A 72089-nucleotide genomic window follows, 5' to 3' on the forward strand; every position below is an offset into this window, starting at 1 on the left:
CCGATGTCGTGGTTTCGCTCCTGTTGCTCTCGTGTCAACCGCGAAGCCACTGCCCCTTTCTATACGGCGGGGCCCACTGGATTCACGTGAGGACCTCACATGCGCCGACGCTCAAGGTGGACAAGTCATCTCGTGTCTCAGTGCGCGACCGACCAACCGATCGATCCAACCGCCAATGACCGTTGCCCGAGCAACTCGAGCAGACTGGCGGCCTAACGCGCAGACTCAGATGCAGGAACTCAGCTCCGACCGGGCGACCACTAGCTGAGTTCTCTTACTGGTGGAGTGGCAAGACTCTCATTTTCTGGCTTTAAAGTTTGATCCAAACGACAGCCGTACTAGCACTCCGACGACAGACGAACACTAACTGCCGCTCAAATGCGAATGAGAGACAGACCAGCAACTGGTGACGCGAGACTGACCTAGCCTCACTTCCACTGACCAACTGCCGAGCTGATAGCGCACCTTGAATGCACGTGAACGGGCAAAATGACGTAGCAAATAGCAGGATTACTGGTATAACTGGTAGCATTGGTATGGAAAGAAACATAAATGGATGTATGAGAGAGGAACTAGGAGCCAACAACTTCTCTTTGTTTCTTTGTTTGTTCTCCTCATAATTAGAACTGCACATCGTTCAGTGTTAGTCCAGTCTGTATTTTATGTCCTCACAAAACATAAATTGCATTTTACATGTAATAAAAGTTAGCTTATCGCGTAACATCTGGGTTTCTATATACGAAAGCTATTAATTTTGATGCAAGTACAGTTTATATGCACAAATAGAAAAAAACCTATCTAATTATTTTTGTTATTTTGTACTCAATAGAACGTTGTCCATCATCACCACAGGTAAGAGTTTTCAGTCAGTATTAATAAGTGCAAAAGTTATTTGGGAATGACAGTAACAGGTTTTATATAAGCTCAATGAAATATTGATGTGATATGTGATATGATTTTGTTTTGCGATTTTTACAGTATGACAAACAGCCAAAATTGCAATACAGCACTTTTTATTACTTGCTGACTAGATTCAAGTTTTTATTCATAACTCATTTTCAAACTATTCACCCAGTCAGAATAAATATTACTCTACATAGCTTAAAATAATGACAATTGTTATGCAAAGCAGTATAGTGCAAATGATCATGAATCCGTTTCCATGATTACTTGCATTTAACTCCTTTGCATAACGATTGCCATGATTTTTTGCTACGTAGAGTAGCATTTATTCTGATTGGATGGATGATCTGCGATGGGATTGTCAATAAAAACCCAGAACTAATCATCATCAAGTAATAAAATGAACTATTTTACGACTCTGGAAATTTGTCATATTGAAATAGAATCACAAGTTGCTGACTATTCAATATCTCAGCATTTTTTTATCGATGATTGCGTATTCTAGCACAACATGAAAAATCTTTTTCACTCTGTTTCGCAATGAATATCAACAATGTTTGAATAAAACCTGAAACGTGGACAATTTCAATTTTGCAATAAATACTGTTCATTTTTCAGTAACAAACAGGGGGATGACTAAGCAGAACAAAAATGCTCCGTAGGTTATGCGACAGTTTATATAGCCTCACTCAGTTTCTAGATGGTTCACAGCTCCAGATTTTCAGGGGAATCTAGTGAGACACTGATCGCGTACATAAACAAAGGATTCAGAATGAGGTAACACTCGACAGGTAGCAACACACATAAGGTACAGGTAACATAGTTACTATCTTAACTGAGCAAATATACTGGGTAAACTACCGTAGTCTACACTTACTTACGATAGTCTACAGTAGCCAACGGTAATTTTACAACTTTGCATATGACACTGAATTTAATTTTTTGATCGAAATATTCACATCGTACTTGGTCGTTAACGTGAGAGAATAGGAGCTCAGCTACGGACGGAACGTCAGAATGGCAGAGGCATAGGAAGGTTGGATACTTGTTCAACATAATAGTGCGCGTCATTTACAATGGCAGCCGAGTTTAGGTTCGTTCTGCGCATCTGACGTCACAAAACACAGTCAGCCAATGAACAGAGAACGAAGTTGCCACAGCTCGACTACAGTGCAGAGCACGGACGTATCTTCAGTTTTAGAAACGTTCAGTCATAGATAAAGTAATTGAACAAAAGCAATGTCTTGATAGCAGACTTTATTATACCGATTGCTTCATATTCTATTAATTAATTAAACCAAACAGGCAATAAGTCTCCTAATTCAGGCGATAGCAAGGAAAGGTGTTTGTATCATTCTCACGAACCGCTTTTTCGCAATAAAGAACAGCGGTAATTGTTTATTTCCTATTGTACATCGACGAAACGTTAGTAATTCATAGCCATAGCAACGGTGTTTGTCGGTATTTTGCGCGCTATTTTATAGTCCTCGAGGAGACCTATTCGAAAGCAAGCTGCTTTAGTGTTGGCACAGTAACTCAGCGTGTTCGGTCAGAGGGTTAGCTGCCATCTGTAACAAAAAAACTGAGTTAATGGATCAACCACGAACTGAATCGGGTGTCTACCGACGTCCACCCCGAGCAGATACAACGAACGAAAACGAACAAAATGAGATTAAAAAAACAAAAAAGCGTAATGGTTAAGCTGTTTGGCTGCTAAGCAAAAGGTTCTTAGTTCAAACCTTTTTCGGAGCTTAATATTTTCTTTATTTAAAAACAATATCGAAGTATCTCACTTCATTAATTTTATTCGTTTGAATGTAATTTTCAGAAATTTCTAGTGCCTTGTCTCTTCATTATTATAATAAGTTCTCGGTTTTTCTAATTTTCTCCTCCAATATTTCTTTTCACAGCAAATAAAAACAATGAAAAAGCACACGTACAGTAGTCATGTTATCTGTTTTGTTTGTATACCTTCTCTTCCGCAGTCGCTGTTTTACTATTCATATTGAGGTATATTCTTTCGCGACAGTATTAAAAGTATTATTTAGAGCAGAATTTCGGCTCGTACGTTTCCGAGGTACTTGATTGTCAGACGCAATTCTTTGCTTAGCTGCTTTGGCAACATCATATTCAATGTTTTCGTTTTAGTTTCTATGTTTTATTACGCCCACAATTCAGTTTTGTGTAGTTTGCCAACTTTGTTGTAATCAAAACGTTTTGGAAAAAAGCGAAATGACTTTATTATAAATAAAAGTTTTATTACAGTCGCTAAAGATGGAATATTTCCCAATTTATAAACACTGTTTATGTTATAAATGGTGTTCATTTTAACTGGGAATATGCTTTTGTAAGTCCACAGTTTTGTTTAATGTATTTTGTCTACTTCCTTTCCATTGATTGAAGTGCTTTAAAATAAAGCCAAACGCGCACGGTGTAAATAAAACTTTTATTATAGTCGCGAAAGACGGAATATTTCTCAATATTACATACGACACCTATCTGGTACTTAAATTAAATGAGATATTGTTATACAGTAAATTTTATATGAAATTTAGGTATCTTGTCCACATTTCATTCTCAATATTGTGGCAACTAAAATCCACCATACGGAAAGGTTACGCTATGGACTTCTACCTCTGCAAACTCTTCAAAATTTCGTGCAATGGTTTACTATATGCTGCACAATAACTGCATTGGACATCGAAACAAAGTCAAGTCATTTATCGGGGGAAGGTATCAGTCAAGAAGATGTGTAAAAATCAAAGATTTGGGCCAAATAGTTTTTTGTGAAATCGAATGATAAGTGTGTCAAAGCAGTCGGAACACCGTGTCTCTGCACAGGCGGGCAGTGCAGTGATAACAAAATCACGCACAGCGCCGAATGCGGGGAGCACGTCTCTGTAGCAGCGAAAGGCTTAATGCGGCCGTGGTGGCTTTACTTCATAAACTGCGCGCTCCCCCCTAAAGGTAAGTTTGCGAACTATACTATACTATGGCGCTGCTTCTCTTGGCGCGTGCGTCGTTTGCGACTGGCAACGTAGCAATCTCCGGCGTCTGGGCGGGCATGCGCGAGCCGCCAAGATAAAAGAATTGAACTATAGGGGCGGATCAGTGTGGGCTTTAAGGCGTCGCCCCTGCCCTAAAGAGCACGTGACGCACCGCAGGGACCAGCATTCCGGCGGCGGTGGCGGCGGGCGGACAAACTCGAGCGCAGCGCAGATATCTGCGGCTGTGGCGAACCGCGGGCCGCCGAGAGGACGCGCACAAAGCATTCCTGAGGAAATCCTGCCGCCGCAGCCACCACCGCCCCCCGCCCACCACCTCCGCCGCCTCCGCTTCGCGCCGCCCCTGCCTACGCCAGACTGCCTCCCGATCGCTCAGCGTATTTAACTTGTGTAGCAACTTAGCGCGCGCCACTGGAAACTTGGCCCAGATTAGATCAGGCGGGCGCCGCTACTGTGCCTCCTCGCGCCCGTCCTCAAGTCGAGGGGCGTGGCTCCCCATCCACCCCCTCAACCGTCAGCCCTTACGGGCCTTTGCCGAGGCGTCGCCTGTAGCACTGGGGGAGCAGCAGGTTGCTCGTCGCTTCATCAAACCTCTCACTGCGGAACTGCAACCAACTACAATATTCCCCTGCCTCTTGGCTTGTTGTCTCGTTCTCATTCGAGCGGTCATGCACTCCGTTCCTCGTTCCCACCTAGGTCTCGTTCTCTTTCGGATGGGCACTCGTTCTTCGATACAGCGTCCTTTTACAAGTACCGAGTCCTAGTTCCTTTCTTTCGGTGCGTTCACTTGTTGTTGTAACACTTCAAACCGATCTTGGAATCACTACTTTTACTACTTAGTATAATATGATCAGAGTACACGACTGGTTATGGTTACACATAGTGTAATGACTATACGTGCAATAGTCCTGTCGGTGATTGAGGACAGTGTACTGATGAGCGTTACGTCAATATCTACTTCATTTGCTGAATAATACACTACTGACCATTAAAATTGCTACACCACGAAGATGGCGTGCTACAGACGCGAAATTTAACTGACAGGAAGAAGATGCTGTGATACGCAAATAATTAGTTGTTCAGAGCATTCACACAAGGCTGGCGCCGGTGGCGACACTTACAGCGTGCTGACATGAGGAAAGTTTCTAACCGATTTCTCATACACAAACAGCAGTTGATTGGCGTTGTCTGGTGAAACGTTTTTGTGATGCCCCGTGTAAGGAGCATCACGTTTCCGACTTTGATAAAGGTCGGATTGTAGCTTATCGCGATTGCACTTTATCGTATCACGATATTGCTGCTCACGTTGGCCGAGATACAATCACTGTTAGCAGAATATGGAATCGGTGGGTTCAGGATGGTAATACGGAACGCCGTTCTGGGTCCCAACGGCCTCGTATCACCAGCAGCCGAGATGACAGGCATCTTATTCGCACGGCTGTAACGGATCATGCAGCCACGTATCGATCCATGAGTCAATAGTTGGGGACGTTTGCAAGACAACCATCTGCAGGAACAGTTCGACGACGTTTGCAGCAGCAGCTCCGAGACCATGGCTGCGGTTACTCTTGACGCTGCATCACAGACAGGGGTGCCTGCGATGGTGTACTCAAAGACGAACCTGGGTTCACGAATGGCAAAACGTCATTTTTTTCGGATGAATCCAGGTTCTGTTTACAGCATTATGATGGTCGCATCCGTGTTTGGCGACATCGCGATGGACCCACATTGGAAGCGTGTATTCGTCATCGCCATACTGGCGTATCACTCGGCGTGATGGTATAGGGTTACACGTCTCCGTCACCTCTTGTTCACATTGACGGCGCTTTGAACAGTGGACGTTACATTTCAGATGTGTTACGACCCGTGGCTCTACCCTTCATTCGATCCCTGCGAACCCCTACATTTCAGCAGGATAACGCACGACCGCATGTGCAGGTCCTGTACGGGCCTTTCTGGATACAGAAAATGTTCGACTGCTGCCCTGGCCAGCACGTTCTCCCGATCTCTCACCAACTGAAAACGTCTGGTCAATGGTGACCGAGCAACTGGCTCATCACAATACGCCAATCACTACTCTTGATGAAATGTAGTATCGTGTTGAAGCTGCATGGGCAGCTGTACCTGTACACGCCATCCAAGCTCTGTTTGACTCAATGCCCAAGCGTATCAAGGCCGTTATTACAGCCAGAGGTGGTCATTCTGGGTACTATTTCTCAGGATCTATGCGTCCAAATTGCGTGAAAATGTATTCACATGTCAGTTCTAGTATAATATATTTGTCCAATGAATACCCATTTATCATCTGCATTTCTTCTTGGTGTAGCAATTTTAATGGCCAGTACTGTAATTGTATCTTTTACGAGTACTTTGTTTTTAGGTTGAGTAGTACCTCCAAGAACGCGTGGCATAGCAAGTCATTAAAGTGTATTTTTCCAGGGCAGCAGGTCAGATATTTAAGTGTGAATGCATGAGGTGAAAGGGGTTGTCTATACTGTCAGGCGTAGCCCACTTCGCAGTGTAATCACGACTGTAGAGTGAAAGTCAGGTAATAAATTAAGTGATGAGTTTGCGGGAAGACTGTTTGACGCAGAGAAAAAGCATCCAAAACACTAGTATATGCTTATATTAATGCACCACGTATAAAAATATATGCAGTTATACCCGCTACATCTTGTATAATAAACTTACAGTTCGTTGGAATTTGCTGTTCGACAGGCTAGTCTGTGATCCGAAAAAAAAGAACGTGTCCATAATTTTCGCTCTAACTTTCACAAATTATATGTCTGAGATAGTAGGTATTTCTCCTACAGGTTGTTAAAAATAAAATTTTACAATGAAACAACATGAGTTTATGATCTGTTCCATTTGCACCTTTCAGCGTCTAAGACACTGTTTGTAATTACTTGACGGAAATAAAGAGCTGCTGGATTGCACTGAATCCATTCGAATCTCAGTTTCATTGATACATCGCCAGTACTTTTAGATCGAATTTTGAAAATTTCAGATCCAATTTGAGTTTGAAGTTGTTCAGGTAACTCAATTTTTAAAATGACATCTGTTTCACGCCTGTATGTACACTTTTTAATAGAATACATGCTTCGAGAGAAAAATATGTAATTATAAACATATTACGAATTACAAAAAAATTGATTTTCAGATATTCAACTCCTGCCACACACGTCTTGCCACACAAGTAGTACGTCTACAGCCATTCCAGAATATCCCTCAGCCCTGAGTTTGGATCTAGAGATAATTGTCTCAGGAACCTCTGGCTGTTTCATTTCATTTGCTGGTAAAATGTTTAATCTTCCCTTCAGTGCAATTTTGCATTCCCATATCTTGGACTGTGCCTTCAGTGCCATGCCCCTTCATCTAGGCAACCCTCAGAAATGGACAGAACTTTCCTAATGTGGTGCTGAGATCTGGAGCTCTAGATCCGAACCAAGGACTAACAGGTGGGCGGATTTCCCGTAGCCAAACCACTGACACAAACGTATTTACCATATCGATTACGTTTCATTCTGAAGTAATGGGGTTACTGTAATGGATGCTGACTAGTAACAAGTGTATTTCACAACCACAACACCTCAAAATTATTTCTCCATTCATTGGGAAAGTATGGAGTTCCATCTATACACCTACACCCGAGCTCAGATTGTGCTTACATTCCTGTTATTGTGTACAGTACCTCAGATTCCCATTTTTACTTGCTTACGCCCCACACAGTATTACACAACTCCAAACAAAAACGAACGATGTACTAGTCAAAATGTACAGGCTCCAAAAAGGAGCTGTCACCAATGAACGAGTTCTCAAAGATAAACGCATTCACATATCTCTAATGTGTTTACACGGCGCTTTTGTGCAGAGCTCATTTTGGTGCTTTGGGAGTGACACATTTCGAGCAGAGGACCGATAGTTCAGAATAGATAAATTAAACTTGTCACATATCGCAAAAATGAGATTACACATCGAACGAATGAATATAACCACACTTTGTTTACACTTCCATTTCTACATGTGTACCCTGCAAGTCACCTTACATTGTGGTGCAGAGGATACTTCTAGTGCCCCCTCTCTCAACCTTCCTCATTTCGCGAAACAAAAGCAGTAGGAATGGTTGACAGGAATCATCTGCATGAACTGTAATTGCTCTGATTTTCTTGTCGTGGTCGTTTCTCGAGGCATATGTGGGAAGAAATATAGCGTCGTTCGAAACTTTTTTGAACGTAGTCACTCACAATTTCAACAGTCATCTTTAGAGCTGTTTACGTTGAAACTTACGCAGTGATCTTACAATTTAATAGCCCTAACTAGACATTACTAAGTGTTGTGTACATAGTTCCGCGTAGTCAGCGCGTACACAACTTTCCCACTAGAGTGCGCCCCGCTAAGGACAACAGCGCAGGCGCAGCGCTCGTCCGTCTCCGCACTACGAGATGGCGCTGTCTTAGAGACGGACCAAATTCTGCTTCCGCCGATCCGCGTATTAATATGTAACGCATCCAATGAGATTGCTGCTAACGTAGAATCTTTTCTCCTCGCGGATCACACTCGCGCAGTGATACCTCAACGTGCGACGTATTATAACGAGTGTACAGACCTCCAATTAGTCAGCCTGCATTTATCTGCACCTGTCTGTACCAGTCTGCATTAGTCTGTACCAGTCTGTAGTCAAGTTTCAGTCTGCGCCTAATAAGATTATCATATTCCTGTACATAGCCATGAAGAGAAATGTATAGACACTTTGTCAAGTATCAGAGATATGTGAGAATAAGATTAACGTACCAAGACCAAAGGAACTTCAGATTGTCAATTGTAAACAGCATCCAGAATCAAGTTACGTAATATCTATAATTTTTATTGTTTTAATAAATGTGTGTGAAAATTAAACAAGTTCTGTTTATAGTTGGTCACCGTCAATCTGCTACTCTAAGCGTGCAAGGGGCATTTCTATCGTCTGACACGCCACGATAAGACCAGGAGACATATTGCTGACACTCGCCTACTTCGCTAGAGCGACAAGTCAGATAATCTGATGGTGTGTGTACCGAAGGTCTTACAGTACGCACACCACACTAAGTAAAGCAATAAATAAGGATATATCGACGATTGTCTGAACTGCTCTGAAGAACACTACCTCAACTTTTGATACAGCTTTTTAATACACTTTGCACACTGTGACAAGTTGCTACTCAGATATGCGACCTCATCCACAATGTGATTTTGATGGCAGCAAAAACAGACCTTCGAAGTAGTAGTCACTGATTCTTCAATATTCTTGTGTTTTAGCTGGAGACAAAAGCCATTCACACTTCCAATTATTTCGTTTGTTGTGCACAATACTAAAGAGATGAAAAAGAAACAGAGAAGAGAGTTCTTCAGAGTGCTTGTAGCTGCGTGTATGCAGACACGGCCGTCGCAGCCTCTAGCCTGCAAAAGCGCACACCCTGTGAGCACCCTCGCGCACGTTTGATGTGGCCGCGAGTTCACTCGAACGATTAGGCGGCCGCATTTGCGCGCGTGATCGGATTCAGATGCTCCGACCGAGCGCAGTGGTCTCCGGCCATTAACGAATAACGCTGCGTAACGGCGTAGTGGCCTGCAAACCCAGTGACAGCTACGACCCCGCCCCCTCCTGTACTCTGCTTTGAGAACCGCCAAAGGGCTGGGTTGACCTAGAGGCAGCAGTGCAGGTCAACACGTGTCACGATGTCATGTGCGTAACGCATCTGTCACATCTCTACCATCGTAATGGGGCCCCTTAGAGAAATGGCAGCAAGAGAGGGGAAGAAAACCAATGTGCACTCCGTGTACATACCGGGGGGAGTCATTCCAGATGTGGAAAGGGTCCTTCCGGATGCCATGAAGGGTACAGGGTGCACCCATCTGCAGGTGGTCGCTCATATCGGCACCAATGATGTGTGTCGCTATGGATCGGAGGAAATCCTCTCTGGCTTTCGACGGCTATCTGATTTGGTGAAGACTGCCAGTCTCGCTAGCGGGATGAAAGCAGAGCTCACCATCTGCAGCATCGTCGACAGGACTGACTGTGGACCTTTGGTACAGAGTGGAGGGTCTGAATCAGAGGCTGAGACGGTTCTGCGACCATGTGGGCTGCAGATTCCTCGACTTGCGCCATAGGGTGGTGGGGTTTCGGGTTCCGCTGGATAGGTCAGGAGTCCACTACACGCAGCAAGCGGCTACACGGGTAGCAGGGGTTGTGTGGCGTGGACTGGGCGGTTTTTTAGGTTAGATGGCCTCGGGCAAGTACAGAAAGGGCAACAGCCTCAAAGGGTGCGGAGCAAAGTCAGGACATGCGGGGACCAAGCAGCAATCGGTATTGTAATTGTAAACTGTCGAAGCTGCGTTGGTAAAGTACCGAACTTCAAGCGCTGATAGAAAGCACCGAAGCTGAAATCGTTATAGGTACAGAGAGCTGGCTTAAGCCAGAGATAAATTCTGCCGAAATTTTTACAGAGGTACAGACGGTGTTTAGGAAGGATAGATTGCATGCAACCGGTGGTGGAGTGTTTGTCGCTGTTAGTAGTAGTTTATCCTGTAGTGAAGTAGAAGTGGATAGTTCCTGTGAATAATTATGGGTGGAGGTTACACTCAACAACCGAGCTGGGTTAATAATTGGCTCCTTTTACCGACCTCCCGACTCAGCAGCGTTAGTGGCAGAACAACTGAGAGAAAATTTGGAATACATTTCGCATAAATTTCCTCAGCATGTTATAGTCTTAGGTGGAGATTTCAATTTACCAGATATAGACTGGGACACTCAGATGTTTAGGACGGGTGGTAGGGACAGAGCATCGAGTGACATTATACTGAGTGCACTATCCGAAAATTACCTCGAGCAATTAAACAGAGAACCGACTCGTGGAGATAACATCTTGGACCTACTGATAACAAACAGACCCGAACTTTTCGACTCTGTAAGTGCAGAACAGGGAATCAGTGATCATAAGGCCGTTGTAGCATCCCTGAATATGGAAGTTAATAGGAACATAAAAAAAGGGAGGAAGGTTTATCTGTTTAGCAAGAGTAATAGAAGGCAGATTTCAGACCACCTAACAGATCAAAACGAAAATTTCTGTTCCGACACTGACAATGTTGAGTGTTTATGGAAAAAGTTCAAGGCAATCGTAAAATGCGTTTTAGACAGGTACGTGCCGAGTAAAACTGTGAGGGACGGGAAAAACCCACCGTGGTACAACAACAAAGTTAGGAAACTACTGCGAAAGCAAAGAGAGCTTCAAGTTTAAACGCAGCCAAAACCTCTCAGACAAACAGAAGCTAAGCGATGTCAAAGTTAGCGTAAGGAGGGCTATGCGAGAAGCGCTCAGTGAATTCGAAAGTAAAATTCTATGTACAGATTTGACAGAAAATCCTAGGAAGTTCTGGTCTTACGTTAAATCAGTAAGTGGCTCGAAACAGCATATCCAGACACTCCGGGATGATGTTGGCATTGAAACAGAGGATGACACGCGTAAAGCTGAAATACTAAACACCTTTTTCCAAAGCTGTTTCACAGAGGAAGACCGCACTGCAGTTCCTTCTCTAAATCCTCGCACAAACGAAAAAATGGCTGACATCGAAATAAGTGTCCAAGGAATAGAAAAGCAACTGGAATCACTCAACAGAGGAAAGTCCACTGGACCTGACGGGATACCAATTCGATTCTACACAGAGTACGCGAAAGAACTTGCCCCCCTTCTAACAGCCGTGTACCGCAAGTCTCTAGAGGAACGGAGGGTTCCAAATGATTGGAAAAGAGCACAGGTAGTCCCAGTCTTCAAGAAGGGTCGTCGAGCAGATGCGCGAAACTATAGACCTATATCTCTGACGTCGATCTGTTGTAGAATTTTAGAACATGTTTTTTGCTCGAGTATCATGTCGTTTTTGGAAACCCAGAATCTACTATGTAGGAATCAACATGGATTCCGGAAACAGCGATCGTGTGAGACCCAACTCGCTTTATTTGTTCATGAGACCCAGAAAATATTAGATACAGGCTCCCAGGTAGATGCTATTTTTCTTGACTTCCGGAAGGCGTTCGATACAGTTCCGCACTGTCGCCTGATAAACAAAGTAAGAGCCTACGGAATATCAGACCAGCTGTGTGGCTGGATTGAAGATTTTTTAGCAAACAGAACACAGCATGTTGTTATCAATGGAGAGACGTCTACAGACGTTAAGGTAACCTCTGGCGTGCCACAGGGGAGTGTTATGGGACCATTGCTTTTCACAATATATATAAATGACCTAGTAGATAGTGTCGGAAGTTCCATGCGGCTTTTCGCGGATGATGCTGTAGTATACAGAGAAGTTGCAGCATTAGAAAATTGTAGCGAAATGCAGGAAGATCTGCAGCGGATAGGCACTTGGTGCAGGGAGTGGCAACTGTCCCTTAACATAGACAAATGTAATGTATTGCGAATACATAGAAAGAAGGATCCTTTATTGTATGATTATATGATAGCGGAACAAACACTGGTAGCAGTTACTTCTGTAAAATATCTGGGAGTATGCGTGCGGAACGATTTGAAGTGGAATGATCATATAAAATTAATTGTTGGTAAGGCGGGTACCAGGTTGAGATTCATTGGGAGAGTGCTTAGAAGATGTTGTCCAGCAACAAAGGAGGTGGCTTACAAAACGCTCGTTCGACCTATACTTGAGTATTGCTCATCAGTGTGGGATCCGTACCAGATCGGGTTGACGGAGGAGATAGAGAAGATCCAAAGAAGAGCGGCGCGTTTCGTCACAGGGTTATTTGGTAACCGTGATAGCGTTACGGAGATGTTTAATAAACTCAAGTGGCAGACTCTGCAAGAGAGGCGCTCTGCATCGCGGTGTAGCTTGCTCGCCAGGTTTCGAGAGGGTGCGTTTCTGGATGAGGTATCGAGTATATTGCTTCCCCCTACTTATACCTCCCGAGGAGATCACGAATGTAAAATTAGAGAGATTAGAGCGCGCACGGAGGCTTTCAGACAGTCGTTCTTCCCGCGAATCATACGCGACTGGAACAGGAAAGGGAGGTAATGACAGTGGCACGCAAAGTGCCCTCCGCCACACACCGTTGGGTGGCTTGCGGAGTATGAATGTAGATGTAGATGTAGATCCGAAGCAGTACAACGATGTTCCTGGGCCCCGGCAGAACTGCCAATCGAGCGTCTCCCCCCTCCCCCCCCCCCCCACACTAGAACTACGTTTCTGTTATTTCTTCTGAGTATATTTAGCAAATTTTATAATATTTGAAGAAAAAGACAGTGAAAACGATCGTCCTGTGAAATTCTGTATAACAAGCATCTGAAATAACATTCAGGATTGCCACAGCCTGTAGTGTTCGTGAGAGTTTCGTTTACGCTACAGAAACAACAAGACACCTAACACACAACACATAATTTCAGAGATCTTGAGACGACAGAAGAAATAAAAACTTTGAGGTTTGCCGATGACATTGTAATTCTGTCAGAGACAGCGAAGGACTTGGAAGAGCAGTTGAACGCAATGGACAGTGTCTTGAAAGGAGGGTATAGGATGAACATCAACAAAAGCAAAACGAGGATAATGGAGTGTAGTCGAATTAAATCGGGTGATGCTGAAGGAATTAGATAGGAAATGAGACACTTAAAGTAGTAAAGGAGTTTTGCTATTTGAAGAACCAAATAACTGATGATGGGTGAAGTAGAGAGGATATAAAATGTAGACTGACAATGGGAAACATGGACGATAAATAGTTTCGACAAGAAGAGAATACAAGCTTTCGAAATGTGGTGCTACAGAAGAATGCTGAAGATTAGTGGGGTAGATCACATAACTAATGAGGAGGTATTGAATAGAAGTGGGGAGAAGAGGCGTTTGTGGCACAACTTGACTAGAAGAAGGGATCGGTTGGTAGGACATGCTCTGAGGCATCAAGGGATCACCAATTTGGTACTGGAGGGCAGCGTGGAGGGTAAAAATCGTAGAGCGAGACCAAGAGATGAATATACTAAGCAGATTCAGAAGGAAGTAGGCTGCAGTAGGTACTGGGAGATGAAGAAGCTTTCACAGGATAGAGTACCATGGAGAGCTCCACCAAACGAGTCTCAGGAGTGAAGACCACAACAACAGCAACGACGACGACAGATACAAGTACAATGCAGCCGATGACCAATGGTTGGGCGTGTTTGTTTACGTAGAAATTCTATTTGCATTGCCTGAAACGAAGTGAAGCAGCTGGAGGGGGACGAGGAAACGAGAAAACTTGAGAGGTTGAGAGCGGGTATGTGGTATTATTGCAATCGCAAAATCTATTCGAATTTACGAAGAAATTGCCGGTAGGAGAACACTTATCAGTATGACGGTGCATCCATTCTGTCCTGGAGGCATCCACTGATTCGTGTAGGGAGGTGTACCCTCTCCAGAGGCAAGCTGGCCCACGGTAGTTGTTCCTGTCCCTGATATGCTGGATACTTGCACTGGGACAGAATTGATGGCCACAGGCCTGGGGATCTTGCTGGACATGGGAGTACCTCAAGATCACGTAGACAGTTCATAGAGTATTATGCAATGAAAAATGGCACTGTGATGCTGTCAGGTCAGTGGCATCAGGTGAAGTCGCCGGATGTCCGTGAAGTACCGTCGTGCCGTCAGGTTTCCTCCAGTCACTACCGACCGAAACCTGTAGTCAGACCCGATGGTTTCCCACTCCAAAACATTTGACGAGTGAAGAATGTGACCTCTCCCCAGAGTTGTGCCATACTCACCGATGATAGTCATCCGGATACTACAGAACCGCGATTCGACGCTGAACACAGTGTGACACCACTCATCAGCAGGCCATACTTCCAATTGACGGTACCACTCCGAACGCAGTCGTTCATGCTATCGTGTTAACAGCATGGGAAGTTAATTCTCTAGTATGCCATTCCGCTACACTTAAGATGTAGTACAATTCTGTAACAGAACTAAAACGCTTCGATTTTCTTGTCTTCCAGTTTCTCCACAGTCGATAAATCATTTTCATAAAACGGAGTGCTGCACACGAACATTGTCAGATATTTCTGCCTCAAATTAAGACCTATATTTGACGCTAGTAAATTTCTTTCAGAGACGAATGCCCTCCTTACCTCTTGTAGTCTTACCCTCCCACACGTCACTGTTAAAATTCTCTCTCTACACAAGTTTTGGAAGCTTCGTGATGCGTAAAATAAAAGAAGAACTTTTTACTTATCTTTCACAAACTGCGACATCGTCGCGAAAAAACACAGTGACTCGTATATGTAATAAGTTTCCTTTAATTTACGCCTATGGTCACAATCTTTTCTGTTTAACAGATTACCGGCTTTAATTTACGTCTATGGTCACAATCTTTTCTGTTTAACAGATTACCGGTATTACAGGTATGCTTCTTCACATTTAAAGCGCACAAATGTAAATTTTGTCAGTACTACTTTTCAATATGCCCTATGTATTGTTCTAGACAGGTATGCCTCTTCACATTTAAAGCGCACAAATGTAAATTTTGTCAGTACTACTTTTCAATATGCTCTATGTATTGTTCTAGACAGGTATGCCTCTTCACATTTAAAGCACACAAATGTAAATTTTGTCAGTACTACTTTTCAATATGCTCTATGTATTGTTCTTCAGCTGTATACAGTTTGCGAGTGTATTTATATTTTCCCATTTTTGCTGCACATCTGATGATGGTCATTAAAGACCGAAACCGGTAATCCATTAAACAGAAAAGATTGTGACCATAGACGTAAATTAAAGGAAACTTTTTACTTATCTTCATTTTCTCTTGTTGATATTGGCTGCAGTTGTTGTGTCTAGGGGTACATTCTTGCGGCTGAAATTTTGATTTAACATTGTGGGTTCCTGATGACTAAATAGCTGATGAAGATTTACTTGAATATTTCTTGTATTTTATTCTTTGTTACCTTTTTCAATATCACACCGTCTTTACAATTTCCAGTTCTATCACACCACAAATTATGTTGTTAGTGACACAATCAAAAAAAATGTCTGATTTCATCAGAGACATACCCACTACTCCTTACATTTTGCAGTGCTCATAATATTCCAAAGAGTATACAATGCAATCAGGTTTACAAACTCTCTTGACAAAAGAACAATCTTCGCTAAAGTTTATCATTTTGTAAATGAGTCCAGAAATAAATTTTATATTTATCCTCTGATTGTGCAATTAATAATAGGAATTTTAAGTATGCCGGATATTTCGTAATTTCAAATATTTCTAAAAGAAGAATAAGTTTAATTATACGTGCAGAGTACTAACAAATTGATTTATTTTTATGTATTTTAGCCCGAAACATAATACATCTTATACAAAATCATATGAATTTCATTCATTTAAGGAGCTGATAACAATGTTCACCTATACGAGAGTCGATAGTATACATGGTATCGGTTATTTCTATAAAAAAAGAAAATGTTAGAGGGGGGGGGGGGTGGGGGTGTCCCGGTATGCGGACATTTGCCACGTCAGACATTTGCCAAGATTTTACCTGCTCCGAAGGGTTGGGTCCCTTGTCTCCCCCTCCCCTCCCCTCCTCCTCCTCCTCCTCCTTCTCCTCCTCACCCGTCGACCGACACGCAATAAAGGTACTTACTGAGCCTTTCCGCTGGTTTACTTAACATAGGACCAGAATCTCTACGGATTTTTCGACACATTTCTAGAGAGAGCTCCGTTGTTGAAATTATTAAATGCATCTCGCATTGAAATCCGCACCAAATTTCGAGCCTCAGTACAACTTCGCCAATCTTGGAGATTTTGCATTCGTCTGAATTATACGTGCCTTTTTCGGTGCTCCTGCAGCAACTTTCTGTCCTTTTTTTTTTTTTTTTTTTTGTACCATGGGGGATCAGTTCCGTCTGTTATTAATTTATCTCTGTTCATGAACATACTTTCAGTCATGTTTTGCACATTGTCCCGCTACACTTTATTAACTAATGTTTCGCCGCAAGGGATATCGGATTTTAGTGAGTAAATTAATATGGAGTATGTCGTTCGCCTTTTCAAACATTCACATACCCATTTCTTCTTTCCTTATTGTCTTTTGGGCATGTAGTTGTAGTAATTAAAGTAGGCACAAATGCACTAAACAAAAAGAAATGATTAGTGTACATTCGCATTCTCTTTACATCGTTCCTTTCTTGTTGCTCTCATGGTGATGGACTGTTTCTATAGCAATCAGTAAGCATGAAAGGAAGCTACCGTACAGACACAGGGATCTATATTTATACTTGGCAGAACTAATTACATACTGACATATTCGTCAGAATTGGCTTCGTTTCCCAAAAGTTATAAATACTTGGATTTCGGAAAAGAAGCCCTGTATTTCGCCAAGATGTCGAAGATGGAGGTCCCTTACATACTGGTTGTATCGAGTAAGATGTGGAGACGGTGGTTTGAAAGCGGACAGAAGTAGTACGAGGAAGGGCGTCCCTTACCTGAGGGATCGGTACTCAAGCTACTTGGCGAAGGGGCAAGTGTGGCAAATGTCCGGCCTGGCAAATGTCCTGCGTGGCAAATGTCCGGCATTCGGGTGTCCCATTACAATCTGCAAGTCTATTTGTTACACCCTACTTGGACGTAGGGCTTACTTCGCTTATGATTTAGCACAATTCTTTCTCTTCTACTCCTGGGTTAATCTCATTTACGGTACTGCAGATTACTCTCGTCTTTGAGAGTAAAAATGAATTTGCCTCCGACTGTAGTTAAATCACTTCCTGAGGCAAATGCTTAGTCCCAACTTACATGACTATGTTCAAACATATCCGTAAAAACTGAAAAATTTTCAACTTTCGTGTTTCTTTGGTTTACTCCCAGTATTCTTTGCTGTAAGTGTACGCGCGGCTGATGCTGTAACAGTGGGGCTGGCGACAACGGTAAACAAAACTGACCGGAAACAGGACAGGTGAAATGCTTGTCAGCGTGTCACAGACACTCGTTGTTCATAAAGCAGAGGACAAAACGACCGCCACGAGCGTTGTATATTGGGAGCCGACCAGGCATCCGCGGCGCGTAGCTCACGGCCCCCGCACCACGAGGCCTGCACTGGCGGCGCGAAAGACAGAACCAATCAGCAGCATTCATGTGCAGATTACGCCACCTGCCGTTTGTCATGCAAATGGCGGCCGTGATCACGCTTAATTACGGACTGGTGGATCGGCGGGTCGCCTGTAGGGGCAGGCCGTGGGGGCATAACCGTGGCTGGAATCAGCCACCTGCAGCGCCGCTGCCATCACTGCCCGCGTCTCGTGACGCCATAGTTAGTCTCTCCGTCAAGGGGGAGCTCTGTATCTCACCTCATCCAGGATCGTTAACTGAGGATATCATCAATGATAAAATCCGATACAGTTGAGAAATTATTTATATTTATTTAATTACTCAGAAGAAAACCACAACTCGATTTCAGAACCTGCGTCCCATCATCAAATGGATATTGAAATGTGAATTCGTAAATGATGCAAAACTGAAGGTTAAAATAGGTAAAAATATGTAAAAACAGCGCATCCCTAGTACATGACATGAAACACGGTAGTCTCTTCGATTTTTGGCCTGCCACAACGCCTGCAGAGGCTTTCTGGCTGGTATAGGATCGTAGAGGGGTATCCTGTTTAATGCTATGTATCAGGAATGCACAATCTGAACGTATTTTAACCTGCCTTAACTTCAGTTTTGCATCATTTACGAATTTTCAATGCACCTGAAGATGAGACACAGGTCTGAAACCGGATTTCGCTTTTCTGTTTAGTAATTAAATAAATATAAATAATTTTACATATACAGCGGATTTGATAATTGGTTATGAGTAACAGTTGCGGATGCCCCGTGTAGAGAAACTAAGGATATCGCTTCCCGGAGAATGTTCATACTAAATTGCCCAAAAATGTTTGGCTCTGCTCTGACCTATAACAATAAACAGCTCTACATTACTAAAACACTGTCGGACCCGGAAACAGGCACTAGTTGCAGCGTAGGAGCAGCAAAAATTCATTTTTCAATATTTCGCGTAATTAGTGAGCGAATTTGAAAGTTTAAAACGCTGTCGTAATCTACACATTAAGAGGTTTAACACAGTAAGACATGTTTTAGAAACTGCGAGTTTGACTTGAGGCAGCTTAGCGGACGGTGCGCAAATACCCGGACTTTATTCATTATTTGAATATCAGAGCACTCAGAGGCTTCCAACGATCTTTACACCATAATTTCAAATTTTACGAAATATTTTCTCGCCGATAGTCCTCGAAAAATCGTGAAAGGAAAAAACATTATCGCTTACTACATTTTCGCTTTTCATGCAGTCAGATTTCAGCGTCAGGCATGACGTTTCAATTTATTACTTCTTTACCACCAGCTCTGGTTGCAGCACAGTTCGCAGAAATCATCGACATGCACTGAGGAGCCAATGAAACTGGTACACTGGCCTAACATCGTGTAGGGCAGCCGCAATCACGCAGAAGTGTCGCAACACGACGTGGCATGGACTCAACTAATGTCTGAAGTAATGCTGGAGGGAACTGACACCATGAATCCTGCAGGGCTATCCATAAATCCGTAAGAGTACGAGGGGGTGGTGATCTCTTTTGAACAGCACATTGCAAGGCATCACAGACACTCTCAATAATGTTCATGTCTGGAGAGTTTGGAGGCCAGCGGAAATCTTTAAACTCAGAACAGTGTTCCAGGGGCCACTCTGTAGTAATTCTGGACACGTGGGATGTAGCATTGTCCTGCTGAAATTGCCCAAGTCCGTCGGAATGCACAATGGACATGAATCGATGCAGGTGACTAGACAGGATCCTTACGTACGTTTCACCTGTCGTATCTAGACGTTTCGGGGGTCCCGTATCACTCCTATTGCGCACGCCCCACTCCATTATAGAGCCTCCACCAGCTTGAACGCTCCCCTGCTGACATGCAGGGTCCATGGATTCATGAGGTTGTCTCCATACCCGTACTCATCCGACCAGGCAACATGTTTCCAGTCATCAACAGACCAATGTCGGTGTTGTCGGGCCCAGGCGAGGCGTACAGCATTGTGTCATGCAATCATCAAGGGTATACGAGTACGTCTTCGGCTCCGAAAGCTCGTATCGATGACGCTTCCTTGAATGGTTCGCAAGCTGACCCTTGTTGTTGGCCCAGCGCTGAAATATGCAACAATTTGCGGAAGGGTTACACTCTGTGACGTTGAACGATTCTCTTCAGTCGTCGTTGGTCCCGTTCTAGCTGGATGTTTTCCCGGCCGCAGTGATGTGCATATTTGATGTTTTACCGGATTCCTGACATTCACGGTACACTCGTGAAGTGGTCGCATGGGAAAATCCCCACTTCATCGCTACGTCGGAGACGATGTGTCCCACTTGTCACTGTAGCAGCTGTAACCGATCTAACAACTGCGCCTGACACTAGTTTTCTTATACAGGCGTTGTCGACCGCAGTGCCATATTCTGCCTGTTTCCAGAACTCTGAATTTGAATACGCTTGCCTAAACCTATTTCTATGGTGCTTCAGTGTATAACACTGACTGTCCCTGCAAAATTATGCAATTGTACGACACATACTTCAGGAGATATGACGTCATAAACATATATATATATATATACATGAAAAACTAGTTTCTGTTTCAATGGAGCCCAGTAAAGCTTCAGCATCGGCCATGATGTTTTAATTTATTACATCTTTGTAGCTAACTCTATTCGCAACTCACCTTACATAGAATATCCACATACATCACAGGATGTACCTTCAAAGTAGTATCATTGTAGGACTCCTAGTTCAGGAAATATGACGTCGTAAACATCGAAATGGGTGGAAGACTACTTTTAGCCTAAAATGGAACGCAAATTATTCGATTTTTATGCATCTAGTGTGTCATAATGAAAGCACAGTCACTTCCAACAAACTTTATGCATAATTTCAAATTTTACCTAATTTTTTTTTATAGAATACATGCTTGAAGACCAATATTTAACACATTAAGTTATTTCTAATTAGACGTTTGAAGATGTTCTGTAAAGAATGGGGTTTTAGCGGTACTTGCTGTTTCAGTATTTACTGGCAATTAAACGGTAATTCAACGAGAACGAAAGATCTTTGTATCGCGAAAAAAATTAAAATCCAAAAGAAAATAAACTAAGTAGAAAGAAGTGGCTCTTTTAAGTTCCAGAAGATGAGGCTACATCACAGGAAGTATCGAGTGACACTTCATTATAACGTGAGCAATTTCAGAGTTTTCCATATAGTACCACAGGTATACTGGGGAAATGTTTCCGGATTGTTTCATCTTTCGCCGCACCCCTATAATCTAAACTCCTTCACGTTATTAGGTGGAATCATTTTTTCGTCACTTGAAGTACACCGAAATAAGTAAAATGCAAAGTCGGATAGGAATACACAATTACGTCTGCAGTAGTCCTCTGCAATATAGTAAACCGTACAGACTGCTTGGAATTGACTGCATATCCCTCTCTCATCTTCTCCATCTCCTTCACATGTGCACGATTTTATAAGCCCTACATTTTTCTTTTAAATTTTATTGTGCGGAATTGAATTTGCTTATATCCTCGTCGCCTGGCATGTTGTAATATTGTCGTTCAATCGATCTTGCCTGGATTAGCTGTAGTGTTCCTACAGACAAATATTAGTGCTTCAGTTAGCAGTTTGAATGTACGCCCAACTGTATGCGCTCTACATTCTGCGTAGTCCAGGCACTTTGGAGGAAGCAAGTTTAGCAATACCTTTCAACAACACAATGAGTCGAAGGTGTTCTTAGGTCATGTCCTGGAAGTACTCCTCATCAGATAAGTTAAACGTTGGAAATTATACAAACCTCTGAAACTGTTTGACAGATTGGGGGAAGCAACCTCATACGATAAATGTAATAAGAGTCCACACCATGCTCCAAGTCTCAAAAACGATACATCGTCAAGGAAACGAACACTCTCTCTGAAAGCAGGCATCTTATGACCATTTGTACTACTTGCAGCAACATTATTTTGTGAATGTCCCAACTCTTCACGCGCAATTGAATCTCAGACTGTCCAGCAAAGGAGACAGAAACAGCAGCGGTTCTTCTCCAGTGGTAAAGCAATATTGTAGTTAATAAATGAGCGCTGTGAAGGAAGCCACCATACAGATCTCTCTTTCCTACTGAAAGAACATGTACTTTCTCTGCAGTTTTTCTTTCTTTTTTGTCAGAAGCGCCGAGTCGCCCCCCTTTCCCGCCTGAGTGCACATCAGGATAGTTATTGTACGAATTATTACTTTCGTGCTGCCGTTTTTCATACGACTCCAGAAATTAGCGAGGACTCCTTCTGTTTCTACTTGTGTGCGCGCCTGTCCGTTTCTCTTTTACTACCACTGCTAGGTCCTGAGTTACTGCAAGCGCCTTTGAAGTGCTGCATGACTGAACCCAAGTTTTTTCTCCGGAAGGAAGGAGGGCAAAAAAACCTTTGAAGTCAGTTAATGAATATTATCACAGCGAGACGGGAGGCCAGCAGAAGAACGTCTGACGGGAATTCTAACCATTCCCAAGAGCCTGCGTAATATTTAAGGTCGGCGCGGTTTTGCCCTTCATACATCTTGCCAAAATGATCCTCTGTGAGAGTCAACATTGTAATGTTTGTTTAAAATTTCCCAATTATTTCTTTTGAACCTTAAACGGAAAGTGAAAGTGGAACTGTGCCTTTGCGGTAACAGTGCAATGAGCAGCGAGCATTCGGCCGGGGAATTTGATTGAAAACCGAATGCAATTACTGACGACTGGGGTCGCCGCACCATCTGCAAATAATGTAGATGTTGGAAACTGCAGAGACTGTATCAACAGCCACTTCTGTCTGATCTAATAAAGCCCAGGAAGTTCCATCTGGAGATGCCTTCATGCTTCTTCGTTTTGTTCTACTCACATCCTAGGAATTTCTTTTATCTCCAGCTACGTAGGTACTTGGGTATTACGCGTTACTACACAGTGTGATTGAGCTGTCCCTGTCTATAGGGCCGGCCGTGGTGGCCGAGCGGTTCTAGGCGCTACAGTCTGGAACCGCACGACCGCTACGGTCGCAGGTTCGAGTCCTGCCTCGGGCGTGGATGTGTGTTAGTTAGGTTTAAGTAGTTCTAAGTTCTAGGCGACTGATGACCTCAGAAGTTAAGTCCCATAGTGCTCAGAGCCATTTGAACAATTTTGAACCTGTCTATAGGTTTTAGGCAACCTGCAACGCCTTCAAAGGCCTTGCGCGAGATTTTCATACTCTCTCACTTGCTGTGTACAAACTATTAACCCTACAGAAAAAATGAACAGGAGCTTCTTATATAAAATTTAATATAGTTAAATTTTGTATTGGGCTACATTTCCACAGAAGGCTTTGGTTTTCGAGCTATTCAAGAAAAACGCGTTAAAGGTCGCTTTCGCCGGCCGCGGTGGCCGTGCGGTTCTGGCGCTGCAGTCCGGAACCGCGAGGCTGCTACGGTCGCAGGTTCGAATCCTGCCTCGGGCATGGGTGTGTGTGATGTCCTTAGGTTAGTTAGGTTTAAGTAGTTCTAAGTTCTAGGGGACTTGTGACCACAGATGTTGAGTCCCATAGTGCTCAGAGCCCTTTGAACCATTTTTGAAAGGTCGCTTTCGTACTTTTATCTTGAATAATTCATTATGTGTCACCACACAGCATTCATAGAATCCCATATGTAGGCTACACTACCACAAATGGCTGTGTTTAGAGTACTGTGACTGGGGAGACTCGACTAATAAATGGTGATGCATTGGTTTCAGTGACGAATCGCCGTTTTTACTAATCTGGGTGACCACTGTCGATCAGTATGGCAATGACTTAAGGAGAGGTCCCTTTCTTCCAACGTTTCTGAGTGGCACAGAAGTGTTACTGCAAAGTCACGGTGTGGCGAACCATAAGGTATGATTTAAGGTCTCGGCTGGTGATGATTGAGGGAACTCTGACAACATAACGGTACGTCACGGACACCATGTGTCCTCAATTGCTACATCTCATGTGACAGTGTTTTGGTGATATTTTTCAACAGAACAGTGCTTGTCCGTACATGGCCTATATCACTATGGACTGTCTAAGTGACGTTGAGGTACTCCTGTAGCCAGCAAGAGCTTCAGAACTAGCCCTGATAGATCAAGTATGGAAACAGCTCGGAAGTCAACTCCGTCTCAGTATCCATCTTATCAAGAACCAATTGCAAAAGTTGCGGGCCAGCTTGTCTCAGGAAAAGATACAATCATTGCTAACGCCAGAGAAGTGCAACGTCATACTGATATATGGGCTCACACTGCGTAGTTTTTATAGTATTATCTAATCAATGAGATAACATCACATACCCTTCCAACCTATGAAATTTCATTTCCTTTCCTCAGACTATTCTGGATGCTTCACCTTTTCTGTCAGCAGTATGTTTTATAACGACACCTGAATTGAACATGAGATTTCGTCACAGATTTAAGAACCTTGTTATTGTGGGTATTCTTTGTTGGCGTCAGCTGGAAATGGTTACCTGTGATGGGCAGAGTGGCATCTGCTGCTGTTCCTCGCCAGTAACTCTTCTCCCATCTTCCGAACTTCATGGGGAATTCTCTTGAATATCTCGAGGGTCTAGCACTGCTGGAACAAAAGATATTACCGAGAAAAGGTGTAGCCACTTACTAGGCGATGATTTCCAGAAGACAGGAGAAGAGGTACTTGTGGAAGTGAAGCAATGACAGCGGGACGCTAGATAGTTCAGTTGAGAGAGCACTAACCCGTGACAGAAAAAGATTCCAAGTTCGAGTCCTGTTGTGGCGTAACAAGCTAGTCACGCCACACTGAGAAGGAAGCCGAAAGGCACGCGTACACACACGCCGACTGGCGTCAAGTCTGGAACAGGATAAGTTATGACTGCTATAAAGAAAATACGTAGCTTTGGAATATACTTAACTTTAAATCAATCCTTGTGATACATCTCTCTTGACTATACAAATGAGACTCGTAAGATACATGCACTGTGACAATTGGCGCCTTGCTAAGTCGTAGCCATTAACTTAGCTGAAGGCTATTCTAACTGTCTCTCGGCAAATGAGAGCAAAGGCTTCGTCAGTATAGTCGCTAGCAACGTCGTCGTACAACTGGGGCGAGTTCTCGTACGTCTCTCGAGACCTGCCGTGTGGTGGCGCTCGGTCTGCGATCACACAGTGGCGACACGCGGGTCCGACATGTACTAATGGACCGCGGCCGATTTAAGCTACCACCTAGCAAGTGTGGTGTCTGGCAGTGACACCACATTCCTCCCCCGCAAATCGGCGAACGGTCGTGTTATAATGCTTCCGCCCGCCGTGGGGAGGACCCCATGTTGACGTATGCGATGAGGTGGGGAGCCTAACAACAGGCGAGGCTGTGCCACCCGCACCTGGCCATTCGGTCCGAGGGGAGCTAGGAAACGCCTGAAAACCTAGTCCAGGGTGCACGTCAACATGCGGTGTATGCGCCCGTAGAGAGACAGGAGGGGACGAAGGGTCGACCTCCATGTGGTCGGGGCACCCGACGGGCAAAGACGACATCTGGTCCGGAGCGGGCAAGAGTTCCATGGTGGAGGACAGCCGGTCACGGGAAGCGAGCGGCGGCGCGTGACCCAGGGAGGCGCCAGGCGGTTGCAGCGACGCGTCCACTGTGGGCGGCGCCGGCGGGAGAACAGGCGGCGGTGGCGGCGCGTCGCCATGAGGCAAAATGGAAGGCAGCGTCGGTAACACCTGGGGATGAGGCGAGCCAGTAGATGGGTCCCCAGGGCGCTGACCGGACGGCACCGTCGCTGAAAGCAGACGGGGAGCGGCAGAACCCAGGCGACGACAGAGGAGCAGCTGATTCAGATGCCGACGCACCTCACCAGAGGCCCCAAAAAGCAAATACATCGCGCGGCCGAGGCAGCGAAGAATGCGCCCTGCGAGCCAACGCCGTGAACCGCGATAGTTGCGATAGAATACAACGTCGCCAGGAGCAAAAGCAGGAGTCTGCCGCTGCACAGGAACCCGATGCGGCGGATGCAGCAAAGACATCAAGGTTCGATGTGGACGACCATGGAGCAACTCAGCCGGCGAGCGACCATCGCGGGGCTGAGAGCGATACGAAGACAAAAAGAGCAATAATGCGTCCTCCCTAGAATGCGACTCTTTCAACTTCAACATCTGTGACTTGAAAGTCCGGACCAATCGTTCAGCGGCACCGTTTGACTGAGGCGAAAACTGCGCGGATGGCAGATGTTGAATACCATTGGCCTTGCAGAATGACTGAAATTCTGCGGACATGAATTGTGGGCCATTGTCGGAAACAATAGTCTGGGGAAGACCTTCAATGCAAAAAAAAGCGGACAACGCTTGGATGGTGGCAGATGACGTCGTGGAAGACATCCGGACAACAAAAGGAAAATTACTGAAGGAATCCACCATAACCAACCATCGAGCATTCCAGAATGGACCAGCAAAATCGATGTGCAAGCGTTGCCAAGGGGAAGTGGCTGTCGGCCATGCAAAGAATTTCCGCGGTGGGGCGGATTGTTGTTCGGCACACGCCACGCAAGAAGAGCACATATTCGTAATCGCAGCATCGATTCCGAACCAAGTACAGTGCTGACGAGCATGTTGTTTCGTGCTCACTATACCCCAATGTCCGTGGTGAAGAAGCCGTAAGACAGAGGACTGTAACGAACGTGGGACCACGACTCTGGATTGATCATTATCCGAACGCAACAACAAAACACCACGTCGTACAAAAAGTCTCTCCTTGTGAGCAAAAAATCGGCGAACCAACGGATCCTCGATCCGTGACTTTGACAAGGGCCATTGCGTAGCAACAAAACGCAAAACAGTAGCAAGGACAGGGTCAGCAGCTGTGGCTGTAGCGACACGACGAAAATCAATCGGAAACGATTCGACCACGTCATCGGTTTCCGAATCAATGAACATGCAAGCAAGTTCGGAAGAATCGAATGCTTTATCCTCAGCAACAGGCAAATGGGACAACGCATCAGCGTTTCCGTGCTTAGCAGTGGACCGATGCAAGATATCGTAGTGGTACTGCGAGAGGAAAAGAGACCAGCGAATGAATTTCTGCGCTGTACGTGGAGGTACAGGCTTGTTCGGATGAAAAAGCGATGTCAAAGGTTTGTGGTCTGTGATGATGGTAAAGTGACGACCATACAAGAAATCATGGAACTTAGTAACACCAAACACGAGAGCTAAAGCTTCTTTATCTATCTGGGAATAATTGTGTTGCGCAGACGAGAGCAATTTTGAAGCAAAGGCAATAGGGCGATCATGCGATCCATCTTTGTGCGCAAGCACAGCACCGATCCCGAATTTCGATGCATCGACCATCAACAAAAGGGGTTTCTGGGGATCGAATGGCGTAAGGCAAGTATTTGAAAGCAACGCCGATTTCAACTGGCGAAATGCGCGTTCGCATTCCGTCGTCCAGACAAACGGAACACCTTGACGGCGTAAGCGACGAAGCGGAGCTAAAATGGAAGAAGCGCGCGGCACAAACCTGGCACAGTAGTTAATTTTTCCCAACACACTCTGTAGCTGTTTCAAGTTCTGTGGCGAAGGCAACTGCTGTATGGCACGGAGGTGCTCTGGACTCGGATGTATGCCTTGGGCATTGATGACATGGCCCAGATATGGTAAGTCACGAGCAAAAAACACACATTTGTCCTTCCTCAAGCGAAGACCATTTTGTCGCAAGACCTGAAATAACGTTCGTAGGTTGGCTAAATGTTCGGCTTCTGTCTTTCCGGAGATCACAATATCGTCCAGATAGTTCGCAGCAGTAGGGACCGACGCACAAACAGTTTGTAAATATTGCTGAAACAATGCAGGGGCGGATGCACACCCGAATGGCAGTCTTTTGAATCGGTACAATCCAAGATACGTGTTAACCACCAAGACGCGCTGGGATACTTCGTCCACTGGTAGTTGCAAGTACGCATCTGCTAGGTCCAATTTCGAAAAGTATTTACCCGGGCACAGTTTGTCAAAAAGATCTTCCGGGCAGGCCAAAGGAAAAGTAGCAGTCACAAGTTGTGGATTCACAGTTGCCTTGAAGTCCACGCAAAGTCTCAATTTTCCGGAAGGTTTTGGCAAAATTACTAAGGGTGAGGCCCAGAGAGAAGCCTGCACACGTTCAATTACACCTTGAGATTCTAAACCGTGTAATGTTCTTGCGACCTCATCACGCAATGCGTGGGGAACATTGCGCGCTCTGAAAAATTTCGGTTGCGCGTTGACTTTCAGTTCCAAATGTGCTTCATAGTTCTTAGCGCAACCAAGGCCCGGTGCAAAAATGTCTGCAAATTCTTCACAAAGACGAGAAACACTGGCGGAAGGCACAGTCTGATTCACTGATAGGACCTGATTTACGATAGACAAGTTAAACAACTGAAATAAATCTAAACCAAACAAGTTCACTGCCATAGAAGAACGAAGAACGTAAAATGACACAAGTTTTGTTTGTCCCTTGTATGTGGCAAGAAGGCTGCACTGTCCTAACACAGGTATCTGCTGTCCTAAGTAACTATTGAGCTGAACATTTGCGGCACGCAACGGAGGTTTGCCCAGTTGTTTGTACGTGTCTTGATTGAGCAATGAAACTGCAGCTCCGGTATCGAGCTGGAATGGTATCACTTTGCCTCCAAAGTCTAAGTCTACAAAAAGTTTATTGTCCTGCTGACGACAAGAGCGACTTTCACGTGCAATTTGAACTGATACAGGTACAGAAGCACTTGCGACTTTACGGGATTTCCGGCGACGTCGACACACACTTTTTGTGGGACGAACACAGTCACTGTTAGATAAAGTGGCACTGGACGGGGTGGAATTAACGACATGAATGTCCATGGGCGAAGGTCCATAAGCCTGATTGTCCCTGGTTCGATTCCGGCGCGAAGCAAAGGGCCTGGAATGGTTTTGATTGTCTGATCTTAGCTTTTTCTGGCAAACACTTTGAACATGTCCTTTCTTATGACAGTGAAAGCAAATAGCTTGGCGTGACGGGCAATTGTCACGCGAATGTCTAGTTGCACACCGCGGGCATGATTTTAGAACTGCATTGGCATGCTTACGCGGCACACGTGTTTGCGAGCTAGGCTGCAGCTGCGCGGACGTGCGCGAGGGCCGTTTAGCGTCCCGTGCTGCGCGCCCGGCGAGCCGGTTAATGTGACACACTGCTGGCGAAGTTTCAAATGATTCCTGAGCAAAGTCAAGTGTGTCTTGCCTATCCAATATGTCTATCACTTGTTGAAGGGAGGGATTAACTAGTTTCAAAATCTGTTCCCGTATGCGAACATCAGAAACGTTCTGTGCTATTGCATCACGCACCATAGTATCTGAATACGGAAGTCCACATTCACATGCAAAATCACAATCCCTAGTAAGTCCTTGCAATGTTGCAACCCACTCCCTATTAGTCTGACCGGCCGTATGTTTGGTACGAAAAAACGTATACCTTTTTACAACGACATTGTTTCTTTGAAATAGGCATCTAAAGCAGACAAAATTTCTTCGTAGGACAGAGTTGCTATGTCGCGTCGGGGAAACAATGTCACTATCACACGGTAGGTGGACACACCGACACAAGAAAGCAAAAACGGCTGCCGCTCATTACCCTGAATTCTGTAGGCGGCTAGATGGAAGCCAAATTGTCGGGACCACTCAGTCCACGATTCTTGAGCTGCATCAAAGCTACGAAACGGAGATGCAACCGCGTGTGTTTGCTGCGGTAGCGAGGAAGCGGCGGCGGCCGCATTGGGGCGCAGCGCACGTTGACCCTGGACGAGCTGTCCAAGGGCATCCAATAAGGCCTGCGTCTGCTGATTCTGCAAGCGATAAAATTCGGACAGTACATCTGTAGAATGTGGCGAAGCCATGACACAAAGAATTCAGAGCAAAGCAAGTAGAAAGAACCCGATCCTTTAATCCTCGTCGTCAAGTCTGTTGTGGCGTAACAAGCTAGTCACGCCACACTGAGAAGGAAGCCGAAAGGCACGCGTACACACACGCCGACTGGCGTCAAGTCTGGAACAGGATAAGTTATGACTGCTATAAAGAAAATACGTAGCTTTGGAATATACTTAACTTTAAATCAATTCTTGTGATACATCTCTCTTGACTATACAAATGAGACTCGTAAGATACATGCACTGTGACAATTGGCGCCTTGCTAAGTCGTAGCCATTAACTTAGCTGAAGGCTATTCTAACTGTCTCTCGGCAAATGAGAGCAAAGGCTTCGTCAGTATAGTCGCTAGCAACGTCGTCGTACAACTGGGGCGAGTTCTCGTACGTCTCTCGAGACCTGCCGTGTGGTGGCGCTCGGTCTGCGATCACACAGTGGCGACACGCGGGTCCGACATGTACTAATGGACCGCGGCCGATTTAAGCTACCACCTAGCATGTGTGGTGTCTGGCAGTGACACCACAAGTCCCGCATCGTTTACTTCCGTTTCCTTCGGCAGGAATTTTCAGTCTGAAGAATGATAGTTACCAGCGAAAATGTGTGACTGCTTGACACTTGCCCCCATGAGGAAAACAAATATCCTCAACCCATTAGCCGATGACTGCCCCTGTATCGAGCAATAGATAATGACAGATCCCCTCTCCTTTCAGTAAGATTTACCTTCCCTTCCACCAAAGAAGACCAATAATATTTACGGTTTTAAAATTATGACGGTATGTCCTGCTCAGTAACGGAGTCATGATAAAATACGAATGAATTTAAATGTCGAAATACATCAGTAGCTCCATAAGAAGGCCACTGTAGCCATTGCAAAACATTTGGTACAGTTATTTCATATGGTACTATTATCCAGAAAACCCTTCAGTTACGTGTGACTGTTGTTTCAAGAGTAGCATGCCTACATCTGATACTAGATGAATGGCGTCTTTTTTCAGGCTCGGAACAGGAATCTGTTCTGGAGGGGACGTCAGTGTTTGCTATTCTTCCTCCCATTCTCTCGCCACTACCCCAACCCACAAATACAACTTGACATCAACTTCCCTTTTAGCGTGCAACTTACGCCTTCAGTAACTACACTCCTGGAAATTGAAATAAGAACACCGTGAATTCATTGTCCCAGGAAGGGGAAACTTTATTGACACATTCCTGGGGTCAGATACATCACATGATCACACTGACAGAACCACAGGCACATAGACACAGGCAACAGAGCATGCACAATGTCGGCACTAGTACAGTGTATATCCACCTTTCGCAGCAATGCAGGCTGCTATTCTCCCATGGAGACGATCGTAGAGATGCTGGATGTAGTCCTGTGGAACGGCTTGCCATGCCATTTCCACCTGGCGCCTCAGTTGGACCAGCGTTCGTGCTGGACGTGCAGACCGCGTGAGACGACGCTTCATCCAGTCCCAAACATGCTCAATGGGGGACAGATCCGGAGATCTTGCTGGCCAGGGTAGTTGACTTACACCTTCTAGAGCACGTTGGGTGGCACGGGATACATGCGGACGTGCATTGTCCTGTTGGAACAGCAAGTTCCCTTGCCGGTCTAGGAATGGTAGAACGATGGGTTCGATGACGGTTTGGATGTACCGTGCACTATTCAGTGTCCCCTCGACGATCACCAGTGGTGTACGGCCAGTGTAGGAGATCGCTCCCCACACCATGATGCCGGGTGTTGGCCCTGTGTGCCTCGGTCGTATGCAGTCCTGATTGTGGCGCTCACCTGCACGGCGCCAAACACGCATACGACCATCATTGGCACCAAGGCAGAAGCGACTCTCATCGCTGAAGACGACACGTCTCCATTCGTCCCTCCATTCACGCCTGTCGCGACACCACTGGAGGCGGGCTGCACGATGTTGGGGCGTGAGCGGAAGACGGCCTAACGGTGTGCGGGACCGTAGCCCAGCTTCATGGAGACGGTTGCGAATGGTCCTCGCCGATACCCCAGGAGCAACAGTGTCCCTAATTTGCTGGGAAGTGGCGGTGCGGTCCCCTACGGCACTGCGTAGGATCCTACGGTCTTGGCGAGCATCCGTGCGTCGCTGCGGTCCGGTCCCAGGTCGACGGGCACGTGCACCTTCCGCCGACCACTGGCGACAACATCGATGTACTGTGGAGACCTCACGCCCCACGTGTTGAGCAATTCGGCGGTACGTCCACCCGGCCTCCCGCATGCCCACTATACGCCCTCGCTCAAAGTCCGTCAACTGCACATACGGTTCACGTCCACGCTGTCGCGGCATGCTACCAGTGTTAAAGACTGCGATGGAGCTCCGTATGCCACGGCAAACTGGCTGACACTGACGGCGGCGGTGCACAAATGCTGCGCAGCTAGCGCCATTCGACGGCCAACACCGCGGTTCCTGGTGTGTCCGCTGTGCCGTGCGTGTGATCATTGCTTGTACAGCCCTCTCGCAGTGTCCGGAGCAAGTATGGTGGGTCTGACACACCGGTGTCAATGTGTTCTTTTTTCCATTTCCAGGAGTGTATATCAACGAAGTGTATTAGATCATGTAAAGTAAACCTGATTTATTTACATCGCTCTTGCATAATGTCAAAGACACAGTAATTCAGAGGAATATAACATTTCAAAGGTGTCCTGAAAATTTTAAACGTACATCTATCACGCAACTTATTTGGGAACTCTAAAACTCTAACAGCACCCAAGTCTCACAACTTTAACAACAATATAAATACCACGATATAAATTGGAAGTGTGTAGTCCATAACACGTTATTTCACTCAGCACTACGACCGTGAATACAGATCTGCAGTCGATGACAACACAGTCGTGTAACAGAGGGAAGCGCTGTTTCTCCAGTTGCTTCCGTCTACATGTGGGAAGTAGATCTTTCTAGTAATTTTCTTCTCTTCATGAAGAGTCCTTCTCTCATGCACTTTCCTGTGATTTGTCAGTTCTATCTGTGGACTCACGAACTGTGTTGGACTCGAAGTTGACAGCAGGGATTATCATCTTGTGAGTTTGTGGTTTTACCTGCACGAAATGTCGTCGGCTTGGCAAAACCCCACCGTGTGCAGACATTTACTCAAGCAATGGGACAGAATGCTGTGTTAAACGTAGTTTGCAATTTCTAGAACTCCTTGCCATTTTAGATGCACTATTTTTCTAGTTCAAGTTTGTTCTTCTAAGGTAGCTGCAAAATTGGGAAATTAACGCTTATAAATTACAAGCGCTTATACTAAAAATGGTGTTAGGGGAGGGGGTATGACTCCCATGAATCTCTCCTCCCACTGGATACGCCATCTGTATATGTGGATATCGCCACTCCTAAGCTTTTGTCACCTGAGTGCATGTCGTCCGCGCTTCGTTCGTCATGCGTTAATTTGCTTAGCCAGACAGCAGAATTGCTTCTTTAACCGACACGAAGAAGATGCTGTGATATACAAATAATTAGCTCTTCACAGCATTCACACCAGGTTGGCGCCGGTGGCGGCACCTACAACGTGCTGACATGAGGAAAGTTTCCAACCAATTTCTCATACACAAACAGCAGTTGACCGGCGTTGCCTGATGAAACGTTGTAGTGATACCTCATGTAAGGAAGAGAAATGCGTACCATCTCGTTTCCAAATTTGATAAAGGTCGAATTGTAGCCTATCGCGATTGCGGTTTATCGTATCGCGACATTGCTGCTCGCGTTGGTCGAGATCCAATGACTGTTAGCAGAATATGGAATCGGTCGGGTCAGGATGGTAATACGGAACGCCGCGCTGGATCCCAATGGCCTCGTATCACTACCAGTCGAGATGACAGGCATCTTATCCGCATGGCTGTAACGGATCGTGCAGCCACGTCTCGATCCCTGAGTCAACAGATGGGGACGTTTGCAAGACAACAACTATCTGCACGAACAGTTCGACGACGTTTGCAGCAGCATGGATTATCAGCTCGGAGACCATGGATGCAGTTATCCTTGACGCTGCATCACAGACAGAAGCACTTGCGATGGTGTACTCAACGACGAACCTGGCTGCACGAATGGCAAAACGTCATTTTTTCGGATGAATCCGGGTTCTGTTTACAGCATCATTATGGTCGCATCCGTGTTTGGCGACATCGCGGTGAACGCGCAATGGAAGCGTGTAATCGTCATCACCATACTGGCGTATCACCCGGCGTGATGGTATGGGGTGCCATTGGTTACACGTCTCGGTCACCTCTTGTTCGCACTGACGGCACTTTGAACAGTGGACGTTACATTTCAGATGTGTTACGACCCGTGGCTCTACCCTTCATTCGTTCCCTGTGAAACCCCACATTTCAGCAGTATAATGCACGACCGCAGGTTGCAGGTACTGTACGGGCCTTTCTGGATACAGAAATTGTTCGACTGCTGCCCTGGCCAGCACATTCTCCAGATCTCTCACCAATTGAAAACGTCTTGTCAATGGTGGCCGAGCAACTACCTCATCACAATAAGCAAGTCACTACTCTTGATGAACTGTGGTATCGTGTTGAAGCTGCATGGGCAGCTGTACCTGTACACGCCATCCAAGCTCTGTTTGACTCAATTCCCAGGCGTATCAAGGCCGTTATTACGGCCAGAGGTGGTTGTCTTGGGTACTGATTTCTCAGGATCTATGCACCAAAATTGATTGAAAATGCAATCACATGTCAGTTCTAGTATAATATGTTTGTCCAATGAATACCCGTTTATCATCTGCATTTCTTCTTGGTGTAGCAATTTTAATGGGCAATAGTGTATTAACCTCACACGGACGCCTTCTTGTTATTCGAGTGGATGGGGCAATGTGCGGCACAGAGTTTTAACGTCTCCCTTATTTCACGAGCAGGACACTAAACTGTACACACATCCATTACAATAACCTACACCTAACAGACATATTACAGCAAAAATCTCACATGAACTCTGCCACGTGACTTTATTTGTAGCTCATTATGGTCCTTATTTTCATTGCAATAACAGCGTCTCTTCAACAGAAACAAGCTACATAGGAAGGTCGTTCTGGCTAAAAGCGACGGAGAAGTTTCTCTTAGAAACGACGACCGTGTCCCTGTTGTAATTCCTTTCTTGCTCCTCAGACGATATACGCGTAATCCTGTAGAATAATGGTGAGCCCCGGGAGCGCGTCGCTATTTGCAATATCTTACACTTTAGTCTAATATATCACGTGGCACTAAATCTGACTTAGAGCCAGCCGGCATTGCGGCGGAAGATCAGCTCCGGGCGACGCTAATCTGACTGCGCGGAATCCGCGCTCTCCAAAAGTCCTGCACCGCGGCATGCCTGCCTGCAGGCGTCAGCGTCGGGACACGGCGAGACCCCAGACACACGTCGCTAAGCCGCGTGCTCAGCGCCGGAATGAGATAGCAACGCTTTCCTCCGCTCCATTCCTCGTACGCTCCCTCCTGTATACAAGACTTTACTTCCAGTGGCGATGCTACTAAATTCCAGCTTAAATTCAAATCAGAGGCCGCATATCGCGTTTCTGTTGTAGGCCAGGTTAAGGCTTCATCCAGGAGGTCACGAGAAATACTGCTCCTTTCTCATAGAAGTTTAACGTTTCTCCTAAAAGTATGCAAATCATACCACCCTCTGGAAATAATGCCTTGCAAACCACTATCTGTACCAACACAATTTTATTCCAGTAATAAGTGGAATAAATTTCTGTTGGTAGAAGTGGTGGACTGTAATGCATTATTTCAAGTACTTGACAGGTGCAGACTGTTGCTTCAAGAACATTACACACCGTCCTCCTCTGCTGACTATTGTAAAGGCTGGGGATTGTCTGTTCGGACGCTAGAAATCGACAGATGATAAGAGAATTTTGGGATACTCCAACCTAATATGTTACATACATTATTTGTTGGAAAGTATCCGGACACCTATGAGGGGACCTGAACGTGGAGTGTGTCCACTCATCGCCGTTGCGAAGCTTAAACTCTGCTGGTGATATTTTCAATAAGATCCCGGAACGTCGAGGAACGGCAGCACATTTTCCCAGAAGAGCCGAAACCAGGGAAAGTAATGACGCGGGAAACTGGAATCATGCTATAACTCTTCCCCTAGGTGCTCCATTGCGTTCAGGTCGGGACTGGACAGGCCAGTTGATTTAAGGGGCTCCGGAACGCCCTATACTTGCAATGTTAAAATAACGCTTATAAATTACATCTTTCCTCACAAAGTATTTGACGTAGGAAGTTGAACTTTTTACAGATTATTTATTGGAATATGGGCTACAACTTAACACAGGGATTTTACAAAATTTTAGTTCAGTTATTAAAGATGATTTTTTTTCAATTGTAATGAAAATTCACAACATTTTTTTGCAATTTTTATTTATATATTCAAAAATATACAGTTTTTTTGGAAAAAGGCTGTGTTAAATTATGCAGAAGGTACTGTGTAACATTTACTGAAAGTTTGAAACAAATATGTTTGGAAGATCCTTAGAAAACATGTAATTAGTATGAGAAAATAAAAGTTTTGGGAATCGAGCGACAAAGATTGGATTAACTTTTTAGTGCATTCCAGGTCCATAGGATGGATTATCTTCATCCTCTGCAAACTCCTCCTCCAGCTTCCTCTTGTTCCTCCTCCTGTTTACTCTTGCTTGTATTTCTAGACTCTTTACAGCCCTGTCTGCAGCCCGAAGGCGTTCCTTGTCTAAAGCAAGCATCGCTCGTACCATGTTAGAACCTATCTTCATTCCCATATTTCTAAATACCTTTGGCTTTCCAACATTTCTACTTTTCTTAAAAGCCTTCAGAGGATTTCTAATAACTTTACTTTTACTCATTATTATACTTCAACAAAACAGAGACTCAAGAAACAGAATTAATTACGAATATTTTCGAGATAACGACAGAGTAAATAAACATGAAACAATCGACAATCACACCAGCGATATATATTGAACCATCACAGGTTAGCCACAACACATACTTTATCTCACCTCACTAAAATGTACCTGATGAACACGGACGTTAATAATAACACCATTTGACAGCAGTTTAACAGCGCCACAGTGGGTCACGCCCATGTAGAACACATTTCAAAAAAAATTAAAAATAGTTGTAGTCTTCGGAATTGAATAAATTATATATCTATTAAAATGTAATAGTCTGCAGATTCAGAAAACGCAAAAAAGTAAAAATTGAACTTTTCATGATTTTGAGCCTTTCCGGAGCCCCTTAAGAAATGTTATTGTCCACTTGTCATTAACCCTCAGATTATGCTTTATGACAGAGTGCGCAGTACACAACGCTGTAAAATGTGTTTACATACTTACGCATTTAGTGTTTCCTTAAGTGCAATAAGGGGACCACACACTAGCCTTGAAGAATCCCCCGAAGCGTAACACCACCTCCTACGTAGTACACTGTTGTCACTACCTATGCTGGCATTGGACTGCCACAGCGTATAGCGTACTTCATCACTCCTAATCACACCTATCCAATCATCCACTGTCCAGTGGCTTCGCTCTTTCCACTGTCTCAAGCTATAGAAACGTGTTGCTTGAGCTGCTCGACCCTTGACCCCATGTTCTTTAACTTTCTGCAAGTGGAATAGGATATGTCTGACTAATAAACGAACACAGTTTGAAGCACAGTAATGGATGTCCATGTACCTACATACAACAAAAATGTTTTGCATCACCTAGGTTCCGATAGTTCCCGAACCTGTACAGAAAACTGGAATCGAGATCAACATAAACATCATTTCTGTACTTTTTATTGCTCCTTAAAAAGACACATTGCATGTTGCACCACCATAGAGCGAAACCTTCAGACGTTGTGGTCCAGATTGCTGTACACACCGGTACCTCTAACACCCAGTAGCACGTCCTTATGCATTCATGCATGCCAGTATTCGTCGTGGCATACTATCCACAAGTTCATCAAGGTACTGTTGGTCGATATTGTTCCACTCCTCAACGGCGATTCGGCGTAGATCCCTCAGAGTGGGTCGCGTCGTCCATAAACAGCCCTTTTCAATATACCCCGTCATGCTCGATAGGGTACATGTCTGGAGAAAATGCCGCCACTCTAGTCGAGCGATGTCGTTATACTGAAGGAAGTCATTTACAAGACGTACACGTTGGGGGCGCGAATTATCGTCCGTGAAGACGAATGCCCCGCCAACATGCAGCCGATATGGTTGCATTATTGGTCGGAGGATGGCATTCAGGTATCGTACAGTTGTTACAGCGGCTTCCATGATCACCAGCGGCGTACGTCGGCCCCACATAATACCACCCCGAAACAGCAGGGAACCTCCACCTTTCTGCAATAGCTGGATAGTGTGTCTAAGGCATTCAGCCTGACCGGGTTGCCTCCAAACATGTCTCCGGCCATTGTCTGGTTGAAGGCATATGCGACACTCAGCGGCGAAGAGAACGTGATTCCAATCCTGAGCGGTCCATTCGGAATGTGGTTACGCCCATCTGTTGCTGTCAGGGTTCCTCCGAGCCACAGTTCGAAGGTAGCGGGTGTCCACTGCAGTAGTAGCCCTTGGGCGGGCCTGAGCGAGGCATGTCATCGACAGTTCCTGTCTCTCTGTATCTCCTCCAAGTCAGAACAACATCGGTTGGTTCATTCCGAGACGTCTGGACACTCCCTTGTTGATAGCCCTTCATGGCACAAAGTAACAATGCGGACGCGATCGAACCGCGGTAATGACCGTCTAGGAATAGTTGAACTATTGACAACACGAGCCGTGTACCTCTTTCCTAGTGGAATGAATGGAACTGATCGGCTGTCGGACCCCCTCCATCTAATAGGCACTGTTCATGCAAGGTACTCTATATCTTTGGGCGGGTTTAGTGACATCTGTGAACAGTCAAAGTGACTGTGTCTCTGATACAATATCCACAGTCAACGTCTGTCTCCAGGAGTTCTTGGAACCAGGGTGATGCAAAACTTTTTTTGATGTGTGTACGTATTACAGTCACGCCGCTTCACTTTATTTAAACTGTCTACTTTGAAGAACGTGTCCTTTGGTCTTCACATTAAATAATTTGGTAATAGTTAATTCGTTCCTGTCGACCATCTCAGGTACAAAAGATCGATAACTGTCGCTTTTATAAAGAGTCCGTAATGTTTCTGTTTAGAGGCTTCACTCTTGTGATCTTTCTTGTTATTCTCTTTCGTCAATAGTTTGAAAGTCGGTGCCTATTCTTAAAATTGAGAAAATCATTGCAGCAATGCCACTGTGATAATCTGCTGACCACTTCTTCTTTCTGCTCGTCTCTACACCCTCAGGCTGTTTCCACCGACTCTGTACTATAATTCTATTATCCGCGGTACACCGACTACTACTACAAAGAAAATTCCTATCTTTCGGCAAAATTATTCTCTATTCCACTAATGAAACGACGCGTACTTCAACATCCCATTTTAAACTTCAACTGACATCAGTACTTCTAATCTCCTTTTTCACGTTTCACCGTTCATCCGTTACTACCAAGAAAACCACTTGTTTCACAAAGCGCAACCTGTTTTTCAGTAATAAACCGACATGTCCCTCCCGTCCATCTCTATTATTCAGTACGCCATTATCACCTCTCCTTCTTCAATTATCGCATCCATTTTAACAGAATTTTGTAAAGGTTTTACTTCACTTGTCGGTTACCCACAGATGAAGTCTGAGTCCAAATGGATAGGCACTTAGTTGTAGAGTTTACAGTCCAAATAAATTTATACTAACTAGCGCAACACTTCATTTAATTTCCTTAATTTAGCATAGCAGCACAAACACCCATTTTCTAAAGCAGGCTTTTGTATAAATTTGAGACCCTACACCGGGGAAAGATGACAGGCACCTTCTGATACAACGACTTGCGTCGACAAGTTAGAATATATCGTTAAATGTTGGAAGTTTTGTATAGGGCTGTTGGATCATCGTTGCTTGTGTCGTCCTATATACTAATTTTTATATCAAGCCTTAAAACAGTGTTCAGGCATTCACATACTAACGAAAGTCGTCGAGTAAAACAGAAGGGATTTCTGGCGTTCCCCAAGGTAGTGTTATAGGCCCTTTGCCGTTCCTTATCTATATAAATGATATGGGAGACAATCAGAGCAGCCGTCTTAGGCTGTTTGCAGATGACACTGTCATTTATCGACTAATAAAGTCATCAGAAGATCAAAACAAATTGCAAAACGATTTCGAAAAGATACCTGAATGGTGCAAAATGTGGCAGTTGACCCTAAACAACGGAAAGTGTGAGATCATCTACATGAGTGCTAAAAGCAATCCGCTAAACTTCGGTTACACGATAAATCAGTCAAATGTAAAGGCCGTAAATTCAACTAAATGCCTAGGGATCACGGGCAACTTAAATTGGAAGAAACACACAGAAAATGTTGGGGGGGGGGGGGGGGGGGGGGGAGGGTTACCCAAAGACAGCGCTTTATTGGCAGGGCACTCAGAAAATGTAAGAGATCTACTAAGGAGACTGCCTACACTTCGCTTGTCCGTCCTCTTTTAGAACAGTGCTGCGCGTTGTGGGATCCTTACCAGCCAGGAATGACGGAGTAAATCGAAAAAATTCAAAGAAGGACAGCACGTTTTGTATTATCGCGAAATATGGGAGAGTGTCACTGGAATGATACAGGGTTTGGTGTAGACTTCATTAAAACAAAGGCGTTTTTTCGTTGCGACGGAATATTCTAACGAAATTATAATCACCAACTTTCTCCTCCGAATGTGATAATATTTTGTTGACACCCACCTACATAGGGAGAAACGATCACCTCCATAAAATAAGGGAAATCAGAGATCGTACGGTAAGATATAGGTGTCCATTTTTTTCCACACGCTATACGAGATAGGAATAATAGAGAATTTTGAAGGTGGTTTGATGAACCCTCTGCCCAGCACTTAAGTGTGATTTGCAGAGTATCCATGTACATGCAGATGTAGAGTCGAAGATGACGTATTACTGTGAAACTAATCAGAAACGATCTGAAGATTGACGCCAATAGCCGAAACTTTTAATCGACTACATCAAATTGAAACTGTAGCAGTAACAATCAGATGCAACGTGACACACTCCATACTGCAGAAATTTAACTAGAATATTCCATTACAGTGAAAACAAGCATACCGACTGATACTTTTGAATACAACAAGGAAGAAATAATACATGCAAATCCACTGCTTATGAGGTGGAATGCGACAATGTAATCCATAAAATAAAAATAACTACCATAATTACAGCTCATTGGTCGTATATTAATAATTCCAACAGAAAAGGTACCTCCGCTGTGATTTCTAACTCACCGAATAATGTCCAGATTGATTTCGTGCCAGAAATGCCGTCGAATAGTTATCACTACTGTGAGAGAAATGGTTCAAATGGCTCTGAGCACTATGGGACTCAACTGCTGTGGTCATCAGTCCCCTAGAACTTAGAACTACTTAAACCTAACTAACCTAAGGACATCACACACAGCCATGCCCGAGGCAGGATTCGAACCTGCGACCGTAGCAGTCGCACGGTTCCGGACTGAGCGCCTAGAACCGCGAGACCACCGCGGCCGGCCCTACTGTGAGAGAGCACTATGAGGAGATGAAAATATATTTCTTTTCCAACCCGGGCTTCCGGTAAACCAAAAGCATTGAGTTCGAGAAAGTGTGAAATTACGTTTTAGCTCTGAAGAAGAAAAGTGAAATTACGGATTGGTGCATGGGATCGTGTCTTTCGTCCAACGAGCTGGTTCAGCGTTTTGCTCTGCACAGCTACGGAACGAGACTGTGATGGGTGGCGCGTAATTGATTGACGCGTAAACAGGTATAGGATGAGTTAATATTGCTGCGCAATAAATTTGGCGTCCTCATAAATCTAGCCAAAAAAGCAGGCGCGAAGTTAACGAGAAAATCCAGCGGGGTTCCCCAGTAATTGACACTAAACCATTTTTTCCTAAAAAGGCTAAACGATGACCCATGGCACTCTGCTTTTCATTAGAACATAAATCTGTCCCTGCTATATATATATCGCATGCGGAAAAGAATCATAGAAAATAAAAAAAAACACTGGCGAGCTTCATAGGGAGAAACGCTCACCATGATAAAATAAGGGAGATCATACCTCGTACGGAAAAATATAGGTGTTCGTTCTTTCCGCGCGCTATACGAGATTGGAATAATAGAGAATTGTAAGATGGTTTGCCAGGCATTTAAATGTGATATCTAGAGTATCCATGTAGATAAACTTTTCACCGCGTCCTCATTTTAATGACGTAATCACAGCTGGCTACAACTGTTCATTTCACTAAGTCTGTACAAAATAATGCGTATTTTACAGGATCTATGTCGTAAAGAAACGTAGACAATCGACTGCTAAACAGAGCCTCGTCGCAGAAAATCGAGAACGAATAAAGGCACACACATGATATGTGGGAATCTGCCGGTATGAGATTTATTTTCCAGAAACTTGTAACAAGAAATTACATCTGTGTGTCGGCGTATATTGGTTAATGGAGATACTAAGATTACATAAAACACACATGCAATATGTCAAGAGGGAATATCGAGTGACTGTTTCATTTCGAACTACTTTCACTATTTCATATTGGATGATGAAGAATTAGAAGTTCGTATTAAGCAACTCTTGCTGCAGTCGCCACAACTGTATAATTTTTTCAGTGAAGAAATGAGAACGTGAAGGAGAAACGTTTCAAGATAAACATTAATAACGAAGTAGTCTAGTCACAGAAAGCTTCAAGGTGGCTATGGGTGATCAGAGCTAAAGAAGTACTCATGAAAAATATGAATCACAAGAATGGGGACGCGCCTCAACAAAATTTTGGTGGACACGGCAGAAGAATAAGTGAATAAATACTCTTATGTAGGAACCAAGTTTACATAGGATACTGAAGACGTGGCAGTTATGAGAAATAGCCTGCTGCACTATTCTTCCCAAAAAAGTTACCCTGGTATCAAATAATGACACAAAATCACCAGTAAAAATCCTAAAAAATTATTCCTGAAAATAATGTTAGAGGAATACGAAACAGGGATTGTGATAATTTCAGTAAAGAAGGACTGGAATCATTTCTATAGTGTTTTATCTAGACCAGTGAAAATGAAGTGGGCCAATTACGTATGAAAATGGGAAGTACTCGAAGAATGTAAGTTTGTGGAGGAATCTATAGGGAATCCTCCACAGAAAAACAGATAGTTTGTGGGACGCGTGTTAGGACACTCAAACATATTTACCAGTACAATGGAAGCTTAAATATGGTTGAACAATGGTCTCACCTGATGAATGCTGAAACATGTTATGGAAGTCGTTCAGTGTAGTTAGAGTACGAAGATGATTAAACTGATAGAAGACAGAAAGAGATTAGGAGCGAACCAGTCCATAGATAACCTAGGGATATCGTAGAGAACATATGTACTCATACTAAGCGATAATAGTTTTTCTGCATCAGCTGGAAAACGAATGAAATATGTGACACAACTGGAAGCTAAAAATTTAACAATACGTGATTATCTAGATCAGTTCATTACACGATAAGAAACACGGAAAGATTTCCTCATATGCTTAAAAATACAAATACAGTGACGCTTACCTATTGAAAAAATTACGTACAATGATTTGTAAGGTTCAACAGCTGCTAGAAATCGATTGTGATGTGCACGACTTTCTACATGCAGGATGGGGCACTGTTCACAGCCCCGTCAGCATCGTTTTTCTCATGACGAAGGATTATGTTATCGGACAATCGTTTACATGTTAACTATTGTAGCGTCTGCGCTAAAAGTACGTTGGGTTCGTGAAGAAAACGAATTGCAGGACTGCGAAGAGCTCATCAGCAGTTTGGCAAAAGGTTTGTGAGATCGACGCATTAATCTCATGGTGATATTAAAATCAGTGGAAGGTTTTTGAGTTAGAACGTTATTTCATTTGGAGGCAATTGGCTTTGAAACTGGAAACATTAGAAGATTTTCCAAAAGGCAGTGTTGTGATACTTGGGATTGAGTGACAAATTGACTATTGGAAAATCAGTGCAAAATCTTTTGCTGTTAAAACAGTAGATCTTTAAGATATTTGCTGGTCCTGATAATTACCTCGAAAATATGAAGAGTAAGGTATAGAAATTCTGGATAAAAAACTGAATAGAAGATCAGAGATAATAAATAACTCATAACATCAATGGTAAGTAAACAGGATATACTGAAGAGTTAAAAAAAAAGAAGCGTACTTATTTAAAGAAGTACAAGGGAGCACCACAGTTTATCGATAATATTTAAGGCGAAGAGGCAAGGAAAAAAAGCAAGACATCTGAAAATAACAATGAAGACGTACGGAGATAAGATTATACTGATGAATGCATACAATGGGACCTCCTAGCTGAAAGTAACGTATACTGTAAGGAGAGTGGTTAGCAAGAAAATGGAATAAAATGTGTCTAATCCGAGAAGAAATGTTGAATGCTGATCTTCAATACAAGAAATAGCAAATTTTAACATGCAAAGTTTGCTTTGATGACTAAATCAGAGAAAAGTTAATATGAAAGTAGGGACACAAAGAAAAGTGAAATGTGAATCCCAGAAAGTCTGAAAGGACGATACTAAAATGTTTGAAAGAAGTGCTGCAGAGTAAAGTTAAAAAATAGGTAGTTACATGACGTATGGGAGAGGATGCTCTAATAAGAGTTGCAGAGGATACAGTTCTTTAACAAACACATAATTCGAAGGAGCATGTTAACGGGAGATTCGATAAGGCGTCTAGGAATAGCTAACTTAATATAGATAGGAACAATACCTTCACGAAAAATTTTAATGAAATAGATTAATGGAATATATAAAAGAAGTTGTTTTGAAAATTTTATGCAGTACGCATAGAAGATGTCAACAACGAACCGTTTTGAAAGGATGGGGACTAATCCAAAAAGACAAGAAAGCAATGGTTAACACTTACCTCAGCACTGCATTACCGAAGATACATAATCATGAAAAAAGGAGTGATAACTTATCACGTGTGTTGGTGTGTGGTGTCAGTGAAAATACCATTTCATTAATTATATGCCTTCAGTAACTGTAAACGTTAAGTTTCATACTGTTAACGATAATTGGCTAGAATAAATTGGTTTCATGCTATGGCTATTTATGGATCATTATCTGTTGGAAGCTTACCAATGATAATTCGCACTGAAACGCACGTCATTTGACACGAAGTATCTTAATTAAATTGCATTTCTGCAAAAGCTGTAGTCTGATTCCGACAGGGATAAACCAACCGCCAGCCCATCGAACACGTCATTATCTCCTCATTAATATGTACTATAACGTTTCTAACTTAACCGCATACCTTAATGGCATTATTTAATTAGGAATACTGATTTATGCCGTATTTCAAATTGCCAAGACCCTGTTTTAATGAAATGGTACATAAAGAAATGATTTTACATATGATCGAATTAGAAAACGTAACAGTTTTTTTCCTTGCGCGTTGATGCAACCACAACAGGAATGACATTGTGACTAACTCCTTCAGTTGTCGTACTGAACAACTTTATTAACTACCTGTTTCAGTATACGAGTACATTACGATCTTCAGATAGAAAAGTTGAAATTCATTTGTGAATCAGTAGAGAACATCGTCTCTACAGGCTTGTTACAATCCATTATTAAAATTGTTTATGTTAAACGCAATATAGTGTGTAGATTTGTGTAGAATGTGTGGAAAATGCTAGTGTTGTTAAGCTGTTTATGACGTTGATATACTACTGACATACAGATCTAAATTTCAGATTTACTGCTGAAAATGGTCATGTAGACTGAAACCAATAGTGAATTAAGTTGTTTAATACAACAGCTTAAGCTATTCTTCACAATGTCATTCCTATCACAGCTGTGGAGCACAGCTTATCAAAAGAAAAAGAACCTCAGCTTATGAAAAGAAAAAACCTCTTACGATACTGTTATGTTCAATGGAATATTTTTATTTATCTCAATAGCTCAGTTTTTTGGTGTGCTAGCCTCAAATCTAATGTATTGTAAACAAAAGAAATTTAATTTTTTCCAGACAGTTTATGACTATTAAAATGATGAGACAGAACAATGCGTCGAGTGCCAGTGGATATCTTCTTTCGATGTTGTTTAATCACATCCCGTGAATGTGTACTGTTTTCTTGGTAGTCATGATTTTGAATATTTGTCGGTAGACAAAACTTGCATGTGGTACAGCAACAGTAAGTTTCTTTACCTCGCACCTGCTGCTTTTATTAGTGACAATAACCTCCAGCGCTTCTGGTAATTATACTTTATGTTGCAACTAAATAATGTGGTAACGATGTCCATTTCTAACGCACACACGAGACTTAGAATATTCACGTGGCACATTACGCACATCTTTCCATCCAACGGTGGTCCATACACTTCAGCAATAGGCCTCATTACCACATTAGTTAGCTTGTAGGCTCATTATCGCATGAGTTTGTTGATACGCTCCATTACCAAACGTAATAAGTACTAGATTCACAGTACATGACACTATTACTCTTCCACTCAGCAGAGATGAGAGAATAGAGTACACTATTTACAATTTGTCCCTGCGCCTCTGAAAAGAAGCTGGAGATTACAAAATTGAGCCTCCGATTTTGCCGAACGAGTGTTGACAGAAGTGATGGATATAAAGTCCACACGGAAGTGGTACACGTAGACGACATAGGGAAAACATAACCTATTAGAAGAAATGCAAGTAAATAAGTATTTGTCTCAAAACCACCATCTGGTTCTAATTGATCAATTACAGCTGAACACAAGCCCAAACCTAAGCTTCACAGTTCCCAACCTACTAGCCATAAAGTCCCAGACTTCAGTCCCAGTTATCAAACTTGTACGAAAATTGCATTATCGTACACCATACTTTGCTTTACCTCATAACTTTTAGTATTATATTCATACAGACTGTATACTTTAATATATTGTGTGCTTTCATGTTGTACTGTATCTGATGCTACCCATCTTGTAAATCTTAATTTAACACTGTAACGTAAGATACTTAATACAGCACTTGGGTGGTCAGTGCTATATTCTCAATCTCACGACGATAGATCCTTTGTGTGTGAGACAAGTATTTCCTCTGTCTGGTATCCTACACTAGTGACTCCTATGACTGCTACTCAGTTGTTTCCTGGTGATGACCCAACAAACCGAAAATTGATTCGAAATATATAATAGTAGAAAAGAAAACGCAATACCTTCGTGTATCAGTTTTAAAGAGAGCTGATGTTCAGTCAACCACTGTAGATGGCAAGCAGTTTGTAAGGGGAGCTTAGTAACAGTCTAGTAAAGCGATTTCGTTAAACCGAAACAGTGAAATGCTGTTAAAAGTTGTCATTCAGGAGGTTTAGCTTCACACATTCGAGAGATCTCAAAATTCATGCCATTGCATAAGAATTTCGAAACGGTTTTACATTTTTAAGTAAATTGTGATACACGATTTAAAAGGTACTGCTTATAGAGCATTTACTTTAATGGGATGATTTTACAAGCGTTTGTATGTCTTTAATGATGGGTGTGGCTACCATACAGAGGGTGTTAGGAGTATAATCGCAGATTCTTTTACTGATAAGTGGGAACAGAGTACTGAACAACATTACAACAGTATTTAATTCATTTGTAGACTAATTATTATGGCTATTAGGAGTAGTATATTTTTAGGTTGATTACTACCTAAAATTATACGTGGGAATGCGTGGATGCGTGGACGGCTGTACGAAAAACGTTTAGCGTATACTGATAGGCGTAGTCCACTTAGTGGTGCAGTTACGACCATACTGAAAACATCAGTTAGTGAATTATGGAACGTGTTTGCTGGAAGCCTGTTAGACGCAAAGGAAAAACTACTAACACACTGAAGTGGGTGCGTATTAAGATACTAATAATTAGAATATCAGCACATATGCCCCTAACACCCTGCATGATAAATATGTTGTACTCCAGCAGTTGAAGAATTGCTCCCTGCTGAGATGTGTGAAACTGAGTCCAGTTGGCCCCCATGGGACAACTGTTGAGCAACACGACGGAAGAGTAACGGCTGTCATTGCGCAATCTGGAGTTAAGAACAGGCAGATCTCTATGGTTAATACCTGCCTTTTGACTATTGCGCCCAGTTGTAACTAAGGCTGCAAAGAACCAATGCTGTCAAAGGTGCAGTCAGAATGTAGGCACATTCTCATTTTGTACCGACAAATTCATATGGGCTAGTGCCAGTCACGTAATGAAAAAAAAAAAAAAAAAAACGGTCGATTTAGCGATGACTTCAACCTTTATCTCCGTCTGCTGTCCAAGAGAATTTCTTACGGTTTTTGGTGAATGCTGAAGAGTCTCTTTGTTTTCTCACAGGTATAATCAGCAATTTTCTATATTTTTGGTAAGAACTTTAGTTAGAGCTATGTACAGTCTTATGTTTTTGTCACCTTTTCTCAGCCCGTCCAAGATACTTTTTCCGTACTCCCGTTACACTGGACCATTTCCAAGAGTGATAGATAAGTAACTGAAGGGACGTCTGTGTGGTTGAGGTACGGCCACAGCTGAAGACGTATAGGAACTTTCCAAAACAACAGACGCCCCAACTATTGGCTCTGACGGCCGCCGTGCCATCCTCTGCACGTGGCGTCATTCGAAGGCGTAAGGAAGGGGTAATGGTCAACCCACCGGTCTCCCATCCGCTGTCAGCTTCCTAGGCCTTGAAACCGCAACTTAACACTCAAGTAGCTCCTCAATTGGCATATCGAGGCTGATTCCACTCTGTCCCAGTTTAGAAACCAAGGAAGAACCCACTGGCGGTACCAGGAATGGAACCTGGGTTTTCCACTTAGCAGTCAGACATGCGCACTCCCCTCATGACAAAGTCCCTGATGATGCTGATATATTGTTTACGGAAAGTTATAGATAAGGACCAGAAAAAGCTGCTGATGAAGTGAACCCGATGACCGATCATCATCAGGAACCATAAAATTGTCACAGCAGCCTTTACCGTATCTTATGAACTGTGCTGTCAAAAATTGGAATACTAATAAAATTATTCGTAGCAGCAAGTACGGTATTGTTTCGGACTAGGGTGTTAAAAAATAAAATAATAAATCCTTCCGCTCCACAGAAACTGCCGTAAATAGTGAAATTTATTAGTACAATCAGTAAGAAAAAAGCCTCTAAATAGTTCTGTACCCTTACGACGATGTCTGTAATCAGGTTCTGTACTCCTGGAATTCACTCTGCATACTCATGTTTTTCAAATTTGTTCTCCAAACGACATATATGAAGTCTTAGAACACCATCACACTCAAATGTTTTATGTAGCTGTTAACTGCAAAGGTCGACGACTGCAGGCTACACCTCAGTAGGAGCAAGCAGGAGAGCAGTATACCGTGAGGTTGTAACTTAATCCCCCGCCGCACAACCCGCTCTCGGCTGAGCGAGAAGGAAGCCGTTGTGGGTTACATATGGGACGGCACGCGCCGGCCTTGACTGTTCCATGAAAACTGATTTTTACGTCCCTCCTCCGGCTATGATAGCAGCAGAGAGACTGAGGTAGCAAGGAAGGAGACTATTTCAGGAAACCTGAAGGTTATACGTGCTGCCTAACTTAATGTAGAAATATATATACTAAGATGGTATCTGTTCTTTCGGACAAGTCCGAAAGAACAGATATCATCTTAGTATGTGTATAGCTAAGGCTCACCGGTCAATTGACCGTCTTTTTCTTCTGTGCGAATGCACAAACAGTGCACGAACTCTTACGGGAATCGGCAACGCGCCGCGAGTAATGAGTATAATGGACGGGGGCACTACGAATGTAGTGCGGGACAATACGTTGAGAATGTGGGTTTCGCGGGAAACGTGTCAGAGATAATTCCCTGCAGTCGCGCTATCCTCTGTGTCCTCGGTGGCTCAGATGGATAGAGCGTCTGCCATGTAAGCAGGAGATTCCGGGTTCGAGGCCCGGTTGGGGCACACATTTTCATCTATCCCCGTTGACGTATGTCAACGCCTGTAAGCAGCAAAGGGTGTTCATTTCATTGTAATTTAATGTAGAAAACCTGTCGATTTACTAGCTGTGTCTGAAGGACACATCGCTTTTCCGTAGCAATTTGGACGCTGCTGGTAACTATTGCATCTCGGAGTACTCTACAATGCCCCACTGGATTATTATAAGAGGAAAATCATGTGTATTAAAGAATAACTTTAGAGGGCCTTTAATAAAATATCTAACACTAATTGCACCGTCTGAAGGGAAAACACTTCTCTTGTCACTTGAGAAGTGGGGAGGAGTACAATAAGTTTGTTTCAGTTCCGACGTGAAAATTCATCTGACAGTCGCTCCATTTCACTCATCTCTTCTAGGGTCAAAGTAGGGATACGCACGAGGCCTACTACTTTTTAACATAACATTTTTAGAACAGATGCTCAGTCTAGGAAAGCGACAGTAGTTTCTTACACCTATCATTACTTGATATTATCTGCCAGACCGTTAACTATTGTTATTTTTGATAATAGATTACATATAGTCATGAAAGATGACACAACTGTATATTTAAAAAAATATATATTTATTTTAACAGTCTCAGTCTGAAATTGTCACAATTTTTGCTTAAAGATCATCTTCAACTCTGATTCGCATAAGTTGTGAAAAGCAATTTTTCTTCGTATTTTTTCGGCTTTTCACAGCTCGTGTTTAATCCGATCTCGAAATGGTCAGTAAATGATCAAAATTACTCATCATTTATGACAATTTGCTGCTGAGAGTGTTAAAATATTTTTTTTTTATTATTACTTTTACCACTGTCCCTAGAAGTTATTCCTGACCAGGATTCCATTTTCGATACACTGCTAAATGACAACATTCAGGACACGGAAGGTGTCAGAATAAAGTTTATTTCATCAAACTCAACCAATCCTAGAAAAATGTACCCGATTTTTGCCGTTGATTCTACGGAGATTTTAGATAGATGAAACGCTAAACTGCTACGCTGCTTGAACACATATTTCATTACATAGTAAAGGCTCTTGATTCCACTGTTGATCATAGGTGACTCTTGCCATCGCGTACAGTTAACGTGAGTTGCTAAACGCTAATATAGCTGGAGCTTACTTAAATACATGATAGCGACAGGGTGGAAATCAAGAACATTGACTTTAGTTGGTTGTCCTTTATTCTTTATTAACTAGACATTACCATGTTTCTTATAAAAGTAAAGTATACCCTATTATAAAGACAGACTACCTTGCCTGTCACTGGAAAGCCTGTTTGGGATCGTCCATTCTCACAGGAATGATGTTCCCTCACATTTTACGTGCAATGAGCTCGTCTCGCCAGAAGCAAAGAAAAGCTTACAGAAGATGCAACGTAATGGTTGACGTCACTACAAGTCACTGATTTTCACCTCGTGCTATGAAATATTGTGTGGCACTTCCGCAGTGAAGTCGAACAACAGGATAATACCCCTTCTTCTGTCGTGGAATCTGAATTAACAGTGAGTAAAAGATTTACTTTATCATTGAGACAACGACATTCAGAATTAAACTGGAAGTCAGAAAAATGATCAACTACAGGGGTTGTTGTTTATGGAAGAGCGCTTTGGGAATACAGGTACTGTGTGTGTAGGAACATTATGGATTATAATACAGGATGATGATATAGAATCTGTTGAGGGCACTTGGCATATAACTGCTTCAGCAGAAAACCGTATCTGAAGAAGAAACATCTCCATGCTACAGAAAGAGACAAGAGAACACTCTGTTCCACCCTCCCCCCCCCCCACCCCACCCCGCACACCCACCACCCCATCTAGTAGTTACTCCACCCGTAACCATCTGATCGATGTGGCAACAAGATTCAGTAACTTTTTTTAATACTGTAAATGTAAGTGAATAAGCACTAGAAGATTAAATATTGAGTGTATGCTGTGATATTTTAAGAATGTGCTATTCGAAGGTCCCTGATTACTGGTCATTGATAGAATCGTGCTTGGTTTGGCAATCCCAAGGACTTCAGTTTCAAAAGTCAGTAGATACTTCTTCTCCTTGATTGTAGGAATACATAAATGTATTACTTTACATTTTGTAGCGTTTTCGTTTTTTGAAGTACTGGTACAATACTTTCACATTCACGGTTAACATTATTTAGAACCACTATGTCTGCTGTTTTCACTCTAGGAACATTTCGAAATAGAAAATTTCATTCTTACTGACTTTTCAAGAAAGATATGACTTTATAATTATAGGATACCTAAAGTTATCTTTTAACAAGTACTAAATTTTCCATCAACAACCAAATGTCTAAACGTTGTCAATAAAAAATATTACACTACTGTGAACCGGGTACAAGAAAAGGTAATCGCTCTATTAACTTGTAATGGGAACCTTCAAAAGTGGTTTCCAGATTTTAGCGGTTTTTTATAGGATACTTAAGGCTGTGATTCTAAAAGTATATGCACTCATTTTCAATGAGTTTTTGGATGTTATATAATTGAAATTAATTATTTTCGGTACCAAACAAATAGTGTGCTGATGAACAGTATTAGTTGAAAATATTCTGAATATTAGTTTATATGAATTTTTCCCCAGATTTATCGTGACGAAATAGTGGTGGGATATTTCCAGATATTGAAACATGGCCTTCTCATGTACTGAGATATTTCAAGAAATGTATCTCAATACGCGACATTAAAACATTGCGAAGAATATATAACTTCACATAATTCAATAGTCGTGACGAGAAAGCACGTCTCATTGATGATGGCGTAATTTTCTCTTTTTACAGGCACCGAGATGTGGAAATCAATTGATCGATCTGAAGTTTAGATGTTTAGTTAGCTGAGATTGGCCATCGTCAACATAATTTAAAGTGAGGTTGTATCTAGCCAGTCACTGTGTTGGATGACGTAATTGTTCGATGATCATGACCGATCTATCTAGAACAAATCATACGCAGGGAATCATGTAGGATCACGGAAATTATCGGCAAATTAATCACAGGCAGTTCTCTCTTCGTTTAACGATGTAAAACGAGAAACACCAACAGAGTTTCATCATCGAACAATCCGCTTCCAGCTACTCGCATTTGATCTCTGAAAATTATTGGTGCAAAATAAAAATCACTTCCTTGAGAAGGAAGAGGAAGGAAATTAATCTTTCAAATAATTAACACAACCAAGTGTAATAAATGACGTGATTGTTTGCCAGTAAATAGAGAGAAGAAAACTTATGCCCATGTATGAGAGCACACACAGGAGAAAGACACAAATGTGAATATGTGGTAACTGACGATCAGTCTCTTCGCTAGTTACCAGCGGTATAAAATAGGGTTTTAAGATAATTCCAGAAGTTTCATCGTGGGTAAAAATACTTTCTCTGCTTACAAGAAGAAGGTGATTATAAGAAAAAGGGTTTTCTGATTTTCTGTCAGTAGCACATGAAAGTAAATTACTTACAGAATTCCCTTGTGCATTCATTGTTCTTCATTCGCTGCATTGTGTTTAATACAATATTAATAAACTGCTATAGAACACACACATCCTGTAAACTTGTATGTGCCACTCCAGAACGGTTAAAAATAAATTACATATAAAGAAAATGAAGTTACTAGTTGCCTCAAGCAGTCTGTTTTAGTCCACAACGGCAATGTCAGATTTTTCATCCGGTCAGTTTCATAGAGAGCCTGAATAAAGCATTTGCATGTCCCGGATTTGAATCTGGACGGGGCCGTTATATGTTACCGTTCTCCTCCCTACTGAAATATAAATTCTGCATCCTGCCAACCTCCGCTGCACTATACCCACCCCAGCCACCTGCTCCCTATTAGTAACTTACTTCAGGTACATACAATTTTAATAACAACAATAGCAACAAAATTTATAAAATGGTGTAATATAATAGTAAAGTATTTTGTTTAGATATGAGTGTAATTTGTCATCTTAACATAACTTCGAAGAAATTGCAGTTAGAAGTTTTTAATTTGAAAAGGGTTTCTTAAAAAGTGAAGCACAGGTGCCATTCATTTCACTTAAAACTACAGTAGCAACAAATTCTTGCAACTTAGAAGTTATCATGTATTACACGATATAAAATCGAAAGGTCCACGCATCATTATCAGAATTTCACTTAACATTAAAGACGAGAAAAGGCATAATTTAAAGTTTTAGAAAACCATGCCTGTCTCGATGTAAGGCAATGAATCTTGGATTGGAAAAATAAAAACGCACAGCATACAAACGGCTGAAATGAGATTTTTAAGATCTGGCAACGGTTGCTCAAAAGCCAATCATATAAGATGTGACAACATACGAGATGAATTAAATATTTAACTTTAACAACAAACTAGGAGAAAATAAGGAGAATGGTGACAACATTTGAAACATATGAAAAGAGACATAATTCAAGTTATTATAAATAAGAACAAGACCTCAGGAAAAGAGTCGTTGGAAGTCCGAGAAAAAGATGGTCTTAAAAGCGTGAAGTTGGAACAAGAGCATGGCCTAAAACTTGAACTGGAGAATAAGAATAAGAAGGAAGAGAACATTAAAATTGTGAACACAATTCTGTTGACTACAGCTGTGTGAGTGTATGACTAGACGTATTGCTGTTACTTTCACTAGTTTTCAGTTATGTTCCGGAAAGTCAGCCTTCCTGTTACATTTGTATCAGTTATAGTTCTTCCCCCTTATGTCTTCAACTCATTATGGTTTGCCGCATCTATTCTTGCACTAACGAATCGTGTCGGATATGTTGTTGGCAGGAACGGTCAGCCTGTGAATCGGTGTCTTTCGCTGCCAAAAATGTTTTATGCACCCAGTCGGGCTTCAAGCAAACTCACCTAGACAAACAAGTGAAAAGTATCGTTTATTAAAGAAAGCTTGAGATACTGTAGAATTCCTTGCTCTTATGGTGATTTTTCGGTCTACGTTATTAGTGAAAGCTGTCATACTGGTAATTCATGTTTGTAAATTTAACTTGCTCAGAATATTTGTTGGGTGGAAACACGAAACCCTGAGACCTCTCCTCTCCCCTCACCATCCCTCCCTTCCCACCCTCTCGGCTTAGTGTATCCGTGCGTGGAACACAGTATCCACTCTGGATTCTGAGTTACGCGAAACTAACCTGTGCAGTGAAGGAAAGACGGTCAGTAAGACAAGGCACAGCTGCGAGCGAGCAACGCCACACTGCTACCCGTAGCGGGACGCCCAACGTTCGCGGCAGAGACAGAGGGCCCGCCACAGAGCCCGTGTATTCCGCCTGTGGGGCTGCCAGCTGCCTCGAGCAGCAGACCCGCTAAACATCACTGCTCTGACTTACAACCGCCCCGACCGTTCCAGCCAAGCCGTGCGTTAAGATTAGGGCGATTTGCAAGGGCCGCACGTACTTGCTATAGCGGCGGTTCTTGAGTCAGGCGAGCACTGAACTTCAGTGTTAAACTCGAGCTCCTCTTTCGCCTCTCGCACGTAATCTTCCTCCCTTCAGCTACCACCGCTCCCCCGTGTACAGGCACAAACTCCTCCTCCACATGAGACCCTAACTACAACCCTGAAACTTTGAAGAAGGAAATGGAGCACCGCTGTGTTGACAGATGCTATAGCTCCATCGTTGAACAGTTTACACTTCAGGCTTACATTAACACAAACTACTGTGTTTCCATTTCTATTTATTTTGTTATGCTGTGCTTTTCAGCTGATTGGACAACCATCAAAGCAAAAATGACGTTAGGGTGCAACTGAGCCAAACATCGAGAGCGAAACTTATTACGAAATGCACTATGACTTCTACGATGATAGGCATACCGAGAGATCTTATAAAATATTAACAAGCGTTACATACTATACTACAAATAAATGTCACTAATCACTAGTTAATTAGTTAATTACTTCGTGTGATAAAAATGTGCTTGAAGTACAGAAGAATATCAATGAATGGAGTAAACATCATTTACCAGTTTAGTGTGGTTGAATTATGCAGAAGTTTAGTACAGGTGTCCGGGATGGGATGGAAAGATGGAGAAAAAATTACGATTAATCACATTGGTACATTATACAATGCTGCCTACAGGCCTGGTCCTATAACTTAGCAAGGGGCAAAGCAGCTTGAGAGGCACGGGTGTTAGTCAAAGCAGGGACAGAAACCGTGTGCCGAATAAATGACAGTTACTTTGTTGCATCAGCCAGCCAGAATGTGCTTTTTTGGCGATTTTTCTCATTCGTTTGGGCAAAAACTGAACTGATCCCTATCTTCACCTCAAGTCGTGCGATCTTAAAACGTTAAAATTCAATCACACACAGGACCAAGTTTTCACGATTCACACACAGATACGGCACACGACTTTCTTCCTTTAGGTTAGGTGTGACCGAGGGGTTCTAGGCGCTTCAGTCTGGAACCGCGCGACCGCTACGGTAGGTAGGTTTAAGTAGTTCTAAGTTCTAGGGGACTGATGACCTCAGATATTAAGTCCCATAGTGCTCAGAGCCATTTGAACCACTTTGAACCTTTAGGTTAACTGACGAGTAGAAGGACACCTACTGAGAAAATTTAGACGACCGGTGTGACCGAGCGGTTCTAGCCGCTTCATTCTGGAACCGCGCAACCGCAACGCTCGCAGGTTCGAATTCTGCCTCGGGCATGGATGTGTGTGATGTCCTTAGGTTAGTTAGGTTTAAGTAGTTCTAAGTTCTAGAGGACTGATGACCTCAGATGTTAAGTTCCATAGTGCTCAGAGCCATTTGAGAAAATTTAATATAATTCAAACCTGTCACTTCATAAAAACAGTGAAAGGGAGAAACGTTACGCAAAGAAGACAGACAGAGGAGGGAGGGGGGGGGGGGGGCACGCACATGTGAATGAACAGCTGGAGCGCAGCATGTTACATAACTGTCAAAGGTCATATGTTGAAGAGAAAAACTTTATAGCCGCGCGGGATTAGCCGAGCGGTCTCAGGCGCTGCAGTCATGGACAGTGCGGCTGGTCCCGACGGAGGTTCGAGTCCTCCTTCGGGCATGGGTGTGTGTGTTTGTCCTTAGGATAATTTAGGTAAAGTAGTGTGTAAGCTTAGGGACTGATGACCTTAGCGGTTAACTCCCATAAGATTTCACACACATTTGAATATTTTGAAAACATTTACATATTAGGTTTTCGAAGCATAAATAAAGAGATGAAATGATCGAACCGTTGTAAAGTCGGGTGTGATCCTTGCTCATTTCTTTGACAAAGAGTTCAGTTCAACATAAACTGAACGATCTTGGCAACAATAGTACTGTTAACACCTACAAGTGGTGCACTCTCTGACGTACCGACGTGGTACTGTTTACTGAATATTATGGTACTCCGAGGGGGCAGTTTGTGACTACACAAAATTGGCCGTCCGTTAGTATGTGCCCATGTTGCTAGCGTCCCTCTTTACTTGTGATGGAGGCTGTGCTCGTTCATGTATCTCCAGTATCCCCGTAAGACCCAGAAAGATATACAAATGCACTAAAACTTTAACGGTTACTTAACTACAGGGCAGAAAGGATTTATGATATAAGGGCCCGCATCTCGTGGTCGTGCGGTAGCGTTCTCGCTTCCCACGCCCGGGTTCCCGGGTTCGATTCCCGGCGGGGTTAGGGATTTTCTCTGCCTCGTGATGGCTGGGTGTTGTGTGCTGTCCTTAGGTTAGTTAGGTTTAAGTAGTTCTAAGTTCTAGGGGACTTATGACCACAGCAGTTGAGTCCCGTAATGCTCAGAGCCATTTGAACCATTTTGATATAAGGAATGATTAACGCGTATTGTATCGGTAATTAATAGAATATATGACAAGTATGTTGTTTTATACAGCACATATTGTCTGCCTCATTACTTTCCACTAATAATGGCGGAAAATTTCAATACTGTGTAATGATGAACTATGGAAAGTTTGTTTGAAGCAAACAAGAGTGACACTCTAAATGTAAAGCTAGAGCACGCATTTTAGTAATAGGGACACCGATAGAGTTTGAGAGAAGAACCCCAGCGACCAAACGATGCTTCCGAAATTTATACAGAAATTATGAAGAAATTAGTGCAAATACGTATTTCTATTGTTTAAAGTTGCGTTTGTGAAAGTTGGAAGAAATAGGAGAAATATGGCTTGGAAATTGATAAGCTACAAGACATCCTGGTGTGAAAGAAAATATATTGAGCGATTACCAAACAATAAACGAAACACTGATTAACGCTGTGGAAAGACGAAAAAGTTGAGTTAGTGGGTTAGCTAATTTAACAAAACGTATTTAAGAGAAAAAATCGCGAGAAAAAATAATCGAGAGGCAACCCTTGAACACCTGTACTGCATTGTAAGATCAGTGTAACGAGATCCCACAGTTGCAGTCAAATGGTGTGGAATACTGACGAACTGAATCAAAAAATCGTTGCCTTTATTCAGTATTGGTGAAGGATGTGTGTGGCAGAAGCTTACTAAATAAATAGTGTTTTTCCCTATCAAGCAAAAATTTTAACAGCATGTTCGCTTGCACTCCCTCAAAGACTGAAGGGCAGTGAAATGAAGACGGGATTCTGGTCCTTTTTCCGCAAGGCTCGTCCTTTACATTGTTGTCTTCCTCTTCATTTTTTATTTACTTCTGCACCAGTGAGCACAAAAGACGTTATTGATGCTGCTGCTGTGTGAGAGATAGAGAGAGAGAGAAAGAGCGAGAGAAAGAGAGAGGGCGTTAGAGGTGGAGAGGGGGCGCGGGATAGTGAAACCACAGAGAGCTGCGAAGTCAATTTCCTGATAAATTGTAACGCCACGAAGGGTGTAAAATACATTGCTCAGCGCAGCAGTCTAGAAAGGAAGTGAGCGTAAGAGAGACAGGAATTACTGAAAGATATATTGTAAAATTTTGTCTTTGTCGCCTACTGCTTCATTCTTCCACGCCCTGGAACTTAGTCCGCTTAACAGTGCAAAAGCTTTCAATCCTATCGATCCTCCAGTTGAGCTCACAGTTCTCAAATCGACCTTATGTAATTGTAATAGCTGAAACGGACAACCTACTCTGATGCTGTCAGAAATATTTAAAATGAAATTTCGCCAGTTTCGGACCTGTAAAAGTGACAGGAAAATCAAGACCTCCGTTCCTTCTTATGAATTAAATTAAATGTGATAGCACAAAAACCAGAGAACCAAAGGTTTTGGATGACAAATAGTGCCTTGAAAAAAGATTATTAAGATGAACAGCAATGAAAGTAAGACAAGGGTAATGGAATATAGTCGAATTAAATCAGACGATGGTGAGGAAAATAGATTAGGAAATGAGGCATCAAAAGTAGTCGATGAGTTCTGCTTTCTTGGACAGCAAAATAACTCAAGATGACCGATCTAGAGAGTACATAAAGGCAGACTGGCAGAAACAAGAAAATCATTGTTAAACAAGAGGAATTACTTGAATGTACTATAACATTAACAAATGCTGGGGAGTCTTTTTTTGGAATCTGAAGTGAAACAAGGATGTTGAGCAGTCCAGACAAGGAGAGTAGTAGCTGTCGAAATGTGGTGCTACAGAAGAAGAAGATTAGATGATTAGACCGAATAACAGATGAGGAGGTACTGAATCGAACAGGGGAAAAAAGGAAATTTATGGAAAAACTGAAAAAAGGAAACGGTTGAAAAAAACACATCCTGACTCTTCAAGCAATCGCCAGGTTGATAGTGGCGGGAAGTCTACAGGGGATGGATGTAAAAATTATACACGGAGATAACGGCTTCAATATAATTAGCAGCTTCAAATGGACGTAGCTTGCAGAAGTTATTCAGAGATACAGAGGCCTGCACAGAACTGACAAACGTGGAGATTGCATCAAATCAGTCGTCTTATTACAACAATAACAGTACCGAAACAATTGGGGAACCTTTCGAAAATGGTCTGTCGGGCTATAAAACGCCGCAGTGTTTTACTGGAATACAAGCACTAGTAACTTAGGTGAGGAACAAGATCTTTCCAAATTCTTTGCACCTCTCTTAAGAACTTTTGATACAAATTTACTGATTGCAATGTATGACGTACGTCACGTGTGATAAGAACGGTTCAAGAGGTTCTTAGGTATCGGTAATTCGTAGAGTGGCACGTAATTTCGTTATATGTTTAATCCTCTATATCTCGTTTACCGGCGAGAAACTTCTCGAAAAATATCCAAAATTTATGGTGCAGACGAAAGGACAAGGCAGTCGGAAAATCCAATTGCGAAGTGGAGTGGGGCCCTGTGGTGTATCTAACCTTTCGAGTTTATTCGTGTTTACACCACACCTGTTCACTTAAGCATTGCTACGTACAAATACTTGAAATACTTCTCTTAGGCGCCTGTTGATACGCTGTGAGTTAGCATACAAAGAGCCAGGACAAAATTAGGAAATACCAAAAACTCAACACATTATCATGGCTAATATGATGCTGGAACACAGATGGCAATCAAAAAAGCTTCCTGTCGTGTTAGAGCGGATAAATATAGGTCCTGTGTGGTTTTAAGTGGAATTTTACACCACTCTTCCTGCGAAATAGTGGCAAGTTCAGTTAAAGTTGGTGGCTAGTAATCACGCACCCCTCTCTCCATAGCGGATCACAAATGTTTACGAACATTGAGATCTATTTGGTGACTGTGTTGGCCAGGGGAGATCCGACAGTTCATCCCATGCTCACAAAGCCAGCCCTTGAAAGTACGAGCTGTGTGAGCAGGGACCCTGTCGTCTTGGAAACAGCATCACCATTGAAGAAGAAACGTTGTAACATGTGAGAAACCAGAATTATCAAATAATCCTTGGCAGGAATGCGGCCTTGCAGAATAACCATGAGCTCATGGGATGTCATGATAAGGCTGCCCATATCATCATCGAACCCAAATCATGTTTCACTTTGTGGACGTACACTCGGTCAGAAGCTGGAAACAGTGTGAGACAAGACTCATTAGACCAAATTACTTTCTTCATTGCTCCACTGTCCAGCTTTTATGGCTTCGGCAGTACATTTTCCTGCTATGGGCCTTCGCATCACGGATGAGTGGTGGTGTAATTCCAGTTCGCCCTGCATTCACTACTCATGGAGCTACCTTCGCATCGTTTTGGTGCTGACAAAGTTCCTAACTGAGGCATTAAGTTCCGAAATCACTTTTCCAGCTGTTGTCCTCTTATTTTTTGTCACAATCCTCTTCAGTGACCGTCTTTCACGATTACTTAATAAACACTTTCGTCCATGCTGCAGTTTAGTGGATGATGTTTTTCCGTTTACGCTGCATGTTGTATAAACCCTCTATAAGGTGCCTCGTGAAATACTAAATCTTTAGACTCCTTTGGCTACTGAAGCACCCACCTTATGAGCATCAACAATTTGCCTACGTTCGAGTGCACAGTCCTCCTACATAATGCAGTCACAAGTACACAGTACACCCTTCTGATCACGACTGACACCTTCAGCGTATTGTGGACATTGAAGAAGTTCTGTTTGTGGTCAAATACAACGGTCCAAAATGTAGGCTTGACTGTGATCTGCATTTATTAATTTGTTGTCCAGCATATGGAGAATCTTAGTATATATTCTGCAAGTGTAGAAAAGAAACTGACTTGGGTGTCGAACCCAAGGCCATTACGTAGTGGTATATGCTAGGTGTTCTAAGAGGTTCCGTACCGCTAGATATTTAATTGAAGGCCGGAAACTGTCGTCGTTTGAAATAAAAGGAAAAGCGCAACTTATACTGGAATTTTCTTCGAAATCTGCATTTATGTTGAAGCATGCGTTTTCCGCTGTGTTTCCTTATTTTCTCCAATCCCTGTAAGTTTCATTTAGATAAAAATATAAATGCCGTTGTATATGTGTGTGTCGCATCAAGTAGAGTCAAGAGGAATACGTATTAGCTTAGTTGAGATAAGTCCGTCTTCTTGCTACCTGAGCCTAGCACAAGAGCCAGGCGGCGTTTACACACCAGTAGCCGATACAGATCAGCTTGCCTTTCAGTTTGAGATTTTTGCGAATTAGTTTCAACGTTAACCTTAACAAGCGTTATGTTACTTTACTCGTAATTTCTAGGCCTTTCGAATTCCATTAAGAAAGTGCACCGAAGCTTTTAAAAATCTCTACTTGCTTTGATATCACAACTGATACAAGAGCTAACTGTATTAATCACACAACAAAATTACGTACCGGTGTAGTTAAGTAACTTATTATACACTCTAAGAAAAAAAAATAGCGACGCACCAAGAAGGAATTATCCGAATAAGATAGAAGTCTTATAAAGGTAATAAATGATTACAATTTCAGGATCATTGAATGATTTATTCAACTGAACGAACTTATAACTAGTCACTAACGCGTTGGTCCACCTCTGGCCCTTATGCAAGATGTTATTCGGCCTGGCATGGACTGACAGAGCTGTTTGATGTCGTCCTGAGCATCATTGTGCGAAATTCTGTCTATATGGTGTTTTCACTGGTTGCCTGGACTCAGTTAATAGCGAGACTTATCACTGAAGTACTCTGGTCAGTGAGATTCCAGGCTGGAGAAGTGGTAGCTGTGGTATACCAACCTCACAGTCGCCCAGCCTACTGCCCCACAACGAGGAGTGATTGTCTGGGGGTGCCATTTCCTTCCGTAGTAGCCCCCTTTAGTTGTAATCTGTTGCACCATTACAGCACAGCGACATGTCGACGATGTTCTTCACCCACTTTTGTTGCCCTTCATGGCAAGTCACTTTGGGCACACATTTCTGCAATTCAATGCCATCCCGCACACGTCGAGTGGTTGTACTTCTTGTCTTAGTGCTTCTCAAATACTACCTTTTCCTTCAAGGTTACCTGATCTTCCTCCAATTGAGAACGTTTGGAGCAGCTCTGGATTTAGACGATCTAACATGCTATTTCGACAAAATTATTGCACAATATCCCTCAGGAGGAGATCAAACAACTCTATCAACCAGTGACAGTCCGAATAACTGCTTGCACCAGGGTCAGAGGTGGATGAAAACGTTATTGATTGAAAAGTTTCTGGAGCCCTTTCTCTTGAATACATCATTCGATTTTTCTGAAATCATAATCATTCGTTTGCCTGATTTGATGGCCATGAAACTTTGGTGAGTTGTGTGCACGTTCGCGAAGGCTTTCGTTGGTGTAAGAACAGCGTCCCTGCCATATAGATGGGGGTGAAAAAGGGGTGTCATAGAAGCTTAACTCAGGCTCGTCTAGATCAATTTCATCCAAAATGTGTCTATACAGGGTGTTTCAAAAATGACCGGTATATTTGAAACGGCAATACAAACTAAACGAGCAGCGATAGAAATACACCGTTTGTTGCAATATGCTTGGGACAACAGTACATTTTCAGGCAGACAAACTTTCGAAATTACAGTAGTTACAATTTTCAACAACAGATAGCGCTGCGGTCTGGGAAACTCTATAGTACGATATTTTCCACATATCCACCATGCGTAGCAATAATATGGCGTAGTCTCTGAATGAAATTACCCGAAACCTTTGACAACGTGTCTGGCGGAATGGCTTCACATGCAGATGAGATGTACTGCTTCAGCTGTTCAATTGTTTCTGGATTCTGGCGGTACACCTGGTCTTTCAAGTGTCCCCACAGAAAGAAGTCACAGGGGTTCATGTCTGGCGAATAGGGAGGCCAATCCACGCCGCCTCCTGTATGTTTCGGATAGCCCAAAGCAATCACACGATCATCGAAATATTCATTCAGGAAATTAAAGACGTCGGCCGTGCGATGTGGCCGGGCACCATCTTGCATAAACCACGAGGTGTTCGCAGTGTCGTCTAAGGCAGTTTGTACCGCCACAAATTCACGAAGAATGTCCAGATAGCGTGATGCAGTAATCGTTTCGGATCTGAAAAATGGGCCAACGATTACTTTGGAAGAAATGGCGGCCCAGACCAGTACGTTTTGAGGATGCAGGGACGATGGGACTGCAACATGGGGCTTTTCGGTTCCCCATATGCGCCAGTTCTGTTTATTGACGAAGCCGCCCAGGTAAAAATAAGCTTCGTCAGTAAACCAAATGCTGCCCACATGCATATCGCCGTCATCAATCCTGTGCACTATATAGTTAGCGAATGTCTCTCGTGCAGCAATGGTAGCGGCGCTGAGGGGTTGCCGCGTTTGAATTTTGTATGGATAGAGGTGTAAACTATGGTGCATGAGACGATACGTGGACGTTGGCGTCATTTGGACCGCAGCTGCAACACGGCGAACGGAAACCCGAGGCCGCTGTTGGATCACCTGCTGCACTAGCTGCGCGTTGCCCTCTGTGGTTGCCGTACGCGGTCGCCCTACCTTTCCAGCACGTTCATCCGTCACGTTCCCAGTCCGTTGAAATTTTTCAAACAGATCCTTTATTGTATCGCTTTTCGGTCCTTTGGTTACATTAAACGTCCGTTGAAAACTTCGTCTTGTTGCAACAACACTGTGTTCTAGGCGGTGGAATTCCAACACCAGAAAAATCCTCTGTTCTAAGGAATAAACCATGTTGTCCACAGCACACTTGCACGTTGTGAACAGCACACGCTTACAGCAGAAAGACGACGTACAGAATGGCGTACCCACAGACTGCGTTGTCGTCTATATCTTTCACATCACTTGCAGCGCCATCTGTTGTTGAAAATTGTAACTACTGTAATTTCGAAAGTTTGTCCGCCTGAAAATGTACTGTTGTCCCAAGCATATTGCAACAAACGGTGTATTTCTATCGCTGCTCGTTTAGTTTTTATTGCCGTTTCAAATATACAGGTCATTTTTGAAACACCCTGTACATGACTCATTATTTCCATAGTTGTTCGCAAAAATACAAAATTGAGTGGTTAGCCTACCCCAACCACCCCTAGGGGTCGGCGTGGGAGTGGGAAGACGTGGCATGTAAAAATATTCCACAACGATGGATATTATAATCAGATCCTTTGTTTTCAGATATGCAAGATTTATTGGTGACAGTCACAATGTCGTTTCATCCCTAGAGTTGCGGCTATTGGTGACGTGCCTGGAGATCAAATACAGTGACATATACTGATAAGACAGAACATTATGACCACCGACCACCGCGATGTTGGATTCTGCCTGGTGGCGTTGCGGACACGTGAAGCGGTAACTAAAGTATGTAAGCGGAGCAGACACGGACGGGGAATCTCTCCAGTGAAGATATGGGGAAATCCACTCACATAATCTACTCTGACAAAGGGTTTATGATTATTACTGTGCAGAGCTCAGGAACGATTTTTTCTAAAACGGAGAAGTTGGGTAATGTTACCTTCTACTATCATGAGCATCCACGGAACGCGCTAAATGGATACAGTCCCCGACTCCTGGCTAAACGTGGGGTTCGGAGGCTTGTCTGCTCTGTGAAGTACGATAAATGGTGATCTGTGACATCTCCGCCGAAAGAGCATTATGCTGGTGAAGGCGCAAGCGTTTCGAAGTGCACCGCTCCCAGTACATTATTGAACCTGGTGCTCCGCAGCAGATCACCCCTTCGTGTCCGCATATTCAACCAACGACATTGTCAGTTACGACTGAAATGGGATTGGGAACATCGGAATTCGACCGTCGATCAATGGGAACGTGTCGGCTCTTTGGGTGAATCACATTTTTGCTACTCTAGGTCGCTGGTCGTCTCCGCAAACGCCGTCATCGTGGTGAACGGTGGCTAGGAACGTGCAGTGCGCCACTGAGGCAGGCTGGTGGGAGCAGTATTGTGCTCTGGAAGACATTCTTCTGCACTTGCTTGGGACCTGTGGTTGTAATCGAAGACACGCTGACGGCTGCAAACCACCTGCATCCATTCATGCTTGATATCTTCCGCGTCGGCGATGTCTTCTTTCAGAAATATACGAGGTGTGGCTAGAAAAAAAAAACCGGACTAGTACTGGTGAAACAATAAAATGAATGCAATAAGGCTGAAAGTCGCGTGGCCTGTCACGTGACTCTCGCTCCGCCTACTGCTCGAGTTTCATCTGCCTCCTGCACTCAGTCTGCCCGTGGCGTCTGTTTTAAGTAGTTGACGTTTTGTCTGTGCGTCGGAAAATTTTGAGTGTACAGAAAGAACAGCGTGTTAACATCAAATTTTGTTTCAAACTAGGAAAATCTGCAAGTGAAACGTTTGTAATGTTACAACAAGTGTACGGCGATGATTGTTTATCACGAACACAAGTGTTTGAGTGGTTTAAACGATTTAAAGATGGCCGCGAAGACACCAGTGATGACACTCGCACTGGCAGACCATTGTCAGCAAAAACTGATGCAAACATTGAAAAAATCGGTAAACTTGTTCGACAAGATCGCCGTTTAACAATCAGAGCAGTGTCTGAGTTAACAGGAGTTGACAAGGAAAGTGTCAAACAAGTTTACCGATTTTTTCAATGTTTGCATCAGTTTTTGCTGACAATGGTCTGCCAGTGCGAGTGTCATCACTGGTGTCTTCACGGCCATCTTTAAATCGTTTAAACCACTCAAACACTTGTGTTCGCGATAAACAATCATCGCCGTACACTTGTTGTAACATTACAAACGTTTCACTTGCAGATTTTCCTAGTTTGAAACAAAATTTGATGTTAACACGCTGTTCTTTCTGTACACTCAACATTTTCCGACGCACAGACAAAACGTCAACTACTTAAAACAGACGCCACGGGAAGACTGAGTGCAGGAGGCAGATGAAACTCGAGCAGTAGGCGGAGCGAGAGTCACGTGACAGGCCACGCGACTTTCAGCCTTATTGCATTCGTTTTATTGTTTCACCAGTACTAGTCCGGTTTTTTTCTAGCCACACCTCGTAACTGCCCGTGTCTCTGATCCAGAACCGTGCTACCGTGGTTTGGGGAGCATTATAGTGAACTTAAGTTGATGTCCCGACGACCAAATTCACTTGATGTAAATCTTATGGAACCCACCTGTTTCGCTATCGGGCGCTGTCGTGGCATACGAACATCAGCGGCCCCTTATTTATGCGAATTGCATAGCGTGTGCGAGGACATCTAACGCTACATACCTCCAGAAACCTACCAGCAAACTGTCGGAACCCTGATATGCAGAATCAGGGATGTATTTCCTTCCACAGACGGACAAAGAAGCTATTAACCATGTAGTGTTAATATTTTGGCTCATCAGTGTATCACAATATCTCTGTAACGCCTGAAAGAATTTCCATCAAATCTGGCAAACATCACTTCCTAGCTGGAAAAGTTTATTGTAACAGCAAGACACCCGTAGCATTCCTTTGGATGATGGCTTGAGTTGAGGAGGGATGACATAAAATCACAAGTCGATAAAGCCTGGAGTGATTCAACAAAATTTACTAAGTACATGACTGACTATTTGTATAAAAATACTATGGGTGTAAGGTACCCTTCTACAGCTGGGGTTGACACGTGGACACGTCCGACAACGACTTGTTGGTATTTATTGACTGCAATTAGCTGACTGGAATACTTTAAAAGCAAGAAACGACATCTGTTCTCTATTTGCGTTGTTCATTGCATCAACCAGATCCCGAGAATGGGCTCTGCAGCCAGTCATTAATTTTCGCAGTGGTTTTCGAGGCCAAAGGTAACGCACAAGGGGTAATACCACAGATACATTTAATTTCCTCTATGGAGTCGCATGGTGTAAGACAGCGGAGAATGAGACAACTAAAATCAGGAAAATCCAAGTATTTCGTATTGTCAGTTATATGTAGCATGCTTAGGTGTGGGGCATCTGGAAAATTTATCTGTTTCTGAAGAAGACGAAAGACTACACATATTGTGTATCTCAAAGCATTTGAATAAACGTTTTCAAATTTAATTTGATGTTCAAAAATCATCGTCTTTCATTTATCTTGTGCATGTAATTGTGCTTTTGCTGATAAGCATTTTATGTGCTGTACTGTAGCCTACCTCTTTCCATTCCCTGAGATTCAATGCAGCCATTTAACAAGATATGACGTAATTCTCAGTTTATGCTACTCCTGAACTAATTTTATCGTCTTAAATGTTTAATTGTCCCACATTTTAGTATTAGTAAGTCATGCACTACATTAGTAATTTTTCGATTTAGGAGTATCTGATCATGTGAACGTCCAGAGACAGCTCTAACAGAAATTGGTAAATAGTACCTTGTAGTCCACCACTACTGATCAGCAAAAGAAGTCTCGTTTCACTGTGTTCGTTACATCTGTAAATGCCCCGTACGGTGAAATACACGCAGAGTCGTGATCATCAATCGTCCGCGCATATCACCGTGTGCCTCAGCTATCGACAGCGCACGAGCCCTCACTCCCATGTATGAGTGATGTCTGCGTTATTTAACCACCTCTCAACGGCGACAATATGAATAACAGGCTAATTGATCGATTCGAAACAAGTCTGATGAGAGGTCGTATCAGTCACCTTTGCCACCTAATTAATACCTATTACAACGTAGCGACAATTCCCTCTCAGTTCCCAAAACGACGAACGATTTTTAAAAACTCGTGTCACCTCAGTGAACATTACAACACCTTCATTAAGTGAACATGTATGAATGCAGGTGTAATGTACTTGTTTAAACAAGATGCTACGTAAAGAAAACTAACAACAAAGGGACCAACTTCTTTTTATGGGTAACAAGTCGTGTGTCAAGGCAGCCTACGTTCTTTAATCTCTCTATCAAAAATATTTTTGGCTATAGTACGCCACCGTCGCATATTGTACCTCTGGAAATTATTAGACACAATTTCAGAATGGACATCAGTCATACAGTGCTCTGAAAATCTTAGAGCAGGATAGATAAACATGTGAACTTAACTTTGTGTTCTGCCTTATCACAGGTCTTGTCGTGGGGGAAGCCTCTTCTGAGAGGTCCACCGCATAAGCATCTAGGGAAGTGATTCCAGTGTTGGTTTCCCGTTGCCTTCCACTGATGATGATGAAATGATAATGAGGACAACACAACACCCAGTGCCTGAGCGGAGAAAATCTATGCCCCAGCCGGGAATCAAACCCGGGTCCCTTGGCGTAACAAAGTGCCGCCCTGACCACTCAGCTTTCGGGGCGGACAATAAACATGTAGGATATAGATAAATATAAAAATGATAACAACTTGATGGAAAGGAATGGAAAAACAGGAGCACGTTCCCGGAAGTCTCCCAGTCGTGCACAGAGAGTTGGATTTCAACTGGCTTAACGTCAGCATACCTATAGCGCTAAGTGGGGTCAGCCCCGCAACTAAAAGTCATTGAAGGAACGAGAACAGATTGTTGTCGTCAGTCAGCGAGTAGTTACCATCCACTATGGTGGTGTTCGTCATTGCAACGTGGCACTGAGACAACAACTGAATGACTACACACAGCGAAGAGTCATCGTAAAATTTGGAGAAGGACGAAGAGTAAAGAGCTTAGCCCAGGACTTTCACGGACGTGGTGAGCATTTCGAACAACAGGCACTGCTGACCGGAGGAGAGGAGGTGATCGACCACGGTCAGCGACAGCAGCAGATAGGCGCTACATTGTGTACATTATACTACAGTCATGAAGGGACCCACGGTAAACACCGGCTGCTGTTGCAACCACATTTACTAGGACTGCACGTCACGCAACATCACGCTTAACGGTGGCACGGCGGCTCCATGGGAGTGTCTCTTTGCCTGCCGACCAGTACTTTGCGTTCCGTTGACACGCGCACATCGGCGACACCGTTTTCAATGATGCCGAAAGCATAGGGACTGAGCCAGTAAGGAGAGCGGGGACGTGCTCTTCTCGGATGAGAGCAGATTCAGTCTCAGTTGTGCCCCTGGGTGTAGCCTTTAATGACGCGATGTGGGAATGTAATGCATCCTGTTAACATTCTCGACCTTGATCGTTTGGTGGTCCAGGGGTTATGGTGCGTTGAGGCATAACAATGCATGGGCGTACTGACCTCCAACTCTTTGAAAACGGTGCACTCACCGATTAACGGTTTTGTGGCACTGTGCTGCTGCCCCCTATGCTTCTTTTCTGAGATACTTTCGGACCCGATTTAATTTTTGTGGATGCGCGGCCATATAGAACATCTGAGGTGGACGGAATCATAGAACTAGAGGATTCAGCGAAAGCAGTGGCCATTCCCGCAATCGAACCAAGTGGCATGAGTTGGGTAGACGTATTGAAAGTCCACCTGCACGAGCAACCATCCTACAGTAGTCAACCGCTCTGGTGAAGGAAATGAACGTCCTACTATAAGAACTCCCTACCACAGTTTTGGTCCGCGTGGGAGCACGCCGTAGAACATGGGAGCACCTCGCAGAGAATGCATTGCTGTCCGTGGGGATCACACATCTTATTAAGGACCATTTCCCACCTTTTGTAATTTCCCGGGGACCATCATAAATCGCGGTGATTTCAGTGTAATTATTGTCAGTGAATAAAACTGTTATCTTTGTTTGACTCGTTTCGTACTTCTTTCAGCTACATTCCATAGTGTAGCAGTTCTTTCTATGTATGGTCGAAGTTTCATCGATCTACATTAACTGTTAGTGACGCATCACGCTTAAATCACCTTTATCCTTGAGTTTGCACGACAGTGTATTATCCGTTTGCAACAGGTAACAATAAACAGAAATATAAAAGTAACTTAGGGCTGAGAACTTACAAAACAGAATTGAGAGTTGGATGAAAACATACATTTTATAAATAATGTAGGACAAAATGCATTTTATGGCTAGAAACGAGTTGGCGGAATAGAGACATCACGGAAAATGTTTAGCACGACTTGCGTGATAAACTGCATCGAGTATGCTCTGAGTGGACCTTACCGACAGTAAACGGTTCAGGTTCAACAGCGAGTGTGCACAGCTCCAGTTATAAGGTCGTAGGTGGGACTTTGAAGGTAAAGTTTCAATAAGGAGCTCGTATCCGGAACTGTACTATTTGGATGTAAAAGAATTTTGAATGTCGGATCTCCCGCTTCACAGTAGACACAAAAACTGAGAGGGAAGCGCCGTCGACAGGACGGCCTTCGTCACGTAGAAAAGGACCCGACGACGAGCAGGCCTGCTCGAAAGATTTTCATTGTCGTAAGCTGCAGCAGAGCGTTCAGGTCAGAGCTATTGTCTCCGTTCTGTGCATTCCGTGAAGCGCGAGATTTGAAAGTGATCTGAGCTTCATAGCCATTTTGAGTCCAAACAAGACACCTGAACACGGGTTCCTTATCAAAACTCCAAAAGAACTAGAAGCATGTAATCATAATTATGAAATACCGTGTAAAACCTGCAGCTCAGAACGTATGATTTCCCTGTTTTACATTGAAGAGCCAAAGAAACTGGTACAACTGCCTTATATGGTGTAGGGCCCACACGAGCACGCAGAAGTGCCGCAACACAACGTGGCATGGACTCGATTAATGTCTGAAGTAGTGCTGGAGGAATTGGCACCAGGAATCCTGCAGGGCTGTCCTTAAATACGTAAGAGGACGGGGGGTTGGAGACTTCTTCTTAACACCACGTTGCAAAGCATCAGAGATTTGCTCAATAATGTTCATGTCTGATGAGCTTTATGGTCAGCGGAAGTGTTTAAACTCAGAGGAGTGTTCCTGGAGCCACCCTGTAGCAATTCTGGATATGAGCGGTGTCGCATTCTCCTGCTGGAATTGCCCAAATCCATCGGAATGCACAAAGAACATGAATGGATGCAGGTGATCAGACAGGATGCTTACGTACGTGACACCTGTCAGAGTCGTGTTTAGACATATCAGGGGTCACATATCACTCCTACCGCACACGCCACACAGCATTACAGAGCCTCCACCAGCTTCAACAGTCCCTTGCTAACATGCAGAGCCCATGGATTCATGACGTTGTCTCCATATACATGTCCACTTGCTCGATATAATTTGAATTGAGACTCGTAAGACCAGACAACATTTTTCCAGTCATCAACAGTCCAATGTTGGTGTTGTCGGGTCCAGGCGACGCTTAAAGTTTTGTACCGTGCAGTCATAAACGGTACACGAGCGGGCCTTTGGCTCCGAAAGCCTATATCGATGATGTTTCGTTGAATGGTTCGCATGCTGGCACTTGTTATTCGTTGAGCATTGAAATAAAAAAAAATGGTTCAAATAGCTCGATCACTATGGGACTTAACTTCTGAGGTCATCAGCCCCCTAGAACTTAGAACTACTTAAACCTAACTAACCTAAGGACATCACACACAATCATGCCCGAGGCAGGATT

Source organism: Schistocerca nitens, chromosome 6 (genome assembly GCF_023898315.1).
Source record: "Schistocerca nitens isolate TAMUIC-IGC-003100 chromosome 6, iqSchNite1.1, whole genome shotgun sequence".
NCBI classification, from domain to species: Eukaryota; Metazoa; Arthropoda; class Insecta; order Orthoptera; family Acrididae; genus Schistocerca; species Schistocerca nitens.